This window comes from Hyaena hyaena, unplaced genomic scaffold, assembly GCF_003009895.1.
Source record: "Hyaena hyaena isolate Hyena2069 unplaced genomic scaffold, ASM300989v1 scaffold_1610, whole genome shotgun sequence".
NCBI classification, from domain to species: Eukaryota; Metazoa; Chordata; class Mammalia; order Carnivora; family Hyaenidae; genus Hyaena; species Hyaena hyaena.
In genome coordinates, this window is record NW_024082243.1 from 36,518 (window position 1) to 108,606 (window position 72,089).

Genomic DNA, 72,089 nt, shown 5'->3' on the forward strand with positions numbered 1-72,089 from the left:
AATTGTGTTGTCAGAATGCATTCCACAAGAGTGAAATAGTGCTATAATGAAGTGGATAAAAGGGAAGAATATATTGTCAGGGAGTCTGAATTCATATCTTTGCTCTCCTACCAGGAAAGTCTGTCAAATTGAGCAAGTTTATTAAATTCTCCTTCCTTAGTTTATTAAGATAGTTAGTACCTTCTCAGTGTAGCTAGTGAAGTATAAATGAGTTAATACATATGAAAAGTCTTAGTAGAGTCCCTGCTGTACAGTAAAGTCTCAGCTAATATTATTATAAATAATTAAATTAATGACTTTGCCAAGTCAAATATGACATGCTGGGATGATCAATAATGAATGCTATTATTTATTAACTACCTTCTATGCACTAGGAATGTATAGATATTGTTTATAACATCACATATCTGTGCAAGGCAGTTTTAATTAAAAGCAATGTCAGGAAGCCAGAAACGTATGGGTTTAGAGTGAGGATCTAGATATATACTCAGTGGGTGAGAATTCCGGTCTCACCAAGCGTGAGTTCCGTAATTGGACACTTTTATTTCATTTACTTAACAAACATTTATAAAGTTTTACTATGTGCCTTGCAATGTTCTAAATATTGTACAGTTATTGAGTCATTTAACTTTTATAAAAGAGGTAGGGATTTTATGATACCATTTTGCAGACAAACAAACTGAGATAGTAACAGAAAGCAGCATAATGTAGTGATTGAGCACACAACCTCTTGAAGGTGACTATTTGGGTATAAATCCTATCTCCTCCACTTCCTAGGACATGACTCAGGTGATTTATAATAGTTAATTCTGCATCAATTTCCTCTTCTGTACAGTATGATTATAACAGTACCTGCTGCAAAGAGTTGCCAAGAAGTTAGAACAATTCCTCACACAGAGTAATTGCTCAAAATATGCAAAAGGTTAACATTCTCTCTGTTATTATTATTGTTAAAATTATTATTACAGGTGGAAAAACCAAGGCTCTGAGAGAGTTTCTAAACCAAAGCAAAGTGATAAATAAGAAAGAGGGAAATTAAGCTCAGTTTGAAAGAGGGAAATTAAGCTCAGTTTATCTGTCCCCAGAGTCTGGGCTTTTTGATTGTGACTTGCTTTGTTTTAGAGGGCCATTGGCTTCTCTCTATGGATTATAAGCTCATAGCTAGTCAGCTTCATCTTGTTAGATATAATAGAAGTGGAATGACTCCAGAAGTATGAAAAGCAAAGTACATGATTTCCAAGCACTGATCAGAGCTTTGCAACAGACATCTCCATTACGTGATTTCAGAGTGACAGACTTCTGTCATATACCCCAATCCAATGTTCAGTTAACCACATTTTGTATACATGCCTATTTGGTTTCTCATTTGCTGAACAATGTTACAATACTGATAATAAAGACAAATTATGGAGAGTCAAAAAATGAGTAAAGAGATAGTTTTGGAAACAATATAGATATACTTAGTCTCAGTCTAGTGGAATTCCTATACGTCATGTTATTTTATCACTGTTTTAAAATCTGTTCAAAATGTTCACACTGTTTGATGCTGATCACTTCCAGGTTCAGTTTGCCTGTTTGCCTACGCCTTATTCTCTTTTCTCCCCCGCCCCTGCCCCCAATGGCTTATGTCTTCGTGCTGACAAAAGATGATAGTGTGATACATTTTTCACTTGCACATAGCTACATCTGTGACTTTTGTAAAATAAGATTTTCTATAAACATCTTTTCTTCACAGGAAAAAAAAATTCTTCTGGGAACTGTAGAAATAGGAAAACAAATAAGACATGTACAAAACAGAAACAGAATTAATACTAATTGGATTGCTTTGCAAAGTTTCAGAAATCTCATGCTTGATTTCAGACTAGAGTATTAATTATGTAATGAGGTGAATAAAACCAAGGTATCTCTTTAGAGAAGTTTCCCAAGGCCATCACTTTCTCCAGCTGCATAAACTTCTAATGACATTATCCAAGGAATTGTTAGTTTCAGCATAAGAACTTTGCCCTGGATTCAGATATTAAGTCAGCCCTTCTCCAGTAGGATCTACCCACTTCATCATGTCTTTTTCTCCAGCAAACATGCAATGTTATTAAACTACAAGTGAATCTCAAATTACATATACAGATTATCCAGCTACAAGCATTCTTTCTCACAATATTCAGTTCAGATTGGCACATATCCACACATAATGGAAAGAGTGTTGGAAGAAAATCAAAAGACTTTGGCTTAAGTCCCAGTACTAGCACTTTCTAGTTTTGTGACTTTGGGCAAGTTATTTGGCCTCACTGGGTTACAGTTTCCACATTTTTAAAACAGGAGATGATAATTCCTACTATTGCTGGTGTGAGGACTAAATAGTATCCGTGTTTAAACACTCAGGAAATGATCAACTTCCATACAAAAGGGAAATATGGTTTCAGTTGCTTTCCTCCTTCCTTTAGTTTTAAAAACTATGAACATCACAGTTTAACTGTGAGATATATAATGATATATACATAATATATATGAATACATAAAGGAATGATTTGGGGGTAACTTTTGTTGTTATTGCTGTTGTTGTGGGTTAATCAATTAACAGTGGATCTGGAGAAAACAGAAGGTCCCAGAAATAAGCAAATTAACAATGCCAGCTAACTGTGATTTGCCATGTACAGAATTGTATAGGATATGGTCAAACATTAAGAGATTTGGGCTGAAGCAATGATGGAAAAGGGAATGAGAAATGAGAAGCCTGGAGAAGTAGTTAGGTCCAAAATCACTTTATAAAATTCACTCTTGTTTTAATCAATTTTATATGCTAATTTTTAGGATGCAAAAGTATGTGAAATACCATTCTCTTCTGCGTTCTCCAATGATCATGATGCCCTAAGGAGGCACGTAAATATGTTTACTTCATGCATCCCTGAAAAAGACAGTATGACACAAGACAGTTGATTGGAAGTCATCTTTAATATACTCATGTCTTCAAAATTCGCAATTCCTTGCTTTACATAGTGAGCGCTATAGTTTGGTGTATGTACTGCTTTCCTACTAGTCCAACCAAAATAAAGAGTTTATTGTTTTGCTGGCCAGATTAAAAATAGGTCTACATATCCAACTTCTGGTGGATCCAAAGCATTAATATGGTCACTATAACTATTTCCCACCAGAGAAATCCACAAGTCCACATGTATATTTTAATTTACATAAAATTTCCAAGTGTTTTGTGTATGTGGCATATAGGAGGTACACCTTATTGTTTCTTCTTTCAGTTCATGGATTAGTTTACCATTTAATCACTTGACACTGTTTTCTTAATTTATTTTACTCACTGTTTTTCATTGCTCCTACCTGACTTCTCTGAAACCATGAGGCTATTTCCATGTAGCATACAATCCCAAGTCTTTATCAGTGACCATCTCTTCCCTCCATGTGACTGATCTAAGCACCCTTGGTTCTAAGCCCAACAATAGTTAAAACTCCCAGATGAGGCAGGACCAGGAGAGAACCCCCAACTTCTTTACTATGGCTTTTTACTTCTGAGGCACCCCAAAACTGCACATTGTTTAGATAGGATCCTTCTCATTCCCTCAGTCCCATAGGTCCACATTTTCATATGACCTGAAAGTCTGCTCTATCTGCAGGGTGACCTGAGCGTGCTAATTATGGATGTCATGTAGCTGGGATCCTGTAGTCCACCCTGAGGGCTGAACCAGGTCTGTGACAAATTAGCATCTTTCAATTAGAACAATTCTGCAAATATACACAGCTGCCCTGCTTACACATGCCCGGAGAAATATGAACTCTCTTTTGTTTCATTTTTTACCTTGCTCTAGGGCAGAGGTCAGAAAAATTTTCCTGTACATAATCAGATAGTAAATATTTTAGGTCTTGTAAGCCAATTGTCTATGTTACAAGTATTCAACCCTGCTGTTATACAAAAACACCCAAAGACCAAACAAATAGACAAACCTTATAAGTAGTGATGATAAGATGGATTTAGAACCTACAGTTAATTAATGGGAATTTTTCCACAATTTTTTCATTCAGCATACATGTATTGAGGGCCTACTTGTGCTAAGAACCATTCTAGACACAGATAAACCAACATGAAAAGGCCTACTGTCATACTATTTATGACAATAAAATCAACTCCTTCATGTACTTCATGAATTTTCAAAAGCTTGAAATTAAAAGTTCTGTCTTTTTGGAACACTCATCCATATATCCATAGGCAGCCTCTTTCACCAACTTTTGTTTTAGGCCTTCTGTTAATTACCTGCATAACTCTGACACTATGTCCAAACATCTCTTTATGATTGTCAAAGTTAATATGTGCCTCTACTTTCATAAAGATGGAGATTGTTCCCCTTTCCATTTCTTGTTCTTCTTTCAGCTTTCTTCCCCATTCCAGTTTTTTTGATCAACTTTTTACAAAAGTAAAATAAAATCTTTTCATATTTACATTTTTCTCTGTAATGATAAATGGATGTTTTGCATTTTGTAATTAGTTTATTTTAAATGTTGAAAACCACATAAACAAAATATATCATTTTAACTATGTAACTATTGCTTGGTGCAAGTTCAGTTACTAAACTATCATTTATTTTCTCTACAGGATAATATAATGTTCAAGTGGGTTCTCATTTCTTATACAGCATGAGTAGTCTTTTAAAGTAGTAGTTATATATAGACAGAGGCATTGTAATACAGCAGTCTTCTGAAAATGCAACTTGAATGGAATGGATTGTCTTAATATGTAAATGTGCAGTATGTTAATATTTATGTATACTGCTAAAAGTTAACAAGAAACATTTTAGAATGGGCTTGCATGCTGTCTGAGGAGTTACAGGTGTAAGAAATACAGGTACGAACTTGGGACCTAGAAAACCTCTATTTCTAAATTATTATTTCTTATCATTTGCATAACATATTCTCATTCTGTGAGGATATTAGGAATAAAAAATAAAAGCAGTCAGGGATATCATTCACTTTTCTTCACAGTTTAGAAACAGATTTTCACTTTCAAAAGCAAAAAAACATAATAGTTATGACCTGTCTCAAGTCAAATAAAATTCTATCATTATTTCAGGGCTTGTTAATGAAAACAAATACAAATAGGTCTATTTTCTAGGTGACTGTTTCTAGAAATGACCCTAACTAAGGTTTGTGGTTGTTTTCTTTGCTTTTTGTTTTTGAGAAGACTATTCTTATTCTAACTGGGAGAAGTCATATTCACCTTCACACCTGATGAAGGATAAGATACCTCTGAAACCAGGGTGATAATCTTCCCAGCATTTTCTGTCTTGTGTATAATAATAGGGCAGCCTTCTATTTTAAAGAATAAATGACAATTACATATCTCCACCTACTATGAAAACATTATATTAACTTCATGAGTTTTTAAAATTGTTTTCCATATGAGAAATTACTGGTAAATTACTTTATGATATATCTACTCTATCATCTGCAAGCATTATCATGGTTGAAATTTGAAGGAGATCTATGGAGAAGACTTTCCTTAACAATATTTAATTATATACTTATACATTTCCATGAAAGCTGTATTTTTAAAAATGAGCAAGTGTTCATTTTAGCTCAATATCTAATAGCTATCTGATAATTTTTCTAGTTCAGTTAAGATACATTGTCTTTATATATTGACTCATAAAATGATGTTCTATAAAAATTAAGTTTCCAAAAGTAACTTTTCCCTAAATATCATTTTTTGATCACAAAATGCCTTCTCCAATAATACTTTTCATTACACACTTCTGAAGAAGCCTTTGTTGTTTTCAACATCCACAAATATTATCACTATCATGTCATCTTGAAACAGTAGCAAGATGAGGAAATACTGTTTTAAAAAGAGCTTGAATATACGTTAGTGCCAAGGAGATTTTTCATAAATAGAACATGACAGCCTATTTTTTTGGCTTTTCATTTGCCATTATTAATTACCTTCAAGCCCAAGAAGCAGACACCAAATAGAGCGAAGAGAAGGATCCATTGCTGTTTTTCTAATTCCTAGTCTAACATACTTTTTTTCAAAATAGTTCTGAGATGGGCCTGCTAAGCATTTTGTTAAAAGCTTTAAAAGGAATCATTATAAAAAATGCACAGTGCTGCATAATTAAATGACATTGTTGACATTTAGCACATCATGATCAGGTTTTAATAAAAGGGGGATGTGCCTATAAAATCTCATAGAGTTTTTTAAAGAGGTAAATAATCTACAGACACTTGCCTTTTTAAAATTATTATGGGAAACTAAACCTCAGGAGACAAGTGAGTTGCAATAAACAAAAGCAGCCAACCTTTCATTTACCTATTTGTATTGAAATTGATATACAATTACTTAGCATTTCTTTAAAAAAAAAAAAAAAAACCTTGCATGCATTTTCCCCAAAGAAAGATATTAAAATTCCAATACCTGAGTATGCACATATAATACTCCCCAGAAAATATTAAGAAAATCAATAAAGAAATCAATATCAGTCTGGAGTCTGCAAGAGTTGCAAAATACATTGATGGTTTCCCTTTCATGTGTTTTGGAAAACTGATTACAATTGCCTGATTACTGATTCTTAGAATTTCATTTAGAACTTTTTCTTCGTTCTTCCTTTCTTTAAGACTCAGCAGGGACGTGAATCTGTGAATTAAAATCCAGAGAGTGTCTTTTAGAGGAAAAAAAAAGTATTTTTTTCTTAAGAATGAAAAAAAGTATTTTCACTGCCTTATTAGTAAGTAAGATATCGAAAGAGAAAAACATCACAATGAAAGTTTGGTATTATCAACATCAGGTAGAAAGAATGCTCTGTGGACTAAAATAAAAATTAAATATATGCTAAGGCTCTCAGAACTTTTAGTAAAAAAAAAATCAAACCAATAATATTGCTAGTCTCATTTGTAACATTTTAGTGTCAATTTATGAACTCATATAGATACTTAATATTGCAAGCTCAAAAATAAACCTTCTTTTGCCCCTGTTTGACTTGCTCTGTAAGGCCACAAGTCTAAACGTCTAAACCAAACTGACTCCATGACAGGCTTTAAGTTTCCCCTCTGAACTAGAAGGCCTGAGTTTCCCGAAACTATCAGGCAGTTACACATTGCCCGAGACAGGAGAAACCACCCTTGCAACACCCAATCAGGAAAGTCCAGCGACCACCCTCCACATTACTAAGGGAGTGGCCTGGAGATAGAAACTATAGACAGGACCCTGTTACCTAATGTTAAAGTTAACCTGTTAGTCGCCGAACAAGACCCTAGGCTCGCTCTGTGATTGGTTGAATTTAAAGGTACTCTAAATGTTGTAATTGGATCCCGCCAAAAGTAACGAATACTCTAGACAATGTGTATGGTCAAACCCGCTGTCAATGATGTTGAATAATTATGATTGGATCACTGTTCCCATGTCACAACTTCTGTAACTTCCCCCATCTCAAACCCCATAAAAACGCTACTCAACCCTTGTTCGGGGCTCTCAGCACGGACCCATACGCTGGTTAAGTCTGTAAGCCCGAGCTTAAGCCCGTAATGAAGCCCTTTGCCTTTGCATGCGTGACTCGGTCTCCCTGGTGGTCTCTGGTCGGTGAGGATGCTGCGATCTGGGTATAACAGTTCTATCTCTTGCTCTCCTTTACAACACAATTTAACTTTTTGAAAGGGTTTTCAATACTTAAGAGTTTTCCAGTTTCTCTCCTTCACTCTCTCTGAAACCCATCCCTGTCTTTTTTTCTCAACCATTCCATGGAAACTGCTCTTGACAAGATCCTTGATGACTAAGTTCGCTAAAAACAATGGTTCATTTTTAGTTCTCATCTTGTAACTTCTCAGTATTGAATCATGTGCCTGAGTTGACCAATTCCTTCCCTTTGATAGGTTTATTCTAATGTGTCTCCTCACTTCCCATTATGCTCTTAGTTGAACTGCCACACTCATTACCCACTGTGCATATCAGCACATCAAAAAAGTTTTAAAACACAATTCAGTTCATGTCACTGCTCTGTTCAAAAGCCCACAGTGGCTATGTATGTATCACTCACAGTAAAAACTATACCTCTCAATGTTCGATAAGTCTCTTTATAATTTGTTTCCATTAACTCTGTGACTGTCTCTCCTACTCTATTTCTCCTTTTATTCTGTTCACTCCATCCTCTCTAGTTTTTTTTTTTTTTTTTTTTTTTTCTGTTTGTTTTTTTAAAACTCTCTAAATGTTTTCATCTTAGGGTCTTTGCTTCGGGTTTTCCTTTTGTCTCTCCCTCAGATATCCTATTTGGTCAACTCTTCCATTTCTTTCAAGTCTCTCTGTCTTTCACCTGCCACCCCCACAGCACTTCCTAAAGTAGTGTATAATATACTTAGTTCTATATTTTTTGGGTGGTCTGCTTTCTTGTCTCTCTCCGCTGAAATGTAAACTCTATAAAGAAAAGGAGTTTTTTCTCTTATATTGACTGATATACCCCAAACATAATAAGACAATAGCTTCCAAACTGGTGGCACTCAATAATATCTGCTGAAGGAATAAGTAAATAATTCAGGAGAATTAAAAAAAATAAAATAAAAATACAATAATAATAAAAATAATAAATTAATGAAAACAGTGTCTGTTCCTTTCCTGTTTATTTTTTATTTGCTCTCTACTAGAGTTCATATAAAACACATATACCATATATCATCACTTTCCTTAAACATCATCCTCACTAGGCTGTGAAACCTCTGAGGTCAAATGCTATTCTGATTCATCTTTTATACTGCATGGCAGCACAGTGTCTGGTACATAATAGAAACTTAAAATTTAAGGACACCAAAAGCATAAGAGACAAAATAAAAAATATATAAATTGGACATTAACATTTAAAATGTTCATGCTACATATCAAGAAAATGAAAAGACAAAACACAGAATTGTAGGAAATATTGGCAATTGTAGGAAAAACTGGCATCTGATAAAGGACTGATATCTAGATTAGCTAAAGATTTCTTACAATTCAGCAGTAAAAAAGACAAATAATCCAATAAAAAAATAGACCAAGGATTTAAAAAGACATTTCTTTTCAAAATATATGCAAATAGCCAGTAAGCACATGAAAAGATGCTCCACCACTGGTTATGAGTATGGCTATGATCAAAAAGACAGATGATACCTTAGTGAGGATGTGAAGAAACTGGAATGAGAAATGGTGCAGTTGTTTTGCAGTCCATCAAATTGACAGTCCCTCAAAACTACCCTATCTCCCAGAAATTCCATTCTTATATTCATACCCTAGAAAATTAAAAAAACAAACACATGTCCACACAAAAACTTGTATACTAATGTTCATAGCCATATTATTAATAGTAAAAAAATAAAAACAACACAAATATATCACATGATGAGTGGATAAGTAAAATGTGGTATATTATTTGGCATCAAAAAGGAATAAAGTTCTGATACAGACTACTACACAGATGAACTGTGAAAACATTATGCTAAATGAAAGCAGCTAGCCCATGAATACAACATGTTATTTAATTCCGTTTATATGACAAGTCCAGAATAAAATCTATAGAGATGGAAAGTGGTAAAATGTAGTAGGGTAAGGAGTAAGTTGGATTGGGGAATGGATGCTATTGATTATGAGGTTTCTTTTCAGGATGATAAAAATGTTGTAAACAGATTTTGCCAATGTCGGGACAACTCTGTGAGTATACTAAAAATACTGAATTGCACACTTTAAAAGAGTCAGTTTGGTAGTATATGAATTAATCTAAATAAATATGTTAAAGATAACTATAAAATAATAAATGGACAGCAAAGTCATGACATAGTCTTGCAATGACAACCCAGTTTAAAGTAAAGCTGAACGCTGACAATTTACTTATAAATTTGGACAGGGAAGAGTCAACTACAGTCTTTGGACACCAGTGTTTATATCCTTTTCGATATATCACTGTTGTTATTTGTGTAGGAAATGGATAGAGGAACGAAGTCTGTGTGATTTTCCTTATGTTTTTAGGTCATATGATTTCATCTGATTAACAGTGCTTATATCATTACAATGACACATTCTAACAGTATTTTAAACGTATATTCTTATTTATTCAGTTTGTGATTATCCATACTGATGAAGGGGAACAAGAATAAGGGGAATCAGAAACATTCATGTTAGCCTTTAAAAATTATGTACCTTCTGTTCTAAGAGTTTCCAGTATTATAAACAAGCTGTTAAAACTTTCCAAACCTTCCTGTTCAAAATCTTTTGCCTGCCCTTTAGTTTAACTCATCCATACCCACTATTTCCCACTCTAGACAGAATTAAGCAGGAGGATTAACAAATATGAAATAGATTATTTAAAGTAAAGAAGCTCAATCTATAATCCAGAAAATTTATTTCAATTCATGATTCTTTATCCACTTTATTTTATTATCTTTATCTTATCACTGCCCTTGGAAGAATAAATAATTAGACAGATCCAGACCCGACACCAAGTCCCCTCTGTCAAGTTACTCAGGGACCACTGTGTAAACTAGACTGTTCTGCTTGCCAAAAGAAAAAAAGAATAACTTTCAAAAGAGAATCATCCTCCTTTAGCTTGAGACTAGGAATCCGAAAGTAAAGACAAAGAAAAGAATGATTTCTTAATTACTTAGTTTTAGCCCCCAAAAAATCTTTTTTTCTTTCTTCTGTATATAGATGTTCAGTTTATTCACTCGTGGACTCGCTGGTACTCCACAGTAATGTTAGAACCTGCCCTCACTCATCCCTTTTTAAAACCCAAACTACGTACCCTCTCCAGGCAAATCTCCCATTCTTACTCATCCTTTTTTTGAACTCCAGTGGGAATTAAATGCTGCAGCCTGAAGCCTTGCATCCACAGAAGAGAGGTTTTGACTGATCTGACAGTTCTTAAGGTAGTCTGAAAATTTCTGACCATAATTATCTGCCTCTCAGTCCTCTCTTGCCCCCATGTTTGCCTCTTGCAAGCCTGAATTTGATCCTGGGTTCTGTTGTGTTCTTCTGCCAAATACATTAGTTTCCACCTCTGCTATGGCTGTTGTCTTTGAGTGTTTTTGTATGATTTTTCTCTGCTCTCATTTACTGATACTATCACATTTTGCTTTGGATATTGCAGAAATTCATGAAAATATTCCCTTTTTAACTGTTTTATCAGCCTTGCAGTGACTTCAATTCCATCCTTTTTAACCCCTTTTCTTCTTCTTCATTATGGTTAATGGGATTACTTGTTAAAGGGAATTTTTCTTTCTGAGCTAAATGGGACAAGGACTGGGGAGGCAAATAGCTGTGCTCTTTCCACCGTCTTGAACTGGAATCCTTTGGTAATATTATATATATTCATTTGATTTCATGAACATTTCCTCAAAGTTTGTACAAGTACCTGAGGAACTGTAAAAAGGGATTTATTTTATTGCTGTCTGCCAACTTTACTTTCTAATCTATAGTGGCTGTATCATGCCCTACCTGCTCCCTCTCAATCTCTCCCTCTATTAAATCTGAGCACTTGGTTCTAGCCCTATGTTTTCTTGTATGTTATAGTATTAGAAAGTGTGATGATCTGCCTGTTTTATATTTTCAAGAAGACAAGTCCCCGAATGTGATCATTCTGAAAATAAATTTCTATTAAGAACAATAATAAAATCCACGATAAAGCTTATGCAGTACAATCCCTATTCCTGGCTAGTGGCAAGAGTTCAGTGTTTTACTGTTTCACCACATCATGCTCAATATACTGTCTCAAACAGTAAGACCTTATTTTTCCAGCAGACATGATTCTTCTCGTAAGCCATATATCCATTTATTTCGAGATTTTATTTTAAAAGTAATATCTACACCCAATGAGGGGCTCGAACTCACAACCCCAAGATCAAGGGTACATGGTTTACTGATTAAGCCAGCCAGGCACCCCTCCTATATCTTTTTTTGTTGTCAAACATTATCTATTATTTTCTTTACAAATGATACAACAAAACAAGTCTTTGTGCAAGATAGCCAGTGAAACTTCCACACAGAATTTTAGATTCTAGCACTGCTTATATGTCCATATATTCTTCATTAAATCAAAAGAGATATTGGTGTCCTGTATTTATATTCTGCCCACTATTTTCTCCTTTCCTGTACCTATATGCCTATATGCATTCACATATTAGAAACTAAGTAAGTAGGAAGTAGCACAATCCCCTCATATCCATGCACCAGACAGTGATACATTTCCTCATCAGTCATCATGTGTACATGATAAGAAATAGGATAAATCACAAAGTGTGCCTTATCTTCTTTCATTCTCCCTTGTTTTCTGATTTCCTCCTTGGTGGCTATCTGTGTCAGCAACAAATAAATCAAATAAAACTGTGGAGGATTTGTAACTATAATTAATTAAGTGAGCCTAGGTATCAGACATCAAGAAACTTAATTTATTTCATTCTTTTTTATGGTTGTTGCTCATGGGCTTGCATGTTTACTCTCTGCAAATCATTATCTATACTCACCTTGTCTGAACAAGAGCCTGTAGGAAGAGAAGGAGTTAGTTCATTTAAATAAAATGTGACTTTATTAATATCAGCAGGAATGGTGGGATAAACATAATAAAGTCTACGTGACCTCAAACATTATCTAACATTATCTAATTGTTGAATGGGGAAGAAAGGGTATTCTTTAAAATATTTTATTTGCTATATTTACCAAAAGGACTTGCTAATTTAACAAACTTTTATATGGCTAGAAACATTTGAATTATGAGAAGATACAGACAAATACATAGATTTTAAGGTAATTACTCTTCTTCTAAGCACCTGAAAGCATAAAGATTTTGTGTTATTTGATACTCCACTGAAAAAAAAAGAAAATCTTTCTAGTTGGGACTTGTAAAGATGTTAGACAGTTGTCACTCATTGGCAATACGATCTTCTAAAATTGTTATGCATAGTGTTTTTTATTGGAGAGTATTTAATGGAGAAATCATGTTCTTGAAAGACAGAAAATAAAATAAATTTGAATGATGGTGTAAATTTAATTTTGAAACATATCAAATCATCATATAAGTACTAAATAAAATGATCAAGTATGAATTTTCCTAAATAACTGTGTTGACTTTTCATAAGTACAATATTTAAGCAAAACTGAAATTAAGTGCATTTTCTATTTATAAAGATTCTTATAGTATATTACTACACTGTCACTGCATATAGCTGAGGAGAGTGAAAAATAAATAAAAATATTATTAAATATTATCAGCACAGTAATAGAAATTTGTCTTTATTGTTTTGACAAACTATAAATCACTTTGTAAGCTTTAAACATATATATCATAAAGTAGAATATTTAAATATATTAAAATCTAAACTTTTCACTTCTGTCTTTGAAACAACATGATTACATAGGAAATAAAATACATATCTTAACATTAAATATAGTTAATATCTTCATTATAAAGTGAATTAAATCTCATTGTAAGTAACATATAAAATCCAGAAAAAGTATTATTACCCACTGTCCAAATACATATGGATAAAAATTTGTAGGTGATTATACTAGTGGCCACTAATATTTCATACCTCTTAGTATATTCCTAAATGAGCTTGTCTCTGTGATTTGCTTTGGTAAATAGACATCAGCAAAAATGATGCAAGCTGAGGTCTGATAAACACTTCAGGACTGGTGATTGTTTTCTTGAAAGAGTGCCACTGCTTTGTAAAAATCCTGGGCTATTCTTCAAAATTAGACCACATGGAGGAGAACTAATGTACCCTGACCTATGGCTCCAGCTAACTTCTACCCATCACTTAGGGTTAGATCACTTAACCCTAAGTGGCTAGATCACTGAATCTGGACAATGTGACTTGAGACTAAACTGTCCATCTAAGTTCATCCCAGACTGTACAACAGCAAGCAAATAAATATGGTCATTGTTTTAAGTATAAGTAACTGAAACAGAAACTGGAATTTAAATCTGGGATGTAACCCTTCAAAAATATTAAACATATGGCACTGAATTTATGAGTGTGCACAGAGTGAAGGTAGAGGAATGGTGAACAGAAAGTTAGTGAAAGTTGAAAAGACAGCAAGGAAACCATTACTGGAGGTTTAAATGAGGATTCTGTAGTGGCAAAATGATAGGAGAACATGTACTGAGTCATTGGGCTTCTTTTGCCTGCACAGTCAGAGAGAGAGAGAGGTATAGAAAGAGAGAGACAAAGTGAAGAAAGAACTGATTAGTTTTCAAGTAGGATTTTGAGGATATATAGAGCACCTAAAAATTGATGGGCCAAAAAATAAAACTCTTTCTCAACCCCCTTCTGCCTGCTTAAAACAAAAGATTCTCAAAGAAATGGCTTCACAGAAAGGATCATTCAAGAGTGTTAAGACCTTAGAAATGTGAAGTTAATGTCTGAATACATGAACTTCCTAAGCAAGGGAATAAAACAACCTCTAAGAATTTTGTAGATACTATTACACACAAGTCTAACAAGCCCAAAGAATATGGATATGGTTTTTAGAGCACGTTATAAGCCATGACTAGATTCATAGGAAACTGAGAATTTTTTATGATAGCTGTGAGTCTGGATACAAAAGATCAAAAACAAGCCAAAATAAAAAGTGGCTTCTGGACCATCAACTTTTAGCAACTTTTAGCAACTTCAAAAATCTACTCACCTTCATATGCACCCATTCCTGAAGAAAATGGAAATACATTTCAGAGGACAGAGCCAAACACTCAGAGGGTAGAATCAATACTAAAGAGAATAAAACATTAGGGACCACCCCCAGGGAACAGAACAGGATGCTAATCAAGAAATACTCCTTGCCCTTAGAAGAGGAGACCCTGTAAACCTATGTTTGGCTAGATTTCAGGATCACTACTGAGAAGTGTTTAGTACTAAAGTCTCTCACTCCTCTCCTTTTTGAAAGAATTCAATCAGCTTTTATGGTTATCTTGCCTTTGTCTAGAATGGATGCTTGCTTGTTTCCTTGTTTTTGGTTTTGAGATCTTAAGATCAAGAGCAGCTGTAACTGAGAAGCCTCATCTTCACCCAGACCTGATGAAGATGAGCAGATTAGGGAATTCAGGGATGATAGAGCCGATGTTCATCAGTCAGAGACCACCAGGATACACCTTGAATGGAACAGGGTGGGTTTATCAACTCACTCCACTGAGAGAGTATGCACATTATGGGGAATCACAGGGCATCTCAGTAAGAGGATATTAGAAACTGCTTATTGTATAGGATTTGGGATTGTGTTCTGTGATTTGAGAAAGGATTTCAGGAAGGGAGGTTTTGCTCTGAATTTAATTTTCTCAGGAAGTAGATGTGATTTTAAGATTTGATATCTTAATATTATCTAGAAGGAGGAAATACTAGAGTGAAGCTAAAGCTATCACTGATAAGTAATTAGTGCATGTTAATTTTAGCCAGAAAAGGGGTATTTGCATCATATTGATCTTGTTTTTGTCTGTGTTTAGACACAATTCTGTAATAGCAACTTTTTGTCTGTTTCATTTCATTATGGTTTCAAACTGTCCTTATCTTGTGTTTGTGTTCTCTGAAGTTATGTATTTTCACCAGAAGAATACTGCAATCTAGCTGAAAATACCAAGACAGCTCCTAACAACACTGTGGCCCACATGTTAGTATCCAGATCCGTCCCTGGTCAAGAGCTGATTTTCTCTTTCTTGTCTACTTGTCTCCCCTCTTTAACTCTAGAGTTCTATCTCTCTAGATAACATTAAGCTTTTCAGTCTTAAAGTTATTCATACCTAAAAGAGCACTAGATTTAAAGCAATCCTCCACCCCATTTTCTTGAAAATCATGAAAAGATGAGATATTTTGAGGGTTTAGGGAGAATGTGAGTGTATTTTGCATATGAAAGAGTTTTTAATCATTGGGTTCAGAGAACAGGTTGTGCTAGATTATTGCATTTGTGTTTCCCAATAAATCATACCCATGGATATCTACGTCCTTTTGGAGTCCATTTCCATATTGATTGTGAACTTGATCATGTGAGCTCAATTATAATTTATTAGATATGCTTTTAATAAACACCCAGCTTATGAATAGATGTCAACAATACAAACCAGATAACTTAGGCTTATTATCCTGCACTACCTGGCATTTTTATTTGCTATCTTTTGAGCACACCGATCCACATATGAAAGTGCACCTGGTTTTGCATACAGGTTTTTGTTATGAGAAGCCCTTCTTTACACATTTGTTTTATTCTGTAATCCCTGTAGTTGTAAATTTTGCTCATTTCTCTATCCATTCTAAACCTAATTCTCTTATTTATAACATATGATTAGAAAACTCTAAATCTTGGGCACTTTTTCCATATTCAACCTATGAATGCTTGATTTTAATACAGCAACACTGTAGATGAATTTTCCAAAGGTATCTCATAGATTTAGCTTATCTAAAGATCTGCTGGCCTTGGTTACTGCTCCTAAAGAGCTACCAGATTATTACAAAAAATGTATTTTATGAAGTAGCATATGAATGAGGCTTTGAAGCCAATTAGGTAGTTAATGTGGATTTATCATTTTATGGGCCTTTAACATAATGTGCATATTTTTTTCTGTCTGTGAAATTGGGAATGACAGGGTCACTCACAGATTATTATTAAGTTAAATAACATAACACATGTAATACTTCAGATATTTTATATACATAGCATTAAATATGTTTATGAAGAATGGGTAGGATTTGAATAGGCAAGAAATGAATGTTAATTCTAGGCAGGAGTAAGCAAGTAAGCATAAAAGTGGGAAAGTCTACAGTCTACATATGAAGAGACTAATGTGTATAAAGTACATTTTATAGCGTAAGTAACAGTGTTATACCCAGATCGCAGTATCCTGAACGACCAGAGACCACCAGGGAGACTGAGTCACGCATGCAAAGGCAAAAGGCTTTATTACAGGCTCGAGCCCTGGCTCACAGACTTTACCAGCGCAGTGGATCCCTGCTGTGAGCCCTGAGCAAAGGCAGAGTAGGGTTTTTATGGGGATTGTGACGGGAGAGTTACAGAAGTTGTGGCAGGGGAACAGTGATCCAGTCATAATTATTCAACATTATTGACAGTGGGTTTAACCATACACATTGTCTAGAGTATTCGTTACTTTTGGCGGGATCCAATTACAACATTTAGAGTACCTTTAAATTCAACCAATCACAGAGGGAGCCTAGGGTCTTTTTCGGCAACTAAGGGGTTAACTTTAACATTAGGTAACAGGGTCCTACCTATAGTTTCTATCTCCAGGCCTCTCCCTTAGTAATGTGGAGGGTGGTTGCTGGCCTTTCCTGGTAGGGTGTTGCAAGGGTGGTTTCTCCTGCCTTGGGCAATGTGTAACTGCCTGATAGCTTCGGGGAAGCTGAAATTTAGGCTTTCTAGTTTAGAGGGGAAACTTAAAGCCTGTCATGGAGTCAGTTTGGTTTAGACTTGTGTCCTTACAACAGTAACAACCTACAGTAGACTTACTAGTTTTATCTGGGATTTGAAAACAGTCCTGAATGTCACTTTGGCACTCTAAATCTTTCTTTTCTAGAAAATGTCATTTTAACTAGTTGAAAAATGTGAAGAATTTTTAGTCCAGAGAAACAAGCCATGGAGCACAAGTTTCATGTTGTAATGAAAAGGACTATCAGGTGGAAGAGATTTTTCTTCTGTGTTGTTCAAGAAAGCAAACTTAGCACTATCAGTTTAGTTTAAATGCAGGCATATTTACCCACAGAACAAGAAATTATTTACTGTGCATAGATATCTGTCAAGAGAAAGGGCTGCTATAATAATGAAATGTTGCTCATTAGAATTAGAACAGCAAAGAGTGGAAGAAAAACCACAGGTCCTGTAGAAAGTATTAATATAGGATAGGGATTAGGATTTTATGTGCGTAAATGAGCCTTGTTCAAGAAAGGAGGTACATAATTTCATCAGATTTTGAAAAGGAACCATAGCTTTAAAAAGGTTAAGAACCACACAAATACAGTATTGGACTGAGATGCCTCAGTGAGACTCTTAAGCTCCCAGGGGCCAGTCGGTGTTTACAGAAAAATACACAGATGTTTCAACCTTGGCATAAAAACTAATTTTATTGTGGCATAACTTGATTTTTCTTAATTCATCACTCTGGTGGTCTTTTCTCTCTATTTTGATATCTATCACTGTGTTTGCTTCATCTACTTCTTGTATTTTAATTCTCATCCTGGTCAATTGAGCTATCTTTCAGCATTTTTATTTTGTGAAGCTTAACATTTATCTCCCATCTTTTTAACTTCACAATGGCTTTTAGACTGGAATGACTGAAAGCCTCCCTTCTGAACCTTTCTCCCAACCTCCCACACCCCCCACACTTTTTTCCCCTAATCTTTTTTATTGCTTTCAGTGACAGGTTTTACTTTGGTTGTCATCCTTTTGAAAAGGATATTTTTTTTTGGTCTGGCAATTGTTAAGTCATGAACCTTATCTGTAAGTCAAAGTCTGTTTTGGGAAAAAGAAAAAGATTCTGAAACACAAAGCAAGGTTAGGAGAGCAAACTGTGACTCTTTCATTTGAAAATTATCTTAACTTTTTAGGCAGGGAGTTTTATTTTTATTTTATTCAGTTAATTTAAAGGCATTAAAAAAAACCCACAAGCTATAAATCCAAATAACAGTATGATACACTGAATCAGGCAGACCTAGTGGTATATTTCTCCAAAGGTTACTGTATTAGGATTCTCCTAGGGTGTTAGCATGTCTATGATACTTTAAGTGACTCCTTAAATAATCAAGTTTCAGAGCCAATGGGTATGGCTACATAATCCATATAAATTTGTAATCTTCTGTAACTCCTTTAGTTATCTGAAAGCATTCAGATCCCCATGTCCTTTTATTCTTCCTGACCTTTAAAATCACCAATCCTTGGCTCATTTTGTCGATTCAAGACAAGTCAGACTCAAGGCTGTCTTCCATGAGTCAGAGTGACAAACACTTTATCAAGGTTTAATTAGATTTTTCTCTTTACAACCAATGATTCAATATTCCTTTCATAAAGCAATGCTGAAATAATTTTTCTATAAGGGCTCAAGGGGGAATGGAGTGGGTTACCTAGCTATTCACTGACATTGTGGAATTCAAAGAAAAACAGCTCAAAGATAGGGCTGAGGTGATTTTACATGGAGTAGATAGTGTTTCATTTGCAACACAACATTTGATATATAGATTCATGGCATTATGTTTTTATCTTGCAATACTGACACTGCTGGCAGCTCAATCTGCTATTCCATGAGAACATCTCGTAGGAATTCTAGAAATTATCTGCTACCCACATAAAAACAGATAAAGCAAAGAAAAAATATTAAGGTTTATTTTTATCACTAAAACAGCACTGTACCTCCAAAATCAAAGCTTTTAAACCTCTATCATGAGTAGTCTGAAAAAATGCTCATGTATAGTAGGAACAAGATGAGGGACAATGCAATTTATATGAATGGTATCTTTTTTATGTTGACACATACATTCTATTCAGTTTAATATTTTCCTTCAAAGTCACAGAATAGCAAAGAGTCTTACTTTGTCCCCCATTCTGAATCCATAGCTACAATGCTCTGCCTAGAAAGTGGTAAAGACTGAAGATGTCAAGAGTCAAAGCCCCTGAGTTGCCTAGGGGAAGAGAGCCCAAGAGAGTATATATGAAGACAGAAATACACTTTTAGGAAGGGTTCATCCAACACGCAGACTGAAGATCCTGTATGGCTAGTGGGGGGTTAGGGAAGAAACTTATGGAGATAATGTGAGTGAAGAGAAAGATTATCTAATGAGCCACTAAGATACAAAAATATATATATTGTCCAATGGAAATTTATGAAATGATGGAAATGTTCTACATTTCCACTATTCCTAACAGTGACCACAGCCAAATGCAGCAACTGAGAACTTGAAATATGACTAAGGGAACCAAGAAACTAAATTTCAAAATTTACTTAATTTTATTTACTTTGAATTTAAATAGTGACGTTTGGATAGCAACTATATTATTGTACAGAACAGATCTAACATATAACTAACTAAATGCACTAATGAAATTGCAGTTTGTGACACTGAAGGAAAAAAAAAAGTTCTAGCAGTGTAGGTAATTTAAAGAGTCTGATGACTTTTCACTTCAGCCCTTTACAAGACAGTTTTATTGAATGTTTTGTCCCTTTAAGCATTACCTGATTAGGGAATATTTGAAAGATTTTGATGCAGAAAGTGGTTTTTAAAATTTTATTTTAATGAAGTTAAATGACTGATAAAGGGACATTGTCAATAAAACTGACTGACCTGCTTTCTAAGATCTCCTAATAAGTACACTCCTCATCTCAACTTCATACTAGTGATCATAGGAGGATTAATGATTCTTACAGGCCACTTGTTGAACTGTGAGTGCTTTTAGCTAAATTTTTTATTGATATGTCAGAACAATATACTGAACATGAAATAGGAAAAAAAAAACTGCAAGAAGGTCAGAAAGACTGGAATTCCAATTCACACTAGTAATATGAACTGAAGACATGTAAATAAATATTACATTTATTTCCATTGTTAAAATACTGTGAACTCTGTGGAAGCCCAAAGGGAAAGATAACAGTATTAGTAAAAATTGCCAGATTTAAGTAAGAGCCATGCTTTTGCTTTTTATTATTCCTTTTTGATATCTCAGTATGACCCGGTTCCAAAAGAAAATATTTAAATCCATCCTTTACTTGCATTTATTTTTCATTCCTTGCTCAATTATTCATGTAAAAAATGATGTTTAAAAGGTGACATATACATGCTAAATTGAAATTGACCTATGCCAACCAAAATGATTCTTCACCCCTGATTATTCAAAAAAGTTTGATTTCACTGGTTCTATTAAAAACAAACAAACATACCTTCCACTTTGAGGAGCAATATGCAGTGAAATAATATAAACCTGGATTTGCAAATATACTAAATTTCTTAAAAACAGTTACTTGCTAAAACTTCTTAAACCAACTACTTGAGTAGTGTCAAAAGTGTGCATTTTAAATACACACTTAAGTAAGATGTAAGCAAATTGGGTACTCTAGATGATATGGAAAATTCCTAGAAAAATGCAACTTAGCATGACTGAATCATAAAGAAAAAAAATGTGAATAGATCAATAGCTAGTAAGATGGTTAAATCATAATAAGAAACTTACCAAAGAAAACTCTAGGGCTAAAGAGCTTAATTGGTAAGTTCTATCAATTAGTTAAGTCAGTCTTTAGATTGAGGCCATTAATTACTCTGATAACAAAGTTAGATAATATATTACAAGAAACTAAAACTATAAACCAATGTCTCTTATAAATATTGATGCAAAAGCCTCAATAAAATATTATAAAACTGAATTCAACAGCAGATCAAGTGGATTATTAGCCATGAAAAAGGAGGACAATTCCTGGAATGCAAGGATGGTTCAACATACACCAGTCAATAAACGTGATACATCACATTATCAGAATGAAGAATAAAGACCATATGATCTCAATAGATGCAGAAAAAGCATCTGATGAAATTCAATACCCATTCATGTTAAAAACTCTCAACAAATTAGGAATACAAGGAATGTACCTCAACATAATAAAGGCCATAAATGACTGATAGGGAAAATCTATTATAAGATGGCCGAGAAGAGTAATAAGAAAACACCTGTCCCTGATCAAAGACTCCCCATTCTAGGCTCTTCTTCCCACCCTGCTTATTGCAAGCATTAATGACAAATACGGAAGTAACCAGCTATAAATTGTTCCCTCTGCTAATGCTCTAGGCTCAGACCCCTGGAGAATGATCTCCTCTGAGCCCACTGGTGTAAAATAAACCTCATGCCTTCCAAGATCTCCACTTGGTTCTTCTGTGGGGTGATCTAGACCAGATTCTGTAACATGACAAGTCCACAGACAGCATCATACCCATAGGTAAAAACCTGAAATCTTTTCCTCTAAGGTCAGAAAGAAGACAAAAGTGCTTACTCCCATTGCTTCTGTCCCACATATTATTGGAAGTCCTGGCCAGAGCAATTAGGCAAGAAAAGGAAATAAGGGGCATCCAAATCAGGGGGAAAAAAAAGGAGTTAAACTGTCTCTTTGTCAGTTACATGAACTTATATGTAAAAATAATAACTCTTTATTAAAACTAATAAATTGTCAGAATAAATGAATTTAATAAGTTTCAGGATACAAACTCAATATACAAAAAAATAAGTCATATATCTGTAGAGTAAGTTTTTTCTTCAGAAAAGGAATAAAAAAATCCCCAAACAAATAATTCAATATACTATAGCATCATAAAGAATAAAACACTTAGGAATAAATTTAACCAAGGAGGTAACATATCTGTACACTGAAGCCATAAAGCAGTAATGAAAGAAACTGAAGAACACGCAAATAAATAGAAAGACATCCTGTGTTCACAAACTGGAAGAATTACATTGCTACAATGCCCATAATACCCAAAACATCTACAGATTCAATGCAACTTATTAAAATTCTGATGACAATTTTCATAGAAATAATAATTCTAAAATTGACATATAAAAGACTACAAAAGACTCCAAATAACCAAAGCAATCTTGAGAAATATGAACAAAGCTAGAGGCATCACACTTCCTGATTTCAAGCTACATTAAAAAACAGAAGTAAACAAAACAGTATGTATAGTATTGGCATAAAAATAGACATAGATCATTGGAATAGAACATAAATCCTAGAAATAAATCCATGCTCATATAGTCAACTAAATTTTGAAAAGAGCACCAGCAACATACAATGGGAAAGGATAGCCTCTACTAAATGGTGTTGGGAAACTGTATATTAACATGCAAAGAAAATGAAACTGGACCCCTATCTTACACTATTAAAAAAAATAGCTTAAAATGGAGAGACTTAATGTAAAACCTGAAATCACAAAACTTCTAGGAAAAAAAAAGAAAAGAATGTCTTGAGATTGGACTTGGCAATGATTCTTTTACTAGAATACCAAAAGCATAAGCAACCGAAGCAAAAACAAACACCTGTAGAAATACACCAAACTTTTAAAATGTTCCACACAGCAAATGAAACAACAGAATGAAAAGGCAACCTAGAGAATACAAGATAATATTTGCAAACCATATATCTGATAAGGAATTAATATCCAACATATTCAAGATACACATAAAATTCAATAGTAAAATAACAATGTGATGGAGAGTTTGAGAAAGTCCTGAATGGATGTTTCTTTAATGAAGATATACAAATGCCAACAGATATAAGAAAAGGTGCTTGACATCTCTAATTATTAGGGAAACACAAATCAAAACCACAATGTGATATCATCTCACATCTGTTAGAATGGCTATTATCAAAAAGAGACAATAACTGTTGATAAGAGGGTAGAGAAATGGCAAACTTGGTATCTTTTGGTGGGAAAGTAAGTTGGTACAGCCATTACGGAAAACAGTATAGAGTTTCCTCAAAAAATTAAAAATAGAACTATGAGATGATTAAGGAATTCCAATTCTGAGTACAACGAATTGAAATCATATGCTCAAAATAATATCTGAACTTCCACATTTACTACAGTATTATTCAAGGTAGCAAAGATATGCAAACAACCAAAGTATCCAGCAATGGATTAGTAGATAAAGAAAATGCGATGTAATAAAGTATTATGCAAGCTTTAAAAAAATGGAAATTCTGCTATTTGTGACAATATGCATGGATTTGGAAGACACTGTGCTAAGTGAAATAAGTCAGACATAAAAAGCAAATACTACATGATCTTACTTATATGTGAAAAAAAAAACCCCTCAAACTTATAAAACCAGAGAACAGAATGTTGGCTTCCAGGAGCTAGAGGATTAGAGAAATAGATGTTGTTCCACATGAACAAACTTTCACTTATAAGATAAATACATTCTTGGAAATCTAATGTACAGCATGGTAATAATAGTAAATAATACTGTATTTATATTGAATACTTATAATTTGCGAAGAGTGTATATCTTGTGCTATGGACTTTAATATTAATGTATCAATACTGGTTCGTTAATTGTGATGGATGAATAGGCCCCACTAATGTAGGATGTGAAAATAGGAATCTGGATATGGGATGTATGGGAATTCTCTACACTATATTTGTAATTTTTCTATCAATCTAAACATATCCTAAATTGACATATTTATTATTTCTAAAAGGTATCAAATTATATAATTTAATTATGTGCAATTTACTGTAGGTTATTTATACCATAATAAAGTCAATTTAAAAAAGTATTCAGAAAAGAAGTCAAGACAATAATAGTTTCAAATTAAAGAAAGTAGAAAGGAAAAACAATTTAAAAATATGAGAACACATGAAACAGGACCCCAAATTAAAATAAAATAAACAAAACCAAATGCTGGTTACTTTAAAAGACTAATAAAATTAGTAGGCTTCAGGAATAAGGGATTAAGGCAAAAAAGGAAGAATAAACAGAGAAATGTAAAATAGGGAAAATCTTTGTGCTAATAGTTTGAAAACTGGGACAAAAAGGTAGTCTCCAAGCTTTTTATTTATTTTTAAAAAGAAGAAATGTAATATGAGTAGAATATTTAACATTAAATATGTTGAATTAGTACTTAGGGTCTATCTACTGGATTTTAGATTGGTTCAAACAACTTTGGACAATTGTTTGGCAGATTCTACGATCCCATAATTCCTCCCCTATATACATCCAATAGAAAAGTATGTTCACACTGAGGCATGTACAAGGTTACTTATAGTAGCATTATACATATTTGTCAGAAAAAATAAAAATCCAAATGTCTATCTAAGTGGAAGAGAAAATTGTGGCATATTCATAGGAAACACTGAATCATGAAAATAAACTCCTGTTAAAATCAACAAGGATAACGGGGTAATTGTGTGGAGCATTTGGTTAAGCATCTGACTCTTGATCTCAGCTCAGGTCATAAGATTGAGTCCCACATTGGGCTCTGTACTGATGGTGTGGAGACTGCTTGGGACTCTGTCTCTCCTTCTCTCCGCACCTCTCCCATTTGTGCTCTCTCCCTCAAAATAAATAAATAAACTAAAAAAACAAATGATGACTTCTGCAAACCTAGTGTTTAGTAAAAAACACCAGATACTTAAGAGTTAATTCCTGTGAACTTAAACAACAACAACAACAAAAACCAAACGAAACCAAACCAAACAAAAACCCAGCCACAATTTATCTATGCTGTTTTAGGTCACAGTAGTCATTATCCTTGAGCAAGAGGAATAGTAAAATCTAGGAATGGGGTCCCAGGGGGTTCTAGATATTGGGAATATTCCATTTCTTAGGTGGTGGCTATTTGGATTTGTTCACTTGGTGAAAATTCAAGCAACCATATCCTTATAAAAGTATTTGAGTACATACTCAAGAAATACGGCTTTCAAGTCTTCCAAATGAGGGAAAATTTTCCCATCCTCGATGGCAAATCCAATCAATGTGAGCATGACAGACATTTACTGGCCAATATCATTTGTACATACTGTGAACCAGCAATATGATTTATAATTGTTTAGAATAATTATATAATAGGGGTGCCTGATGGCTCAGTCAGTTAGGCGTCTGACTTTAGCTCAGGTCATGATCTCATTGTTCCCGAGTTTGAGCCTCATATCAAGCTGATATTTCAGAGGCTGGTGCCTGTTTTAGATTCTGTGTCTACCTCTCTCTCTGCCCCTCCCTAGTTTCTCTCTCTCTTTCTTCTCTCTCTCAAAAATAAACATTAAAAAATGTTAGAATAATCATATAATACTTATATATCATAATTTATAATTATTTGTAAAAATTTATATTGCTTGTTTATTTACATGGGAAAAGGAAGTGATACATTTTAAAACGGGTTAACAGATAGCTTTATTAGGATGGAGTGGTAGAAATGTTAAATAGTGTTTTAGACAAAACTAAAGATAAGACATTTAATGACATGGAGAACTAGCTAAAGAAATTAATCAGGATACAATATAGAGTAGTCAAGAACTAAAAATAAAGAACTCAGACATGGAGGATAAAATAAGAAGGTCTAATATTTATTTCCTCAAAAAGAATATATAGAATAAGAAAGATGCATTTAAATAATTGATTAGCATATGCTGTTTTAGAGCAATCTCTTATGAGTTTCTTTAGTTCAATCAGAAAAAGTGGTTTTCTGTATATTTACAAGTGAAAGGAAAACTCAAGGATACACTGATACAATTGTTGGGTTATTAATATTGAGAGACAAGCCATGCCTGTAAGACCTAAGACACCCTGAGGTGACACTAATGCCTGTATACAAACTAAAGCAACACTGTTCTTTTACGTGTACTTGAGAAGAATGTATTAGGGAATCATGCAACTATTTGGATAAGATAAAGAAAGTTAACGTTACTATATGAGTTTTTCTATTAAATAAAATAAATCTTTACCAGTTAGCTTAGATGTATACCTTATAAGTTCTCATCTTAGAGAAGATGTAATAATGGCATTTTAACAAATAAACTATTACTATATATGACCAAGTATCATATCTAGTATTTCTATTCCTAATTTCACTCATTCTAACAATTTCTTTGAAGCATTTTAAACAAAGGTAATTTACTTTGGTGCTTAATTCATAATTTTTGCCATATTGAATTAGTCATTTTCAGAGATAGAAGCAACACTCTACTTGAGAACAGCTTTTCCCATATATTTATCTTGAGAAAGCAAAATAAATTTTGTCAGTATTCAAAAGTTATGGTGCATAAAAAGGTGTGCTTTTGTTTTGCCTTGTTTTGTAAAGCTATTAGCTACATTGGGGTAGAAAAACAAATCTAGTAGAATTGCAGTAAGATGAAGAAGATTAACAAAAGGACTTTTAGCTATTCTGTGTCAGAACTGAAGTTATAGTATTTGTTAAATGAACTGGGGACTGTCTTGATCAATAGGAAAAAGTAAAACCAATCATTCTCACCTAAGAATTATCAGTGTTTCAGTTAGAAACAGAAGCAGCAATAGATGAACACAGTTATTCTCAGGGAGAAGACACACAAACACACACAAAATCAAAGGGAAGATTATCCCCATTTGATGTTTAACACAACAGTGATCTGTAATCATGTCAAATACACGATACTACTCAGTTACTCACTGAGGTTAGCAACAGCAGGCTCTTCACTAAATCTGAAATATAATCTTGTTCCTTGGATCAAAGGTTTTCAAAAACTATGCTCCCTGATCGTGAAATTTATTTGTAATTCTGTCCATGGTACATTTTTTTTTGAAATTCAGGGAACTGTTTTTGTATATACATTATATTTGCTAAACACACATCTGTGTGTGAGAGGGGGTAGGGTGGGGTGGGGGAGATTTCCAATATAAAAGAATTAGTAATTTACAGGTAAAAGGTACATTTTAGAAGCACATCATACTATTTCTTAATTTCACATTTTACTTTGTCAACAGTAACATCTACTAGTAGAAACAGGCAAATTGAAAATGAGTATTTCAATTATTTTGAATCTTGTTTTCTCTCAGAATTTAATAAGTTTTCAAGAGCAAACAACCTACACTATCACACTTTTCCTTCCTGTTGAGTTCTCATTTTTGATTCCCCCAAGGTGAGATAGAGGAAGAATTGCACTTCAGTTGAAAACACTGATATCAGGAAAAAACATACATTTCCTTCTTAAGAGTCCTTATTCTCTTAGTACTCAGAAATACTTTCATTTATTTTGAGCTTTTCAAGCCCAATAACCTTTCGATTTCATTAAATGTAATGCTGATTTACATTTTAGATGAATGCATTTGAAATTACTAACCTGTCAGAAGAAGCTGTCAGGGCAAACTACTTTGGTTACATATATTAAAAATGCTTTTTAATTAAAGCAACACTTAACTGTGATACTCATTAGAATGTGAAGTGAAACAACAGAAAACCTATGAGCCTTCCCAATTAAACTAAAAGCTTAATAGAGTTTTGTTATTAAATGTTTTTCATATTTGACATTTCAGGTAAATACACACACATTTAATTACATAAACCATTTTTTATTCATTCAGTAAAAACAACAAACAAGAAAATATTTGCGACTAATATGTTCTATGAAGAAAAATGAAAGCAGTGTAAGACTGAAGCGGGATGACCTTCTATTTAGATAGTAAGATAAAGTCTAAGGAACTGACACTGAATCAAAACTCAATAGATGAGGGGTAAGCAATCTGGATTTCTGAAGAAAGAGCATTATAGCACAGAGAAAAGAAGGCACAAAACTCTGAAATCTGGAAGTTCACAGTGTGTTTTGGGGTAAGAAAACCAGGGTACCTGATGCACACTAAGAAAAGGTGACAATAGTAATAAATCTGTTTCTAGGAGATAGACTTCATTGGATTTTATAGGCATTAGTTGGATTTATAGACATTAGTAAAGAAATTAGATTCTTTTTCTTAATTTAAATTTTAGTTAGTTAACATACAAGTCAATACTGGTTCCAGGAGCAGAACTTCGTGATTCATCATTTACATACAATACCCAGTGCTCATCATGGCAAGTGACCTTAGCACCCATCACACATCTAGGCCATCTCACACCCACCTCCCTCCATCATACTTTGTTTTCTATCATTAAGAGTTTCTCAGTTTGTTTCCCTCTTCTCTTTCTCTATATGTTCATCTTTTTTGTTTCTTAAATTCCACATATGAGTGAAATCATATGGTCTTTGTCTTTCTCTGATTGACTTATTTTGCTTAGCATAATACATTATATCTCCATCTAAAATTAGATTCTATTTTAAGTGTTATGGCAAGTGCTGGATAAGTTCTAGAGTATGGCTGCAGACAGACTTGGAGAACAATAAATTTCAATTCTTTAGCCCTTAGTTAAGGAAAGAAAGACTAGGCTGCTAGACTAAGTCTAACATGAAAACTAACAATTTTTTTTCATACCTGAGGATTATATAATATCCCTAGTAAATTTATTTCTATCTTCAGTTTGGAAGTGATGTCTCTGGTCCAGGTAAATTAGCAAAGATATGTTAATGTATGTTTAAGTAAGATGTAATTTCCAAGGACAGTTGGACTTAGTAACAATAAAAAAATAGATTATTAAAGAATTTCAGAGAATGATATTCTTGTGTGATATTCCATAAAAAATGCTTTCATGTCCTTTGGGAATACCTTATCTAACATATGCATATCCTGGATTCAGACAGTTTGAATTATTATGGTTACAGTATCTTAGAATGCTTGCCATAAAGAGATGAATTTGCCTTTTTCAACCAAGAGCTTCCCAATGTATTTAACTATAAAACTGTATTTGCATATGTGTATGCATGTATGTGTGTGTGTGTGTGTGTATGTGTGTGAATACTTAACCAAAATTCTGCAGAGACATGGCCCAAGTGATTAAATTACAGGAAATACTGCTCTAGGAAGCTACTGTCCCTCTACCTACAACAAAAATTCAAACATATTCTAGGTATTACACTTAGTTTTTGGCTCACCAGCACAGTGTCTGTATATAGAGCTTTTCAACTTAAACATTTATGAAGTCATCTAAGAAAAATGTAGCTCAAAGTTTAAATTCAGTAAACCTGAATTTTCTATTTCAGAGGACACTCCTGGGGCACCTGGGTAGTTCAGACTGTTGGACCAACTCTTGGCATCAGCTAAAGTCTGATTTCATGGTTTGTGAGATCTAACCCGGTGTCAGGCTCTGTGCTGACAGCATGAAGCCTGCTTGAGTTTCTGTCTTTTCCTTTCTCTCTGTGCCTCCCCTGCTCTTTCTTTCTCTCTCTTAAAATAAATAAAATTAAGAAAGAGGAAACTGCTAATTGATATCTGACAATTTAGTCATCTGACTATATTATGAAATATAGTACATAGTACATATAGTATATATGTTCAAAACAAAGAGCATTAACATTACGTTTGAACTAAAGATAAATGTATAATGTCTCTTGTTATTATGTGCAGAATTATGTTAGATTCTGGTTTTCAAGCTTCTAGCCTTTTGAATACAAGGTTATTGAAATCATCAGCATACACTTTGTTGCCTTTTTTTATTGCTGGGCACTGGGAAATAAAGTCATTGGTTTGTGAATGGTCTACTAATCATAACACATATCTATTAATGTAGATATATATTTTTTACTTTAGTTTTGAAAATTGCTTTTCTTTTGAGAGCAAAATAAGATCTCACATAAAGCAAAGGCAAGACATAATTTTATACATCAGTGATATCTATCACTTGGGAATGCAAATTCCTTTGTATTTCCTTCAAACAAAAATAATCAAACTTTTTATTTAGGCCATCCATTGGAAAATTCTCATAATTATATCTTCCATCCAGGGATGTAAATGATAGGCTAGTATCTACTTATAATAGTGACTTTCCACAAGATAGCATTCACAAAACTTAATGGTTCAAACAGACATTAAATGTATAATTTTCGCAAGCAACTATATGGCGTCAGAAGAATAAGTGTACACAAATTACCCAATATAACTCTTCCAGATACAGTGCAGAAGATGAAGCATGGATTAGGCTTTCAACATTATAAAACCTGCACGGCAGCACAAAATAGTGGAATCAAAGAAAATAACATAAAAATAAACATTAGAAAAACAATATATTTTATAAGTGTATAGACATTTCAAGTGGTAAAATTTGAAAACATACAATACATATACATTTACTACTAAAATTTTTAAGCAAATGATAAAAAATATTACATATTAACACTTTTTACTGGGTGTGGTGAATCTGACAAGGGTCAGTAGATTTATATTCAATTAGATGGCCCTTGACTTTAACATAATATAAATTTATCAAACTTACATGATTATTTTAATCTGTCACTTTTTTAAATGTAAGTGATCCTCCATGCTATATACTTGAGGACTCAAGGGGAACATAACTTGCATCAAGCTTAAGCTAAATGTAAAATTATTAACCAGAGACATGCATTAAGTAATATTTGAAGTCTTTTAGTATTTACTATTTTGAATTGGCTTTAAAAAATGAATGTTTATTTATTTTTGAGAGATAGAGAGAGAATGAGCAGGGAAAGGGCAGAGAGAGAGAGATGCAGAATCAGAAGCAGGCTCCTGGCTCCAAGCTGACAGCACAGAACCTGATGAGGGGCTTGAACTCATAAACCACAAGATCATGACCTGAGCCGAATTCAGACGCTTAACCGACTGAGGCCTCCAGGTGCCACTGTATTGGCTTTAAAGTTAAGTGAGTATAAGAGCAATTTTTTTAAAAATTTTATTTTATACAATAAAGTCCATCAACCATGCTCCTTTTCACTAGCAATTCAACTATAGTTTACTACACAAGGTTTGGCATCATATTACGTATCAGTTTGAAATAAGTTAGACATGAGAAAATAGAGATATTCTGTGCTCCAACTTGTATTAAGTTTTCTATTTCCCGTGGACATAATCATTGACAGCTAATGCAATCGATAATTCTCATGCTTCTTTTATCCTTTCTCTGTATTATTCAGAAGTTTATATTTAGGCAGTATTAAGCAAAATACAGTAACAATATTTGTCTAAATTAATGTTAGGAAATATATTATTTAAACATTTTGATATTATGTTGACAACTTTCAAAAAATATGAACATTTAGTGAGAAAATCAAAAGCAAAAAGTGCTGTTTCTAAAGAGTTGAAATATAGTATTTTTTATTTGATTCAAGGAGCTATAAAATTGCTTGCTAATAATATCTATGTTAATATACAAAGTATTTATTTATACAATATGTTTATATTATAAAATTGATCAACATTCTTGGCTATGTTAGTATCCATATCTGCTATAAAATATAATTATATTTACATTTTAAATATATTTATATTTATATATAAATATATAAAATAAATATATATTTAAATATATAAATATAAATATATTATAAGTATAATATATAATAATATACTTAAAATTGAGATATTTTTCTCCTAAATTGTCTGTCCAAATACTGTTACTTTGAAATGAAGAGATACAGTTATTAAAGTATGTCTTATAATAATATCAGTTTTTACTCATACGACAACTTTTCCCTCAGGTGTCCAAAATCCACAAATCCTATTGTATTGTCAACACCTGTAGGGAGGAGAGAATGCTGTCTGAACACAAACTCCACATTAAAGATTTATGTCTAAAAATACAAAAAGACAAACTGATACAAAATACGTAGTTTTGCTGATAAAGCATCTGCTCCCTGCCATCACTCTTCGATGGTGTGATTGATTTGAAGAACTTGATTATTGCCTCTAGTGCTGAGTAAAAGATCAGCCACAGTTGCTTTTATTTCCATGGTTCACACTTAAAGTCGAATGGTCACCTACTCCCATCAAAAGCACTAATCCTAGTACCCTCTACTCGTTCCTACAATATATCCAGTTTAATTATATGTAAACATATTTCAAGTGTTTTAAAAGTCCTAATCATTAGGATTTACTTGGAAAGTAATTCAGAAAACTGCTCTGGTAGCATTTTCATCTTTTAACCATTTCTCAGAATGTGGCAATTTAGCAAATAAAGAGAGAATCACAAGGCCAGAAGTGACTTGGAGAAGTCATTGGTTTCATCTGCCTATTCCACATTAAGCTATTGCAAATAGACAAGGCACTTAATTCCTTTTAAAATAAATCGGGGTCACAATAGGAAACAATAGAAAAAATAAAATTAGGCACATCGGGAAGGAGTAAAAAATACAATTCCTGAGAAAAATAGGGCATTGTCAACTTTTTCTTTTTTAAAAATTTTTAATGTTTTATTTATTTCTGAGAAAGAGAGAGAATGAGAGAGACAGAGCGAGCGAGTGAGCATGAGCTGAGGAGGGTCAGAGAGAGAGGGAGACACAGAATCTGAAACAGCCTCCAGGGTCTAAGCTGGCTGTCAGCACAGAGACAACGCGGGGCTTGAACCCACAAATGGTGAGATCCTGAACTAAGCTAAAGTCAGACGCTTAAGCGACTGAGCCACCCAGGAGCCCCACTGTCAACTTTTCATCATCAAAACAGAGTACCATTTTATATTTCATGTTCAAGTATAACATACAATTTATATTTCCTTTCCAGATATTTAAAGTTAGAACATTCATTTCTATCTATAGGGTTTGAAAAGAAGTTTACACATTTACACTCCAATATTTATGAATCAATGAAAGTGAAAGTGGTTTTCATCAATATTACCTTTACTTTATTTGACTGAATTACTTCAACAGCATCTTAAAATTTTACAAGTTAACTGAGATTAAAAATGTGCAGTCTGTGGCATATTAACATCCTTCTATTTTCAAGTGCAACTCTGCTTTTGTATGAAATCTTGCCTGTTTTGTTTTTGCAATTCTATGAAAATAGACATGCATATATTTCAGAAGGAAGACTACATCTGACTGTACAAAGCTTTCCATCTGCATTCCATTTAGTTGAAATCTATGCTCAATTATTTTATATGGCCAAACTGAGGATTGCGTATTCAGAATAATTTAGTTCTCTATTTTTAAAAGATTGAGATTGAATAGGATGCCTTTTCCTTTGTGTGTCCTGAATGTTTTCCACTCGCCAACAATGGAAGAATCTCATTTTGCCCTTTATTTCAACCTAGAGGGTAGTAAGTCACTCCCTTAGGTATAATAACCAAGGCGCTAACTGTGATTCAGTTAGCAAGATGGTGATAATGATAACAATATCTCAGAGTCTTGTCCCCCAGAGACTCTCAAAGACACCAGCAGTACTTACTCTCCCACATTATGAGTTTCATGAACTGTACCTGAAGGTTTAAATGTAGCCCTAAGCTGAAAAGTATTTTTTTAAGTGACACCTTGTTATTATTATAGCATACATCTGTTCCCTTTGTGCCTTTGCAGTTGTCTCTGCTTATGACAACAACAAGTTTTTACAACTGTCAGCAAGTGCCAGCAGAACAGGGAAAGGGCAAGTGAGAATGTCTTGTACTTCATGTATCTGCAATATTACTACCCATATTCCTTTGCTGTAGATAGTTATGGAGTAAACATACACGTAGTAGAGGCAAATGGTGCCAGGAAAAATTATCAGTGTCATGAAAGGGGGGAGAAAACTGAATGCTGTCAAGCTGTTTCATTTTATAAGAAAAATTTTGCATGTCATTTTTACTCAAAGCAGTATGTCTCTTTATTGTATAAAAGGTATTTCTAGATTTGTATTTGCTGAATATATCTGTACAGCAGTCAACAGTGAACAGTATCTCTTTAAGATTTTCTCTCTCATTCCTTTGTTTCATAAAGTGAAATAAAAAGGGCACAACAAAAATTGAAAGAATAAAATATGAATTTTTGAAAGAGTCCATCTTTGATCAAAAGTGGCTTTTACAATGATTGAATGGATATGTGATAGAAGGCAAAGAGAAAGGCAGAGGTTAAGATGAGGTACTGGAAGTGTGTAGAACATTTCTTATATCAGAAATCTTTGCTAACTTTAAAAACAATAAGAGAACGTTGTTGGGGATATTCTTTGTGCAAGGGGAACATATAAAATTGAGCTATAGTTAGATCATTTTAACTATTACTTTATTTTGACAGTCATCACAGACCTTTCTTAAAAGGATAGAAGTGGGGGCACCTGAGTGGCTTAGTCGGTTAAGCGTCCGACTTTCGCTTAGGTCATGATCTCGCGGTTCGTGGGTTCGAGCCCCGCGTCGGGCTCTGTGCTGACTGCCAGCTCAGAGCCTGGAGCCTGTTTCAGTCTGTGACTCCCTCTCTCTCTGACCCTCCCCTGCTCACGCTGTCTCTCTCTCTCTCCGTCTCCTAGAAATAAATAAAAAACATTAGAAAAAAAAAAGGATAGAAGTGAAAGTGCTTTTAATATCATAGTTTTCCTTTAATGCAGTGTTTGAGCCAGAAGTCCTGCATAGTCATGTAAGTAGGCAGGCACTTGTGAACAACATGTAAGCTCATATACTCATGACTGTATGCAATGAATGCAAGGTAGTGACCTACAAGGAAGTAAGAGAATGAACAATAAGAACTGGTGAAATCTTATTTTTTCCGAAATAGTCCTGAATATCACAGCCTAAATAGCTAATTCCTATTAAGCAAAAAAAAAAAAAGTGTACATCCACTGTTGATAAGGTCAGTACTCAACGTTTTCAATAGTAATGGAATTGTGGGTATAAGACAACAGTCTATATGACTATCCAGATCTCCTTCACAGGACGGGGAACACAATAATGGATTCGTCAAAGTTTTTATTACTTCAGATCATCTCAGATATTCATGACCAATTTTCCCCCCCATGAACTTTATCTTCCATCCTCTTCACAAAATGCTATGCCAAGCTTTTTAAACAAATTGGTTCTAAAATCCTTACTAGAATTTTAGCACACATAATGGGTGTATGTATAAGAGATGCAGTAAATTTCAAATATATACTTTTTCCAAAATCTGGGTTGATATACAGTAAGAAAACTTAAAAATTAAATTATCAGAATGTGAAACTTCTCCTAATGACAATTTCTTAAATATAAGCTCTGATGCTTGTTATTACTATGGAGCAGGATATATTGGAAATGCTCCTTTGCATGAACCATTACTCAAAAACCCTCTATGGTGTAATTTAGTCATACACTACATATGGAAGAAACTACTGTCGGAAGATGTCAGGTAACTTCACAAAATCACATTATAACTTTAGAACTAGTTGATTATACTGATCAAAGTATAACCATAGAAACTGCAGTCTTGCGGGGCACCTGGGTGGCTTAGTCGGTTGGGCGTCCGACTTTCGCTTAGGTCATGATCTCGCAGTTGGTGGGTTCGAGCCCCGCGTCGGGCTCTGTGCCGACTGCCAGCTCAGAGCCTGGAGCCTGTTTCAGTCTGTGACTCCCTCTCTCTCTGACCCTCCCCTGCTCACGCTGTCTCTCTCTCTCTCTCCTAGAAATAAATAAAAAATATTAAAAAAAAAAAAAAAAGAAACTGCAGTCTTGGTTCAAGAAAAGAAATGTATGAAATTTAAAATTTATAAAAGGTAGGGTACTTTTGCTCCATGTTTCCATGAATATAGTCTCAAATAAAACAGTACAGTTTTCTCAGAACTGTAGAAACTGATTAAGGTCTGTGGTTTGGGGCTATTAACTGAAACATGCCTATAGGGTCAAATTTGCTTTCATCTGCCTTGATTTACCATATGTAGGCCAATATTTAAACAGGTTTTAACCTAAATGACTCTAACAGCTCCAAATCAGTTATTATGACTACTGTTGAAGTCTTCCTTAGTTCACAGATAATTGGCCTGGAATACGAGAAGTTCTCGAGCCATTTATATCCATCAATCTGCTATTACTCAGATCATCTTTCCTCAGGACTGAAGCTCATATGCAATCTTCAATAAGTATACAATGATTATACCCTATGGAGCATTCCTGTATAAAACACTTTCCCAGACATTTTTAAGTAGGGCTGCTGAATTTATGAATAACTTCATACATTCCCATTTGTAACAATGTGTCCTTAGGGATTTCAATCTATAAAGATTAGTTGGCAAAACTCCAAACTAAATAAACCTCTTGTTTTGTGTACTTATAAAATTTATTCACACAGGTGACTCAGGTCATCACTGTTTCAAGTTTATTTAAAAAGTCATTTTCTAAAAATTAGAGGTCCTGTTAAAAACTCTTTAACATCATACTATCCTAGCAATGGTCAGAATTTTTCCCACAGTATTTCCAAGGCATTCTGGTTTAATTTAAAAGTAAATGTTAATATAATTTAATTTAACTTAAATTGAAAGGTAATGAGTGTATTTTAAGTCTTTTAAAGAAGGTTTGGTGGTTGGTGGGAGGTGGGGTTGACCATCTAAAGATTACATTATTTGGAAGCTCAACACTTTGATCTTGTCAAATTGTGCCCTACAGTACCCTCTCTATATATAGAGAGGAAGGCAGGCTGAATTCTGGTGGGTGGAGCTCAATTCTTGTCTTTCTTTTAAGAGAACAGTTCTGACAATAATTTAATATAGTGAGTTTACATGTGTAACATTTTTTTTTAATTTTTTTTTAAATGTTTTATTTATTTCTAGGAGAGAGAGAGAGACAGCGTGAGCAGGGGAGGGTCAGAGAGAGAGGGAGTCACAGACTGAAATAGGCTCCAGGCTCTGAGCTGGCAGTCAGCACATGGCCCGACGCGGGACTCAAACCCACGAACCGCGAGATCATGACCTAAGCGAAAGTCGGACGCTCAACCGACTAAGCCACCCAGGCGCCCCTACATGTGTAACATTTCAATGAAAAAACTATTTGTGCTACTAAAATTCTTCCAGAAAATTTTGTTTTAAACAGGAATCTATCCCTATCTATCATCTATGCATTCAGTAGTTTAATTATGAATAATTGGGATATTCTGTTTGTACAATTTTTAGATGGGAATGACTTCAGTTTTAGCGCTGTAACTTTCATAGATACTACATAAATATAGGTTGTGACAGTCACAATGGACCAAAGTTTTTTTCTAAATTTAATCTTGTTAAAATTGTTTTATTTTCCACTGCTTGGTTAGACTATTGTCAGGTGGCCCTTTATAATTTTATTATAAGCAAATATTTGTAAGAAGATACCAGATGGAAGATACTCAGCTAAATACCATAAGATACCTAAAGTATTTCATACGTCTTACCTTGATGGACCTTTGCAATACTTTTTATATGACCAGAACTATATCGATGTAACCACAGATAATAGGACAAAGATATATTTCACAAGAATCAAATGGGTGCTATAGTGACAGGGTTTACTCTGCACTACCTCTGTCACAGCTCATTAAAGATGCAGATGTTCAGTCGCACACCAGACCTGTTTAAACAAGGTAATTTTCAGTGCCTAGTACAGAATGAAAATGTGGGTGCCTTTGTTTAAAAAGAAGGAAAGATGTCATTAATTTGTAAAATATAGACTTTTCCTTTGTGCTGTAGGCCTTCTTTTTCACCTTGTCATAATGTTTGTTGTTTGCTATTTAATGTTGTTCTAAATAAAGAAAAAATACAATTTTAAAGTATTAGCATGAATTTTATGTTTATTTTCATACTGTGTAATGTTGGTTTAAAATGCAAATATTAAGAACATTTAACGGTCATCTGAGTGGCTCAGTCAGCTAAGCATCTGACTCCTGATTACAGCTCAGGTCATGATCTCACAGTTTGTGAGTTCTAGCACCACACTAGGCACTGATGGTACAGAGCCTACTTGGGATTCTTTCTCTCTGCCCTCTCTCATCCTCTCTCTTTCTCAATAAATAAACACTTTACATGTACACAGAGTTACTGAATTTACACAATTCATAAGTTTAGTCTATACATACTTATGTATTTTATTCTTACATAAAAATGAAATGTTCCACAAAACTAGCTCAGCTGATATTTCATTTCCTGATATGCACATATTCTACCAACACTTCCCACCTCAGGCTTAGTAATGAGTAAGAAAGGACTGAAAGGAAAGAAACTGTGGTCTGTCTTATCTCCTTTTCCTTTTTATGTCATCACTTTCATCATAAATGGTTGGCCAATACAATGAAGTAATTAACATGCTGGTGGGAACGCAAACTTGTGCAGTCACTGTGGAAGACAGTATGGAGGTTCCTCAAAAAATTAGAAATAGAACTACCCTAAAATCCAATAATCACAATACTGGTATTTACTCAAAGAATATGAAAACACTAATTTGAAGGGATGTATGTACCAGGATTATTGTAGCATTGTTTAGAATAGCCAAGATATGGAAGCAGCTAAAGCGTCCACTGATAAGAGGAAGTGGTATGTAAGTATAATGGAATATTATTCAGCCATAAGAAAGACTGAAATCTTGCTATTTACAACAACATAGATGGAGGTAGAGACTATAATACTAAGCAAAATAAGCCACACAATATGACAAATGCTGTATGTTTTCACTCATATATTAAATTTAAGAAACAGAACAAATGAATAAAGGAAAAGACAAGACACAAACGATAAAAATATTCTTACCTATAGAGAACAAACAGATGGGAGGTGGGTAGGGAATTAAGTCTACAGTTATCTTGAGAAACACTGAATAATATATGGAATTGTTGAATCACTGTATGGCACGCCTGAAAGTAATGTAAAACACTGTAAGTTAACTACATTGGAATAAAAAAATTGTTCAAAGATAAAATTATTGAGAATTTCAAGATGGTGAAGGAGAACATTAAAACTTCGACTACCACATAGGTCTCATACCCAAGATAGCCCTTAAAAGGTGAGAGTTTTTGCTTTTTAAACAAGTTTCCGGGGATTATTATGCAGTCTGAATTTCCAGAGTCATAATGGCTAATGGATTTTAGAGTTAGAGTAGTTTTCTTCTACCTGGCTAAGAAAAGGCTCATAGGCTGATATGCACTTGGGCTAATTTACTTGAGAACATTGCTTCTGATTTCAAAAAAATTTGTATGCATTCTTGCTCCCAATACCCAGCTGTTAATATTCAAATGTCTGACCTTCTCTAATTTCAAAAAGTGGCAGTGATGGGAAGAAAAGCTTGGGGACTTGAACCAGCCATTGATCTTCACAGAAAGGTTCCAATCAGATGAAAGCATGAATATCATCCATATGACTTTCTGCCTCTTCATACACATTTCAAAGATTCAACATGAAATTCCATAAAAATCCACATGCCCTTGAATATTCAGTAAACTGCTCTTGCACTGTATCATTTAGAGCCACTTTTGAAACAATATAAATTTTTAAGCATTCAGAATACTTAATTATTACATAGTAAGGTAATGTGAAAATCAAACACATAAGACCAAACATTTTTCAATACAAAATTTAAAAAAAATGATGGCATGCAATAATTCTGTAGTTCTCAAAAAATATAATATATATAATTCTCCAGGATATATAATTCTTTTCTCCAGGATTATTCATATCAGCCAAGGCCAGCAATGAAAATGTTCTTTCCACTATGAGTATATCAATTAAAATAACGACATGATTCGCTTATATATGAACATGTTATTTCCACCTGCTTCTATTTTAAGAATCTAGTCTTATAAAACTCTAAAAATCATAGAGCTTTAGAAATAAAGAGGAAATAAGTAAAAGTGGGGATACAGATGTATATGTTGAGTAATGATGAAAAATATCTTTTTGGCTGTAAATATTGAATATTACCAATTTTATTCAATACAGTAAATAAATGGAAGTTGAGTTTAATGCTGAAAATATTCTTTAGAAAATTTAACCTAAAATTAATAGAAAAAGGCATGGTATATGTTTGAAGTAGATACATGGATGCAGATTTTCACTTAGTCTGTGGAAGAAGATACAAAATCCTAGCTAAGAATTGAGAAGGCTATTTATAATAAAGAAGTAGATTTATCTGAATGAAAAATATTGAAGCTACTTCAGATTGAATGTTCCTTCCATCTTCATTTGGGGGAAGTTTGGACTAGGTATCTCTAAAGGCCTTTTTCACCCCTTAAAATATATGGAGGGAAACAGTTTATGGGCCAGTCTTTCTCTTTGGTTCTCTGAATCTTTTCTACTCTATCTCAAAATAAAAAGAAGATTCTTAACTTTGCCTCTTCTTTGTAATAGACATGTTTGACTCATTTCACAAATAAAGCACATTCTTCCTTTACTTCTGATCTCTCTTCAACTGAAATGTGGTATTACTCCAGGGGGAAAAATTTGAGTTACTTTTACAAGAATAACATTGAAGTCCTCACTGAAGTTTAATTTAACAAAGGTATTACTTGTATGACTCATGCTGAGTCACTTAGCTTTCAAGTTAACCTATACCTTCAAGAAATATGCAATTGAAGATCTTTTTTTTCTTAGCAGTCCTGAAGGTAATTTTTCATTATAAACTTATTTGATAAACTGTATTGGTTATGAATCCAATTGTAGTAGATATCCTTCATTAAGAGTCCATTTCACTATCCGCACAGTTATATATTAGTGCTGTACTTTATTTTCACCAAAGACTTCTTGTTCTTTTGAATAAAAGCCACAATCATTTTGGATAAAAGCCAGTATCATTTTATGCTTGATATGAAAACTAGATTGGGATTATGACATGTTTAGAAAAACAAATAATTTTGACATATTTAAGTTTCTTGTAATCTAAAATCTAAATATTTAGTAAGTGTTTGCCATCAAAGAAAGATATCTCTTCCACTCAATTATGATGTCAGAAAATTCCTTAGTATCTGAGCAAAGTTTGGTAAGGTAGGTATTAAGGAAACCTTAGCACTAATGCATGTGAAGTGTAGAGTTCTCTTGTTGTAGACAGAGATCTACTTTCTCATTCATTTCTGTATCTTTATCCATGCTCATGGACAAATAACCTACTCACTATAGGCTTCAATTTCTTAAATTTATAAAGGAAAGGGGTTGGGCAATTTGACCTTCAAGGTGCTCTTTAGTCCTACAATCCCATGGTTCTATGGCTTTCAATTGATGGACTATACAGAGAGAGAGGAATACTTTAGGAATAATCCTCACAGCCTACAGGCCAATGATGACACAGATGCTGATGTTTTTAAGGAGGTGATAGAAGATATTTGATCCCAATGGTTTGGAGTCCCCCCAGCTGTGATAAAGGAAAAGACCTGAGAAGCCTTACAACATTAGTGTTCTTTGTCTCTTTGTGGATGACCCTTTCACATTAATATCAACATCAGAAACTCTGAATTCAAGAAAAGAAAGGGAGAGTCACACATTCTTTCAATAATCCTTTGTCAGTGAACATTTGAGAACCACAGGAAGCCAAATCAGACATCACTCAAAATAGTTTTTGGGTCAAGATTACAAAAAAAGGAAGACAGGAAAGAACAGTGGAATCAGCAGGAGTGTGTCCCCTAAAGTCCCTTAAACTAAGTTGGAACACAACCCAGAGCAAGTTAGCTAGAGCACTTCTCAGTGGGATCTTACCCACGGAAAAGCATTAACCACAAATGGTTCACTGAAAGTGTTTCCCCTCAACACTGAAAATCATTGGGAATGAGGAGGTTATTTGTTAAGGACACTTTCAATAAAGCACACATTCCAAATTCTACTGCTTACAACAATTCATAATCCAACCTGAAAATGGGCATCTGCAATTGTAGAACATAAATCTAAGTGTGATCTTGTCTCTCATTCTCAGATCAAGATCACATATATGCCAATCATATAGCTACTCTGTAACTATTGGCTATTATTCTGAAGTTTCACCAATATATAAATTACAAAAGAAAAAAAAAAGTAATTAATAGTATCTCTCTGTTCCTGGTTAGATATTAGTATTTCTTAGTCACAAAAAGAATTAATTTTAAAAGCCACAAAGTGACTGTGGCTATCAAAAATGAGCTACAAGACCTATTTATATACAGAAAGCATTTCAGTACATACAATGAAGAGAAAAACAGGGGCACCTGGGTGGCTCAGTCAATTAAGCATCTGACTTCAGCTCAGGTCATGATCTCACATACAGCTCATGGGTTTAAGCCCCATGTCGGGCGCTGTGCTGACAGCTCAGAGCCTGGAGCCTGCTTTGGATTCTGTGTCTTCCTCTCTCTCTTCCCCTTCCCTGCTCACACTCTGTCTCTCTCTTTCTCAAAAATAAACATTAGAAAAAAAAATGAAGAGAAAAACAAAATTTCAGCAAGACATGAACCTTTGATACATTACTGGTAAACTGTTGAGGTATAATTCACATATTCAGTGGATCACAATATTTAATATTTTCCTTTAAAAGTTTTATATTCACTTCCCTTCTGTCCAATTCAAATATTCAGGATATTTATTTTCACAATGTTTATCCAAACTAAGAGACATACTTAAAAAACAAAATAACATGTGTCTAATATTTTCACTACCAGTTAATTTAAAAAAATTGGATTTATTATTCCAAAAGTAGTATAAAGCCCTATCATTTAAGAAATACTAAAATAAATATCAACTGATAAAACTGACATTAATATTTCCTTCGTAGTACACAGAACGTGGGAAACAAAAAGGACTATAAAAAATGAGATTCATTTTACTTTACTATTTCAGTTGTGTGCTCTTAATTGATTATCTGTAAAATGAAGGTTTAAATTATAGGACTTTGGACCAGTGATTGAATTAAATTCTACTGCTACTAAATTTTACATACAATTAGAGAGATATCTGGAATCTCAAACAATAAATAAAATTAGTTTAACAGGACTTTATAATGTATAAAAATTATCAAAAGAAGAATATATATATATATATATATGTATATACACACACACACACACACACACACACACACACATATACATATACCTATCTATAGCCAGTATTTTCTGGATGAATTTTATTATAGTTTTCTCTTATATTGAACATAACATGAAAATAAAGATTATTGAATGTTTTGTGTGTCATACTTCAAAAGCCATAAGAGATAGCTTCTACATTTAATATATCACAAAATAAGGCTATCCAAGTGATTGACCATGCAAGCAATATATTTTCAAGCTGACAGTTTTATTTGGCTAGAATCTATACTTATTTTTTTTTCCTTTCACACATACAAAAAATTCATTCTAGGTTCAGTGCTTTGATCTATCTTATCACCCTCCCAGAGTTTAGTTCAGTATAAATTTCCTCTGAGGTTACTTCATCATTGTTTTCTGTTTATTTTATCTATCATACAGCCTGTATTTTACTGACTCACTTTCTTAGTTTTATTAGATCTCAAAGTTTTCAAAAGTAATTTGCTTTTAAGTAATATATTCACTAATACACATTATGTTGTCAAAATGGTTTTTATTAGACTTGTATCTGATTATTTTTTTAATAATTCCATATTATAAAAAGCCTTAGAGAGAGACAAGTATACTCCAGACAAGTATCTGCATTTTGTATCTGATTATTATTATTTTTAATAATTCCATATGATGAACAACTTTAGAGAGAAACAAGTATATTCCAGCAATGGAAGAAAACTGTAGTGTCAATACAGTGATTCAACTGCAGAGGAATGTATTAATTCATTTGTTTGAGTGTGAGACACAGCTATGGACTATGTTCAAACAAGTTCAAACAAGCATATTAAAACTGTTAATAGATTGAAAAGTAATAAAAGATGTCATTCATGTAAATATTAAGTGTGAGCAATTTGAATTTCAAAGGCATTTTTAACTGGAAAATTTGAAAACTTGTTAGTTGGGATCATTTTAAAACCACAATCTGGTGTATATTATCTAGACACAATGAAAAAAATAATGAAATTGTAATCTATCAACTAACATTTTTTGAAAAAACATTTTAAACTAAGTTGTCATTACATTTTTATCAGTACAATAGACTTGATAATTTTTATCAGTAGAGTGCCTTCTTAGCACTACTTTAGATGATTTGGATACATTTTGGCATGTTGTGTTCTTATTTTAATTAATTTTGAATTAAGCACATAAGTTCAGAGCCCTAGAATATATAAAACAAAAACTAACAACTGAAGGAAGAAATGAAAATTGAACAATTATTATTAAAAATTTCAAAATGCCTACTTTCAGAGACATTATGTTTTCAAGAAAAAAGAACTGGAAGATCAACAAAGAAATGTAAGATTTGAAAATATTATAAATAAACTAGAAGTAAGAAATGTGTATAGAACTCTTTACTCAACAGCAGTAGAACACACATTCTTCCAGATACACATAAAACATTCCACAGGAGAGACTATATGCTGGCCCATAAAACAAGTGCTGACATTTAAAAAAAAAAAATGAAATCATACAAAGTATGTTTCTAAATGCAATGCAATTAAATTACAATTCAACAGCAAAAGGACATTTACAACATTTATAAATAAATAGAAATTAAGACAAAGTGTTAAATAATTAATGGTTGAAAAAATGTTATATGGGGAATTGAAAAACCTACTTGGAGATGAATGAGTTAGCAAATTGCCGGGAGCTGCACCCGCCTCTCTGGATGCCAATCACAGCAAGGAAATGGCAATATTTGCAGCTCCTGCCATGAGAAATGATAATTGGTATCTCCTTCTGCTCATGTTGGATACAAGCCTACTGGTATTGACCAGGTCTCACTATATTCCATATCAGACCCATATTTTGAATACAGATAGCTCATAAGGAAAAGCATATTCCTGCCTTTACAAAAGAAATTTTGGATGAAAGCTCTATGGGGAAAACTGTCAAAAGGCTCTTCCTATGGGCCTTGCAGATCCGAGACTTAGGGGGTTAAAAACACAAGAATTACAAGTGAGCCTGGCCCTGAGACCAAGGGCCTATTTTGGGGTTAAGAGCAAAACATAGTTACCACATAGATCTTTGCTAATTGGTGAAACATAACAGTCCGTTCCTCAAGGCCTACTTTCCACAAACACCCTCTCTTACATTGGCAGCTGGGATGAGGATAGATAACAGTAGCTAAAACATAACCCAGGGGCAAAAGACGGACCCATTCAGAGTCCCCATGTTAGTCTCCACGAACAAACCAATTCAGAAACATTCATCCTCTTGAGAGCCAGACAAAATACTTCTAACTTACCTATATACAATTTGACCTATATGTTATCCTATTTTTCACTAAGAACATTCTGTTATTTCCTTGGTTGGAATAATTCTACTATTGTTATCACAAAAGACCTCCCATTGTAAGAAATTCCTTTCTATCACTTCATCTTGTTGCTGAACCTGTAAATAAAGACACAAAAACCGACAGGACAGAGATGCCTGCCTGGTGATCAGAAAGAATCTCCGGGGCATCTCTCACTCTCTTTCTCTCTCACTGACACTGTCCATCCTTTAGGGGCCCCTGGACCTGCCGGAGCCGGCTCCGGCCTCCGGCATAGTGGCGCCCAAATCTAAACTAAGGATACACAAGAAAGAAAACTACAAACCAAATATGCTCTGAACACATAGATGAAAAAATCGTCCACAAAATCTTTTCAAACCAATTTCAACAATATATAGATAGGGTTAAACAGCATAACCAAGTGGGATTTATCTGAGGCATGAAAGGTTGGTTAAATTTAAGGAATCAATTAATGTAACAGACAATATTAATAAAATAAATGGTAAGAAACTATATGATCATCTCTTTTGATGCAGAAAATGCACTTAGCAAAACACAACATCCTTTATGTATAAAAACACTCAAACTAGGAACAGAAGATAACTTCCACAACCTGATTAAGTGTATGTATGAAAATCCACAATTAAAATAATACTTAATGGTGAAACTTAAAACTTCTCCTCTAAAATCAGGAACTAGACCACGCTGTCTGTTCACATTTAATGAAGGTTATAGCTAGGGCAATTTGTCAAGGAAAAGAAATAAAAGCAATCAAAACTAGAAAGTAAGACATGAAAGTATCACCATTTGCAGAGGATATAATCTTATAAAATAGAAAACCCTAAAATTCATTAAATACATTAGAACTAATAAACAGTTCATCTAGGTTGTAGAATACAGGATCAATTGAAAAAATTGTATTTCTACACAGTAACAATGAGAAGTACAAAAATAAAACTGAGGAAACAATGTATTACCTGTAACATTAATGACAATAAAATTCTTAGGAAAAAACTTAAAAGAACTACAAAATTTGTACACTGATTAGTACAAATTTTTCTGAAAAGAATTAAGGTCTAAACACATGGAAAGGCATCTCTTGTTCATGGATTCCACGACTTAATGTTGGTTAGATGGCAACTCTACTCCTAATGGTCTACAGATTCAACACCATCCCTATGAATATGTTCACTGTCTTTTCTGCAGAAAGTGTCAAATTGATTTTAAATTCATATGCAAATGCAAGAGATGCATAAATAGATAATACACTACTGAAATGAAGAACCAAATTGAGGAACTAAGATAATTCAGACTATGTGGTATTGATATAAGAAGAAACATATAGATCAAAGGGAATACAATCCAGGATTCAGAAACAACCACTTAATTTATGGCCGATTTATTTTCAACAAGGGTACTAAATCAATCAATCAATCAATCAATCAATGAAAGGAAAAAAGAAGGAAGTTGTATCCTTAACTCAACATACACAAAAATTAAGTCAAAATGTATCTTAGATTGAAAGGTAAGAGCTAAAACTCTAAAACTTTTAAGAAGTAAACATGTGAGTAAACCTTGGTGACCTTGGGTTAGGCAATATTTCCTTATATGTAACACCAAAATTGCAAACAATAAAGGAAAAATGGGTCAATTGGGACTAAATCCAATTTTAAAATATTTATGCTCCGAGGTGCCTGGGTGGCTCAGCTGGTTAAGTGTCCAACTGCTGATTTCAGCTCAGGTTATGATCTCAAGGTAGTGAGATCCAACGCTGGGTCCAGCTCCTTTGCACTGGGTGTGGAGCTCATTTGAAATTCTCTCCCTCTCCCTTTCAATCTATTCTTCCCCTGCTTATGATCTCTCTCTAAGAAAAAGAAAAAAAAATAAAAATGTTTGTGCTCAAAACAATACCATCAAGAGAGTTAGAAGATAACCTACAGAATCCTAACAAATATTTCAAATCATACATTAAAGAGTCTTGTTCTCAGAGTATATAAAGAACCCTTACAACTGAATAAACAAAGACACCCCAATCAATAATTGGTCAAAGAATCTGAATATACATTTCTGCCAAGATACACAAATAGCTAATAAGTACAAGAAAAGACGCTCAAGATCATTAGTCTTTAAGGGAATGTAAATCAAAACCACAATGAGACACCACTTCCGTTTCACCAAGATGGTTATAATAAAAAAGAGAGACAATAACCAGAGGACATAGAGAAATCAGAATACTCATTCATGGCTATTGCAATGTAAAATGGTGAAGCCACTTCAACAAAGATTTTTGGCAGTTCCTCAAAATGTTGAACGCAGAGTTACCTTATGACACAATAATTTCATTCCTATATATAGCCACCATAAATGAAAATATATGTCCATATGTGAACTCATACATGAAGAGTCATAAGCATAATTATTCTCTAATAACCAAAAAGTAGAAACAATGCAAATGTCCACCAACTGCTGAATGGATAAAACAAAGGTAATATATCCACACAATAGAGTAGTATTCAGCAATAAAGAAGAATTAAGTACTCATATATTTTAAAGTATAGATGAATCTTAAAAACATTATGTTTAAGAGTTCACCCACAAAAACAATATAATATGTGCTAACATTTTCTGATATGTTCAGAACAAACAATTTATAGAAATAGAAAACAGGTTAGGTTAGTGGTTGCCTAGACTTGGGTATGGGGTGCTGGGTAGCAACGGGGAGTGAGTGTTAATGTGTACCAAAATTATTCTGGAGGTGATGAAAATGTTCTATAATTAAACCGTAGTAATGGTTGCATAACTCTGTGAATATACCAAAAACCACTGATTTATACACGTTAAATGTGTGAATTTTAAGGTATATAATTACATCTCAATTAGAGTGTTGAAATATATAAATAAAACCAATATTTTAGGATCATTTTTAGCAAACTGTTTAATACACAAAATTCTAGAATAAATTTAAGTTTTAATTAAAGATGGTTTAACTGAAGTTAACATACAAAATAAATATCACAGAATTAGTGTAGCCTTTACACACCATTCTAATTGTCTAGGAGTATCCCCTTAATTCAGTTTCTGAAAAGTGTTTTTTTATTTGTTTGATACCGGGCTTCCACAAATTTCCTGAACTATAATGTGCACATTATATCCTACTTCAAATACCTAAGGTAAGTCCTTCTATTTACGTTTACTCACTGATAGAAACCTCCTCAATCCTCCTCCAAAAATAAGATAAGATTTATTTTAAAGCAAGCTAAAATTTTAAGATTACAAATACAGTTTATCTCACTTCCACTGTATTTTCAACAATGTGAATACCATACTTCTGAAAGCAACAGGGGCTCAAAAAAAAAATCACAATGTGGACTATAAATCTCTAGAATGTATCATGTGGCATTTCTTTTATTAATATCTTTTGACAGGGAAACTGCATCTCTTCTCGGTTGTTTAAACTATAGAGGCAGGCACTGTTCTAACTCTTTCAAGATTATCTTTACCTACTTTTTTTCCCCCCTCAATACTATCCTTTCATCGTCTTTTTCTACAAAACTTTAAAGTTTCTGCTGACTCCTCTGTCACTCAGTGTTTATTTTGGGACTTTAATATCCCCTGTTCCATCTAAAAATATTTCAGTTTCTTCCACCTTTTCTAGGATTTATGGTCTTAAGAGTTATAATTTCAAATCTACAGAACAAAGATAATTTTCACTTCATTTGTGTGTATATATTATATATTATATAACTATAACAATACATATTTTAGTTCAGCAAGCTTTGACTATTAGCAAAGTTTTCTTTCTAGAATCCATAACCTGTAACAGTTATCACAGAGCTAAAGCTCCTGGGCATTGTGATATATAATTCTCAAAGATGACCACCATCATCTTTTCCATTCCACTATGCAGATGCTGATCCTCTCATCAAGGTATCTCACTATTTCACCTCTAATATTCTTGCTTGGCCTTGAGAATTATTTTTATCAATAGAGTATAGTGAAATTGACACTGAATTCTTCCCATCCTGTTGGGAAACATCATCAAAAAGACATGACCACTGACAGGTCTGTGAGTTGGATCTGGGCACTCAGTGGGTCGTCACTTCTTCCCTTATCCAAGTTCGCAGCCTTCATATAGTATTGTAGTGTTGAAAGCAAGTGCGTGGAATAAGTGAATGAGCCCATTTGAGGATTCTTTATACATTTTTAAGATTCAGCAGGTGGTTGTGTGGATTCATTTGTCTTGCTGTCACACAAGACAAGCCAGTATTTACGTGTCCTTTGTTTATTAAAACTGCCACATACCAGTCAGGGATAGCCTGCCTCTTTCTTTGGTCTCTCCCTGCCTTCTGAATACAGGAGTGGAAAGCTCATGGGAGGGTTGCAAACCAACATGCACCTTGCCCTAAAATGGCCTGGCAGGTTCTCCTTTTAATGTCTTAGAGCACTGAGGTATCATGTAAAAAGTTCTGGCTAATCTGCTGTAGAAACCAATCAGAGAAAATAAGAGTTGCCTGGCCAGCCCACTTCCCATTCCACTATGCAGATCCACTAGCTGTTCCAGGCATAGTCAATGAGGCAAATTTCATGTTCTCTAAGGCATGTTGAATATTTCAGCTCTAGTCAAATTCCCAAACAAATGCAATGCATGAGAAACCCACACAATTACAGTGAACAAAAATAAACCTTGATTCAGATCATGTGCAATTAAATTGTTGTTATTTTTGCCACCTACTTTTGGGGTGATTTGTATAATAGCAATAGATTAAGTGAAACAGGAATAAAAATGAATTCACAAAAGAAGAAACTACTCTGTAGAAAATCAGTGAAGCTCAACTGCACAAAAAAAAATAAATACCTAGGAATAAAACTAATTAAATATATAAAAGATCTGTATGATGAAAACTATAAAAAAACTTAATGAAGGAAATTGAAGAAGACACAAAGAAATGGAAAAATATTCCATGCTCATGGATTGCAAGAATAAATATTATTAAAATGTCAATACTACCCAAAGCAATCTACACATTCAGTGCAATCCCTACCAAAATTGCACCGACATTCTTCTCAAAGCTAGAACAAACTATCCTAAAATTTGTATGGAACCACAAAAGACCCCAAATAGCCAAAGTAATATTAAAGAAAAAAAAAAAACAAAATGGGAGGCATCACCATCCCAGACTTTAGCCTCTACTAGAAAGCTGTAATCATCAAGACAGTATGGTATTGGTAAAAAACAGAGACATAGGCCAATGGAACAGAATAGAGAACTCAGAACTGGACCTACAAATGTATGGCCAATTAATCTTTGACAAAGCAGGAAAGAATATCCAATGAAAAAAAGACAGCTTCTTTAACAGATGGTGTTGGGAGAACTGGACAGCAACATGCAGAAGAATGAAACGAGATCACTTTCTTACACCATACACAAAAATAAACTCAAAATGGATAAAGGAACTGAATGTGAGACACGAAACCATCAAAACCCTAGAGGAGAAAGTAGGAAACAACCTCCTTGACCTCAACCGCAGCAATTTCTTACTTGACACATCCCCAAAGGAAAGGGAATCAAGAGCAAAAATGAACTATTGGGACCTCATCAAGATACAAAGCTTCTGCACAGCAATGGAAACAATCAATAAAACTAACAGGCAACTGACAGAATGGGAAAAGATAATTGCAAATGACATATCAGATAAAGGGCTAGTATTCAAAATCTATAAGGAACTCACCAAACTCCACACCTGAAAAACTAATAATCCAGTGAAGAAATGGGCAGAAGACATGAACAGACACTTCTCCAAAGAGGACTTCCAGATGGCCAGCAGAAACATGAAACGATGCCCAGCGTCCCTCATCATTAGGGAAATACAAATCAAAACCACACTGAGATACCACCTCACGCCAGTCAGAGTGGCTAAAATGAACAAACCAGGAGACTATAGATGCTGGTGAGGATGTGGAGAAATGGGCACCCTCCTACACTGTTGGTGGGAATGTAAACTGGTGCAGCCCCTCTGGAAAACAGGGTGGAGGTTCCCCAAAAAATTAACAATACAACTCCTGTATGACCCAGCAATAGCACTACTAGGAATTTACCCAAGGGATACAGGAGTGCTGATGCATAGGGGCACATGTACCCCAATGTTCACAGCAGCACTTTCAACAATAGCCAAAACATGGAAAGAGCATAAATGTTCATCAACTGATGAATGGATCAAGAAGATGTGGTTCATCTATACAATGGAATACTACATGGCAATGAGAAAGAAGGAAATCTGGCCATTTGTAGCAACATGGAAGGAACTTGAGAATGTTATGCTGAGCAAAATAAGTCAGGCAGAGAAAGACAGATATCATATGGTTTCACTTATAAGTGGATCAGGAGAAACTTAACAGAGGAGCATGGGGGAGGAGAATGAGAAAAACAGTTGGGGAGAGGGATGGAGGCAAACCATGAGAGACTCTTGAATACTGAGAAGAAACTGAGGGCTGATGGGGGTCAGGGAGAGGGGAAGGGGGATGATGGGCATGGAGGAGGGCACTTGTTGGGATGAGCACTGGGTGTTATATGGAAACCAGCTTGACAATAAACTATGAAAGAAAAAAAACGGAAAAGTCAGTGAAGCTGAAGGGTAATGGATAAAACAACATATGTTGATATTTTACAAAAACTGTTAGATGATAGATAGATGATAGATAGATAGATAGATAGATAGATAGAGTGGTTATTGGTTATTGTTCATTGTTCATAACCTATTCTAAAAACCTTTTAATCTAGCAAGTATAACAATGAGAAATATTTAGATTTTAAATGTGATGATTGCTATGATATATAGGAATGTTATAGGAGACAAGTGAGATCCTCTCCTTTATTATCTCCCTAGAAACAATAAGATGGTATTTAATTATTTTCACAGCTAAGCACTTTCGCACATCTTTATAATTTTCAATAAAACTAACAATTTTTATAGCCGTATTAGTTACCTATTTCTGATTTAATAATTGTTTTAACACACAGTGTGTAAGTCAACAAATTATTATTTTACCATTTCTGTAGGTCATGATCATAGCATGACTAAGTGGGTGCTTCAATGTCTCACAGAGGTCTGTGATCAAGGTATTAGCTAGGGCTGATTCTCATATGAAGGCTCGGCAGGGGAGGGATTGTTTCTAAACCCACTTAACAAAGTTCAATTTCTGTTGGCTGTTGGGCTAAGGGTCTCAATTCATGGCTGTTTTTCTGGCCTTTAGGGTCAGCAAACCTTCCTTCAGAGCTAGGATGTAAGAGGACAAGAGTGGGAATACAAAATGGAGGCCACAGTCTCCTTGAAACTTAATCTAGGAAGTAACATACTATGACTTCTCCCATTTCCATTTGTTAAAAGCAAGTCAGTAATCCTTGACCTTACTCAAGGGGAGGAAATTACAAAAGAGCACGAATACCAGAAAGTCTTGATCACTGAGACCAGCTTCATGGCTGCCTAACACAATGGTTCACAAAGAATGAATAATGTCTCCTAATCATATGTAACCAAATCACATAAAATGTTTAGTTCAATTTATAAAACAAATTAAAACAAGTTACTACATAAAATTTAGTTTATTTCAATAAGAATGGGATGTTATTTTATATTTTAATATTTTAACAATATTAGGTTTTGTTTATCTTTTTATCCGATCTAAGAATATTTAGTTTTATATGAATATTATATTTATATCATTGTATAATATATAGCTTATATCATATCAATATTTATATCATATACAAACATGTAAATACTTATAATAATTTTGAAATTGTATGTTATACATGATTTTTAGGTCAGTAAATTAAAATTATGAAAGCATTCAAACAAGAAGAAAATAGTCCCATTTTAGGGGAAATTTATCCCTTGATATTTATTTCTTTTTATGGAGCAGGGGCAGATGGTGGGCAAAAATAAGCCCCAAGTTGTATTTTGGCACTTTAGGTTGCAAAGAACAGGGGCACACTGAAATTATTTCAAGTAATGGAAATATTTATTTTAAAAATAGGCATAAAAATGTTCATATTATCAATGTATACTTAGGAAAGACAAATGTATAAATCTAGTACAAAACTCTAAGAACGCAACTGGATCTTGTGAGGAGAGATCTCTTCTATTAAAAATGGAAGGATTCATTGTAGTTACACAAAGTTTGACAGTAAGAATTTTGAGGCCTCCCAGCTAATGCACTGTCAAGTATTGTCATTAATGTCAAGTTTTGACATGAATCTCTTCTATTTTTCAGTCCTTTATTCCCACTTTCTTTCCTGTATTAATGTCCCTTATTTCATTGTGTTTAACTTCCCTCTGGATTTCTTGATCTTCATAAAATAGATGAATAGAATACAACCCTTTTGTATAGATGTAATTCCATCTTATATCATCCTTCCATGCTCAGTTTCCATAGCTAACTGACTTTTTTTCTTACTTCAAATTGCTAAGTGAGGTAATCCAATTGGTTCTCTTCATCTTTTCAAATCAGGGCAAGCTACAAATGACTTATAAGTCTATAGATTTACTTATCTTAGGGAAGGTACACAATGAAGATACAAGCAACTGTGACTCAGGGCAGAAAGTACAGTGTTACAAACATCCTCTTTCTTGGAAGAGGAAACTATAGGCAATTAGTTAGCAAAATAAGTGTAATCCATTACCTGTTCTTAAACTCTCTTGCTAATTTAAGTTGGGACCTGAAAATTAAAAGGCAGGAGTCGGGATCTGAAATACTCCTATTTATAGGTTGCTAGAGCGTCTATTAAATTCGAAATATAAAGAGGAGACATACCTATTAATAGTGTGAATATTAGTTATCAGTTGTCTTCTAATAGATGTTCACAGGAACGGCATCCAAGACAGGCACTATAGGGTCAACAAGGGAGAAGATGGGCCTTAAAACAGATTTGTGGAGTGCCTGGCTAGCTCAGTTGGTAGAGCATGAGACTCTGGATCTTGAGGTTTTGAGTTCAAACCCCACACGGGGTATAGAGCTTACTTAAAAAATAAAATCTTAAAACAAACAAACAAAGCCCCCAAACACTTGTGAAATGGCTAAATGATGAATGGGTAGTTTTTTTAAGCCAAGAGCATGGAGCAAGCAAAGTGCTGGAGAATAGTATTAAAGAATCAAAACAACCATGTGAGGTGCAGAGATAAACAATACAGGATAAACAGCCAACCTAGGCATGGCAAGATAGCTAAACTCTATAAAGGAATATCTGCATAGGTAGAGTAAATGTAGCAGTATAAAAGGAAGCAATGGGCATCTAAAAGGAAGAAATAGGCATCAGCAATTGGAAACTTTCTCTTAGGTACAAGACGGGGAGTTGGGTTATATGATAAGAATGTACATGCTGGGAGATTGGGATGCAAATAGGAACCCAACCAAGGTTATGAATAGCAGTAAGGCTGAGCAGATGCTGATACTGTTATTAAGCTGATTAGCTATAACCAAAAGCTCATTTCATTTCTATATATACATAAAACCAGGCTTGTGTGGGCTGGAACTGATCCACTAGAGTCTTAACACCAATGTCATTTCCAAATTAGATGAATAGAGAAAGACCTTTGGGGTTGTTCTGAAAAATACTTGGTAGGCTCAGTCTCTTCCTCCCAGCCTAATTTAGTTCCCATAGTACTATTTTTAGCATTGGGGCAAGGGGACAGGTTCATATCAGATAAAACAATTACATTGGACATGTGTGGAAAGCACAAGAGACTTTCTGCACTGTGCACATCTGAATTACAGAGAAAGCTGCTTAAAATCACAGCAAGACTATTTGCATATTGCTTTCCAGTTGTCAGATGGTATCTCAGTTTTTAAATGTGAAAATCACAGCAGATTTTTCATCTGGATGTTAGACTGACTTACAAATACGGCGCCTCAATAAGCATCTCTGAGTTTCCATTAACATTTTTGTATAGTGAACTCTCCGTATAGAGTTGAAGAGGAGGAATAGTCTCCAAAATTGACACTTTCTCCACACACAAAAAATTAAAGTGTAATACTTGACATAAGCATCACGTTAAGAAACAGATGAAAACTATTTTTAAGGAAGTAGTGTGAACCGACAGAATGTAGAGAATATAATCAAGAAGCATTGTTAAGAGTTTTCTTTTACCAACTGACAGTCTAGACTCTGTTTACAGCCTTCCTTCCACATCACTCTTGCCACACTCTTGCTCCTGTAAATGTTAGAACATGGCATTGTCTTGGCCAACAAACTGTTAAAGGTAGAGCCCCAGATTCCACGTAATTTATAGTCCAGTTAGGAACATACGCATTTGAACAAATATAATGATTTGAGAGTAAACTATTCACATTGTTGATCAATGACAGGAGAGAGGTACAAATTACTATGTGAGTGTTGAAGAAGGACATATTAATTCTGAACAAGAGGGCAGAGGAAGAATGTATGAAGAAGACAACTCTTGAATACGACTTGGGGAAATTAACAGTTTTTATTTCTATCCAGCCCTATACGAGGGGGTGGACGTTTAGTCAGTGAAAATAATATGAGAAAAGATACAAAGTTAGGAAAGTACAGGGTCTATAATGAAGTAAAGATCAGCTAGACATAACTGGAACAAAAGGTATAAATACATGTGGGGAAGGAAGGAAATATTTGAAGGTAAACTTAGAAAAATAGACTGGGTAGATTATGGAGGGCTTTTATTGCCTTGCTGAGAAATTATAAGAAATAGGAGGCCTGTGAAGATATTTTACTAAGGTATTAATATATCTGGAGCTGTCCTTTAGAAATACTGCATAAAACCCCTATGGGGTGTACATGTGCACAGCAGTACTATCCAATATTAAGGTGGTCTGAAGCAATGCTGTGATGTATTCATGGATATCTCTCTTTATGAATTTACACACTAATATGGCTACATTAAGAGTCCATGTGTCGTTTATGTGTGTTATATACACACGTATATATTTCCTGTACTTACACATGAGAATAATATTTTAGTCAAATTTATTTTTAATTTTATCGTAATATAATGTACCACTTTGTATTATATTTCTGCTCAAAAGAGAACATTTCAATTTTGTTTCATTCTTATAGATAAGGGAGCTTAAATAGTGTAATACCAACCTGGGCCATATTAGAACTACTGGTTTAGAAAAGAACATTGGCCAAAGTCATTAGAAATGGATAGCTGTTTAGTGGTGTGTGGGAAATGAGTTGATGGTTACAGTCCAGTTGCTACTTAACAGGTGTCTACCTCATAAAAACCACCATCATAATCAGCACTTATTGGCACCCTTATTGTATGTGTGAGGAGAGAAGCCAAGATTTAAGATTGCTTTCTCTTTTCTGTCAGGACTATGGGAGGAGTTTCCTTTTAACCTTCTATAATGGCTCTGTGTTTTCTTCTAACAATATTAATTTCTAAAATGAATTTAGTGTCTAGGCAGCATCTCCAGAGATGATCACAGAGTTCTTAGATAGTAAATTCATTTTAGAAAAGTATATTGTTAAAAGGAAAATATGGAGTCATTATAAAAGGTTGTTTATAATGAGAGCATTTGAAGAGGTACCATTTCAAATCAGCAGTTTTAAAGACAGACATATGTTCCCACCACAGGGACCTGTCCTACTGGTTGAACACCAGAAGAAAATTTATCACTTAATATAGAAGAATCACATTCAAACTTAATTATGATTTACAGGGTGAAATCCACAGCTTTGCTCAGCATCATTTGATTGTGATATTGGATGCTACTCAATGGAAGGAAAATTTGTTTTTCCATGCTGGCTAACATGTCATCTTCCACAGTTTATGTTTTAAGCATGAAATCCAGTTACAAAGAAATAAGAAATATTCAAATAAATTCATTTTTAATGGAATTATTAAAAGGTATCACTTCCTGGACAAACTGGTATCAAAATTCATCTTTTTCACAAGGCTACTTTCATAGATAAAAATATTTTATAAATATTCCACTGCATAGTATTTATATTTGATTGCTCTCAGTTGGAAACAATATTTACTGTGGTGATGATAGGAAATAATATATTTTTATAATGAGAAATATAAAAAATTTCAAAATATCTCATTTGCAAATGAGAAAAATCATCCAAGGTCATAAAACTACTTAAAAGAAAAGTCAAAATGAGTATCCATTTTTACAGTCTCCATTGTATAATAAAAGTGAAGACTTTTTACATAATATTAATGTAGTATGTTCTTTTGAATATGATAATAAGCCAAATTAGCAAATTCTTCCTCTCGTCTTTCATCATTTCTTTAGTCTATGACTATAGATGTTTCTACCTTTTCTAAAGGCCTCTTTTATCTTAATCATTGCCAACTTATCTGAAAGTTTAGATGCCTAGAAAAGAATGAATTATTGTGTTCTGATTTTGGTATACATTTTCTATTTAAACCTTTCTTAACTGAACTCTACTTTCCTAAGTACCTTAGCCCTGGGCCATGGCCTACCTACCTTTGAGAAAATTTTGCACTGAACATGAGTACTGACTTTGGCAAAAATTCAGTAATATATATATTAATGTTATATTAAATTGAAGAAATAAGAAATAAAGAAATTCTTCCAACAGTCACAGATAGCATTCCACAAGAAAGCAGATAAACATATCTCACTTGACTTTAAAATTATTCCTCGGAGCAAGGATAGAAACACATTTATCAATTTTACTCTTAAATAAACTGAAGTTTAAAGACAAGTTTTCCTTGCTCTAAAAAATAAGAGCATGAAACTTTTATGTAATCTCCTATTTTGTGTCTGGTACATATTATCATTTTGATTTATGTTTTGTTTTCTTTTCTTTTAGAGAGAGTCCATTGAAAATGTTATTTCTGTCTAATTTTTAAATTCAGTTTAGGAAACATACTACGGACACTTAGTATGTTCCTACACTTAGTAGGTCATACACAAAATACTTCATAAAATCTTTATTCTGCCTGTCACAATACTATCCACTGCACAGTTTAGTGTAAAACTTCTTATCTGATTTTATGTGCATACCCCCCCCAAAAGAACATTAAAAAACCTCTGATATGAGTATTTAGAGGTGAAGATTCATAATGCACAGAGAAACAAAGTGAAAACCCATAATTAGTAGAAATTATAAATATGAAGTAGAATACACAAAGCTGGTAAGGTCACTGATTACAAAGAAATATCAATTTTGTGATGCAGAGATTTTTATTCTCTTCGAACTCTTAATTTTGTACAATTACCATCCATCTTTTCTTCTGAATGCCATTTTGTGCATTGCTGATCTTTGAAACTTCCGAAAAGTGGAAAATATTTCAAGGTAGTTTAAAGACAGCTCAGCAAAGTGGTATGTTATGACACACTTCAATTTAACTCCCTGAGGTTTGTTTCACTCTACCCAAGCACACCTCAAATGCTGCACTATTCATTGCTATCACTGCAGTATATTCTGTGACTCCTCAAACATTATCACCACCTGTCAAACCTGGCATGAAATGACTTGCAAGGTTTTTATGTTGATTTTAAGGAATTAGAAGCATCAAGCATGTTATTTATTCTGGGTTTATCTTCAGTGATGTATATTGTTACTAGCAGCACTGGATTGCATCCTGAATGGTCTTGTCAGGATTGGCTGCTGAAGTATTATATTGTTGTCTGGATTAAGGTTGTCTATATTCTGCACCAACATTTACTTTTTTAGAGGACTTCAGGTTAAGTTCAGTCGATAATAAACCTAGTTTTTCAAAATAAAAATTTATAAGATCATCTCCCAAAATTAATGCAGAAATTTAGCATTTTAGTATTTTATAAATTTATTTACAAAATTACAGCTTCATTTCTATCCTTCTTCCCCAAAATAAATTGTTATAGGTTTGTTTTCCTTGTTAATAAACAAGAGGCTATGACTATGCAACTATATAAAACTCTTGGAGTAGAATTTTGCAAAAAAAAAAAAAAGTTTTGGCAGTGTATATTTCACAGATGCAGTTTCAACATCTTGCATATCAAAAAAAGGAAAATAAATTTCTGCAGTGAGGGCTGGAATAATTCAAGAAGAATGAAGAGAGAGCACAGTGGACACCTGGGAAGGCAATGAAAATCTGAGTTAGAGATCATTTCTCCCACATACTCTACTCATTGGTCTTGCTCTTTCAGAGTCCCATTTCTTTTCTCCAGACAGCACTGACTCCTTCTTCCATCAGAGGGCTGCACACTGGCCAAAGTCAGCCATAGCTGGACCATTCATCTATCTAGCAACAGATCTAGGTCTCATTGTTCTCACAGGTAAAATTAGGTGTTGGGATTCGATAAATTATTCTTATATATTTTTGGTCAAATATCCCTTTGAGAATTGGAAGAAATATTTGGAAACTCTCTCCAAAAAAGAAAGAGGAGAAAAGGACACAAACCCAGCATTGTAGAGGTTCTAAGCCTCCAAATTAAGAACCCAGAAGAGAGGATATTTGTTTTAAATATTATACATGATTTCATAACATGTATGAATATAGGGCTTTAGAATAGTATTAGTAACCTCTTTGAACTTTCCTATAATTACAAGCCCTCTGCATTGAACATGCGTTTAAGAGTGTTGCCTCAGCAGCCAGACAACCCAAGTAGTGTTACAATAATTAAATGAAGATACCATTAGACTAAGGGTGGCTTTGGGAGCCTGTGTGAGCAAAACAAAACCTAAGCCAGAGTCAGTGCATTGGAATCTGAGAAAACAAAACTTCAGAACAACCAATCATAACAGCCAACTAGGCTTTCCCAAAAATGGCAACCACTTAAGCTATAGCCAATCAAATAATTTTCCCACTTTGTTTCTATATCTTCTCTATAAAAAACTTCCCAGTTCCTATTGGTGGGGCATTCCTAACCACTTTTGGTTTGATGCTGCATGATTCAAATTCATGTTTGCTTAAAAAAATACCTGAAAATTTTAATATGCTTCAGTTTATATTTTAATAGTAGATATCTCCATTCTAACACATTCCATTCTTCCTCTCATTTTCCTCATTGGTAAATCAGGGATAACATCATTTATATCTAACTTACATGTGATTGTGGGTATTAAATTAGAAGAGTGTGTGTGTGTATGTTTGTGTGTGTGTGTATGTGTGTGTGTGTGTGTGTGTGTAACCTGAACTGGAATTCTTATATTCATTCTTAGAACAGGGCCTGGGACCTAGTTAACTATTCAATGTATCTAAGATATTGCTTGTATAATTAAGAAAACTCTACATATGAAGAATAATAAACTAAAAAATAAATATTTTATTATTTCACTTAGGTGATTTTTTTCTTTCTACAATTTCAGGAGCTTGCTTCTTATACACAAAAATCAACCATATTATCTAATTTGCAATGTGACATGTACATTAGCTATACTCTTATGATTATGGTTTCTAAGTGAATGTAAAAAGAAGAGAAGAAAATTTTGATGTCACCATAAGAAAAGAGTGAGTAGCTGCTTCCTCATGAAAGAAATACTGGGAACAATATAACCAATAATACTTAATGTCCAAGTATTAACTTCTTTTGCACTTAGCATCTCTCACTGCAAAATGTGTCTTGGGATCATGCTCTTCTCTCATTTTTTTTCAGTAATGTGTATCTAGCTTCCCTCCTCATGAGGACTGATGGCATAAACTTATTTACATTCATATGTGTATTCACAGATTAATAGATCTTTTCTAACAAGGCTTTCTTTCCTTGCTGAGCTAATTTGTTCCTATTTTTAAAGCAACTTTAAAAACAAGTGTTTCTAAATAAACTGTATATAAAAATTAATATCAACAGATTTTTGATCTATTTCTTTCTCTACCTATACTTTTTTCAGTGAAAAATAGGTAATATTTTAGATATGATTTGGTTCAAAATAGTTACACCAGATGCAATTCAACTTTTAACCTTAAATCCTTTAATATCTCCTCTTCCTTTTCCTCATTCCTCCATTAGCAAAGTGTGACAGATAAAAATGTCATTTCTGTTAAACAAGAGAACTCAATACCACTTTCTGCTCCCACTCTTAAACTTACGATGAAACTAAGCAAAATATAAATATAGTTGGAAAGGGAAGGCTATAAATTTTCTGTTTAGTGAAACACCCTTTCCTCCATCCCCTTTTCCCCCACCCATCATAGCACTGTTTCCTTGCTGGTACTATATTCTTCCTTTTCCATAAACAGTTGTTATATTCATTATGCAATTCACCAATTTTCCACAGCCAACTATTTTTCAAGTCCTAGAATTCAGCCTTCATTTTCTCATCCAAATATGAACATACCCCTCCCCCTGACATGCACACAGACACACTCTATTTTAGGTGCCATGGCATGTCAATAGCATCAATCACCACTCGCACCATCGATCATGCAGCTATGAAGCAGTTGGATGACATCTGCCATAACACCCTCTGTGCTACGATAATGCACTTGAATTTTGAAGCAGGAGGATATTGGTCTGCAGACTTATAATCAATCACAGTATCTTTTCAAGCAGGGTATCTTGGAGATGTAACAGAGAGTTAAGCACACATTCTAAGAGTATATTTGGAGATGAATACAAGAGAGTTCCATATTGTTGACTAATAGTAAATAATTAAAATATAATCTATAATGCTCCCAACAGCCAATGTCATACTAGTTATTCCAAACAATATATTGCCCTTTCAAGTTTAGTTCTTTTCCCCATAAACATCACTATCCAGGATCTTTGTTTATTATTACATTTTAGCAATTTTTGTGGCAATCTAAAATGCAAAGCATAAAGATAAAGTAATCTCATACTTAGTATTCCTGACTCTACTGCCATGTAACATATGCACATTTTGTTTTAATTTTTTTTAATGTTTTATTTATTTCTAGGAGAGACAGAGAGAGAGAGACAGCGTGAGCGGGGGAGGGTCAGAGAGAGAGGGAGTCACAGACTCTGAAACAGGCTCCAGGCTCTGAGCTGGCAGTCAGCACAGAGCCCGACGCGGGGCTCGAACCCACGAACCGCGAGATCATGACCCAAGCGAAAGTCGGACGCTTAACCGACTAAGCCACCCAGGCGCCCCTGTGTCAAGTATTCTGANGGCAGTCAGCACAGAGCCCGACGCGGGGCTCGAACCCACGAACCGCGAGATCATGACCCAAGCGAAAGTCGGACGCTTAACCGACTAAGCCACCCAGGCGCCCCACATATGCACATTTTATAAAGCAATGTATTCCTTGCTTTGTTGATGGTGGTCTATGGTAGAGAAAAATCATAATATACCACAGCAAATGTGAATAAAATAGAAGGAAAATTTTGTAAATGGAAATAATTAAATGAACAGTAAAATATATCTAATAGAATTGTTTAACTTGAGTTAATTTGAGACTAAGTCATTATATCCTAACCCGAAGCCCCTTATAATATTTGCTGGTTTTCGCATCTTTTAAAATTTCATCATCCTAGCATTTGGTAAATGCATTATTGATACTTAAATATATTTAATACAAAAGCAGTTTTCTGCAAGACTAGGAGAAAGCAGAAAAAAATACATGTGGGTTCCTGGAAAACAGAAATTTTGAGAGAAGAAATAATGTTTCTTGAGATAGAGTTCTTTCATCCTTATTTACAAATAGAAGAAAATTTAGTAGAAAGAAAAGATAGGTTTCTTTCCCAAGAGGATGTTTCATTACAACATAATTCTCAGAGGAAAGAGTAGAAAAAAGAGAGGCTTAGAAGAAAGAGGAGGGTTAGGCATTCAGGTCCCAGGGTATGCCTCCCTTTCCTGGGGTGAGAAGCTTCTAGGGTAGAGTGTGATAAAGATATAGAGGGCCCTTTCCCTGATAGGCATAAAGCCCTGTCATGTGAAAAGGAGAGGCAGATTGCTTCCAAGATGACAAATGCTGTAGGAGGATTTAAATGTGGTAAAGCCTAGTGTGTCCAGGTACTAAGATTATTGAGAATTTCGGATGTTTATGAGATATTTGATATGTAAAACAGGCTAATATTTCTAAACACTCTGAAGTTCTATATATATAATATATTATCTGGTTTGTAGGCCACCAATGTGTAACCTCAGTGCAGATCCATAACCGTTTGCACAGCATGAAATATCTGCCTTTTCTGCTTGGTATTTGGGTTTCATTTCATGGATTGAGAAATATTTACTGAATAAAGACCTAATGATGAGCATTAATTCCATATGTTCAATAACTGCCTATGTCTCCATGCTTTTTCTCACAATTTTTTCTTCCCTCACAAAACCTCCTTTTTCAAGAAGTATCCACCTAATAACTTCCTTAAATTGTCCTCTTGTAAGACCATTTTTAAATGTTATGAGCTCCATGAAACCTTTCCTGTTTTACTCTGAAGCGAGTTAACATTTTTTCTTTCTGCGTTCCCACTTTTCAAATTCTGCCCAAATTTATCCACTTCTACTCCTTTATATCATTCTGCTATTGTACACTCAGGTAAATAATTGTCAAATTGGGCCAAATGCTTGGATTAAATTTAAAAATGTTCCCTAGGGGCACCTAGGTGGCTCAGTCGGTTGGACGGCTGACTTCGACTCAGGTCATGATCTCACGGTTCGTGGGTTTGAGCCTCGCCTCAGGCTCTGTGCTGACAATTAGTTCAGAGCCTGGAACCTGTTTCAGATTCTGTGTTTCCCTCTCTCTCTGACCCTCACCTGCTCATGCTGTCTCTCTCTCTCTCTCTGAAATAAAATGTTAAAAAAGTTTTAAAAAATAATAAAAATATTCTCTATTAAAGTGACATTGTGGTTTATGAGTTTGTAATGAGTTATCCATGTAACACACATAGCTTAGCACCCTTCTGTTCACACATATACATGTTAATTCACCCTTCTCATAATGCCTTCTGTTTTAATCTTATCAGATAATGAAGGGGTTTAATTAATCAAATGTTTGGTATATCAGATACAATAAAATATATCTGTATGTTTGCATGCATGTATTAAATACACACAAATACACACATCAACTCATCATGCCCTGACCATTAAACAACTGGATACATAATATATATACATATATATACACATATGTGTATACATACATACATACATATGTATATATATGTACATATACATACATACATATACATATATACCCATGCTGTATCCACTAATTACTTAAAAGAATTTCTTGAATATTATTCATGTGTATTATACACTGTATAAAGTGGTTAACATACTTTATAAATGACTCCTATTTTATGGTTTATCTTACTCAAATCTAGGTCGCCTCATTCTCAAATTCATAATTTTTCCACCATAGTACACATCTATAACCCTGACTAAGAACCTGGTAAGGTCAAGCAACTTCAATCAAGGAAGCCTCCTCTTATCAGAGTGAGAAACTAAAGGCAAATAATTCTTTTTATTCCAGATGTGATATGTCAATTTGGAATATATAAAATGCAAGATTAGCTGGCTGGATTGAACTTGTAGGGTATAGTGCTAAACAAAATGCCCTAGAGACCAGGGAAGGTTGTGCTGAAAATCAGTCTGAATTCTATATGTAGCAGAGAATTTTTTACATTATATTGCAATTATGTCTCCATATATCTGTAACCTGCTTTGGATCTCAAGCTTTATGCCTGAATATTCATCATTTCTGGGCCACCCATGCCAAGCTAAGTATATGACTCCGTAGATACTGACCTACCCACTGAATGTATACATCGTTGAATTAATATATGAATCAAGGAAGGCACTGGTTAATGATCAGAGAAACTTCCTTTTTTTAAAAGTTTAATTTAGAGAGGGGTGGGGGGAGAATCTCAAGCAGGCTCCACACTAGGTGCAGAGCCTGATGCAGGGCTCAATCCCATGACCCTGGGATCATTACCTGAGCTGAAATCAAGAGTTGGATGCTCAACCAACTAAGCCACTGAGGTGGCCCATAAACTTTCCTTCTTGGCTCTGCTCTAACACAACTGAAACAAGTTATAAATTCTACTCACTTTATAATTTTAAAAAAACAATATAGTAGGAAAATAATATGTATCCTGATATTTCCATTGTTAATTTTATTCAAGAATATATTAAGATATTATTTATATTCATCCAAACTACAAGTATCTATGTTGTACCTTTCATGAACTAGACACAGCATTAAGTGCCAAGGATGATTATAATGAGTAAGTCAGAAAGATCTATATACCTAAAAGTAGATGTATATATATAGATACAGATACAGATATAGAACAGATAAAGATAAAGATATAGATTTATTTAGAGTGGTAATTCTCAGTTGGAAACTACATTGGCCCACCGGGAATATTTAAATGTCTGAAGACATTTTCTGATGTCAGAATCTGGGTAGGGTGTCATTGCATAAAGTTTGGGTATGCTGCTAAACATCTTACAGTGCTCAGGGAAGGCTCCCCAAAAAGAACTGTTTGACCCCAAATCTCAATAGCACTACTGAAATATCCTGACTCAGAAGCATCATAAAATAATATGGTATACACTATACTTCATTGGTTCTGAAATGATACTTGATGTGGTCATGGGAAGACAACAGAAGAGGAATACATGGATTGGGGCTTCATGTATGTTTGCAAGAATATAAGATGATGGAAGAATGTGATGTTTCTATAAGAGAAAAGGAATATGTACAAAGGCATATACGAGAAATATAGTCTGTTTGGAATATATGACAGTTGATATGATGTGGAACTATGCTGCAGAGTGAGTCAGAGATTACCTCAAATGAAGTGAGAAATATTCCCCTCAGTATAACATGTTCATATACAGTCATATGACATTGAATCCTTTTGTGTCTCGTTGAGGAGAATAGATTGCACTCTACAGACAACAAGAGAGTCACAGAGAATAATTTTTAAACAAAGGGATATAATAATGATATGTCTTACATTAAAAAATTATAAGAGAGTTTGAAGAGTTATGTTGGAGCTCAGTGGCACTGGAAGCCAAAAAAACCCAGACTTATTATTTAATGAAACCTATAAGAAATTATTATCTTCCAAAACCAAGGTTTCAACAATGAGAATGAAGTAAAAGGAAAGAAATTGAATGGTAATTAGGAAGATGAATGAAAGTAGTTTGCAAAACTCATCTATGAGATGTAAAAGTGACTCAAGAGTAGAAAATGACACTTAAGGTTCTGGGTTGTCCTATTTTCTGGACAATACTTCACTGGAAGCACCCTGTAAGTATTTGGATGTGGAATTTGGAAGGTAGCTCTGAGTGGGAGACATTGATTTGGGAGTCATCAGCATAAAGATGACCCACAGGATGGATACACTTATCTGAAGAAAAGCTAGAGAATGATTATAAAAGAACCCAAGTGAAGCCCAACAAGCTGACTGGGTTAGCTTCTAGGAATCCAAACTAAGCCTATGGAAGGGTTAGTAGGAAACTCGTTAAATGACACAGGAAGTTTGGTATCATCAGGATACTTGTATGGCAATTTTTCATTAAATGCATTTTTTACAAAAAACAGCACTAGCAATAAATTAATAAAAATCTGATCTGAGGGCACACTTGTAACATTTTGTACTTCTACTCATGAGATGAATAAAAGGTATAACCACCTCTTTGCTAAAACACAAATAGACATATGTCTGACACATAGTAACTGCTTAATAAATAAATGTTTCTGAAAAGAAAATCTGTAATGTGTGAGAGACACAGCAAACCCATAAAACTTCTAATAAAGTGGAGTGTGACTGAACATAGAAGCTAGGTCAGCTGTGGAAGAGGCTCAAGGTATCTCCTACCAGGAATCACCAACAAATCTTTTTCAATTGGTAAACAACAAAATTATTCTGGAAACAGAAGAAAAACTGTTGAGCATACGATCATTAAGAGTAGATGATGTATTTTTATTGCTTCTTATTTCTTTTGGATTTATATGGCTCGGAGGGCGGGTAGATCAGATTTATTCTGTAGTATATAGGTGAACAAATAACTGTTGACTTTGCTATTTTGTTTTTAATAGATAGATCATTGGCAAATTAAAGCAATGTCTTTAATCTCAAATTAAAATTTTGAGAGGTACCTTCAAATTGCAAGATTAAATATAACAGAATGTAGTCCTTTCATGTCTTTAGATATTTCTATCATTTACCTTACTGACCTTGATCTATCAGTTAGAAAAGTGTTATGCTGAGCGAAATAAGTCAGGCAGAGAAAGACAAATACCATATGATTGTACGTATAGGAGGATTAGGAGGAACTTAACAGAGGACCAAGGGGGAGAAGAAGGGGGGAAATAGTGGGGGAGAGGGAGGGAGGCAAACCATGAGAGACGTTTGAATGCTGAGAACTGAGGGCTGATGGGGGTGGGGGGAGGGGAAAGGGGGTGATGGGCACAGAGGGGGGCACTTGTTGGGATGAGCACTGGGTGTTATATGGAAACCGACTTGACAATAAACTATTTGTAAAAAATAAAAATAAAAATAAAATAAAAAATCTAACCACCTAAAAAAAAAAAAAAGAAAAGTAGTTTGTGAGTTGTTTTTGTTGCTGTTTCATATCCTCAAATGTCAATGCTCTCCTATAAACTTAGTCATTTTTATTGTTTGGTTTTGTTTTGTTTATGAACTTCCAGTCCTTTTAGGAACTTGGTTCCTTTATGCTTTCTTCCCTATATTTCACTTCCAAACTTGACTTTTGGGAAAACACTATGAGTTGCTCATAACGTACATTTAAGATGCTAGTATACTAATTAACCAATATATTAACTAACTATAACTAATGTAACTATATCTGTAAAATAATGCATCGAGTTTCTTACGTTTAAGGCATCAGTGAAAGTATTAGTGTTATTTATTTGAGTGCAATAAAAAGAAAGAATGATTTTTGAATGCTGAAATCATACCATACAGTTTTCCTCCACATAAGTGTGCTGAAATGAGATTCTCTCCCCCCTCCCTCCAGCACAGGACCTAACTAGTTGTATTTCTTCTTTCAGAGAGGTAGTTCCACCTGAAGTGGATACACTTGAAGAGAAACAATCTATTTTTTTCTAATGTGTTTCAGGAATGTAGTTTCTCTTTGCTCTAGAACTTTTCTTATGCATTTTTATTTCCAAAATTGCCTTTCATGAAATTACACACACGTACAAACACAATGCAGAATAGTCTTGATCTTCCATTGTGGACAGGTGAAGGTCTTTAATAGGCCATTTATCTTATACCTTTCATTCAGGGAAATGTACTCTAGCTTTGAACAATTTTGAGTAGTGAGCATACTGTTAATGGGTAAAGCTATATTTTATTATCAGTCTGAGTATTTTCATATGTATTTATGATATGTTTACTTTAACTAAAAAATATTCTTTAGTTAGTAATTTAACCTATCCCATTTACCAGTTGAATTCATTGTTATTTTGCTTTTAACCATCCATGACTCTTTAAGAAAGATGTCCCTAGACTGTATAAGATTTATTTTTATATTTGATACTGAACTTTTTAATATTTGTAATAGATGTTGTGTGCCTCATTCCCAATACATTAAACACCTAATCAAAAATTTATTTATTAATTTTTTTATTCTTTATTTTTGAGACAGCAAGTGTGCAAGCACTAGTGGGGGAGGGACAGAGAGAGAAGGAGACAGAATCTGAAGCAGGCTCCAGGTTCTGAATTGTCAGCACAGAGCCCAACGCAGGGCTCGAACCCACGAGCTTTGAGATCATAGCCTGAGCTAAAGTCAGACGCTTAACTGACTGAGCCACCCAGATGCCCCAAAACTTTAGACAGTATATGTCTACAGTCCAATATGGAAAACAGACAGTGTGACGATGAAAATGTCCTACTGCACTGGCCAGTCTGGTCTCCACAAGTCCATATGTGGCTCTTAGATAGCGGGAATGTAGTGCAACTAATTAATTTATTATTAATTAATGTAAAATTATATTAGACAGTCATGTGGCTAGTGGCTTTTGTACTGGGCAACAAAGCTTTAGCAATGATCACAGATTCAAATTCATTAAAAAATTACATACAAAATACAGTTTTTTTTTTTTTCTTTTTATTTATTTCTAGGAGAGAGAGAGAGAGAGACAGCGTGAGCAGGGGAGGGTCAGAGAGAGAGGGAGATACAGACTCTGAAATAGGCTCCAGGCTCTGAGCTGGCAGTCAGCACAGAGCCCGATGCGGGGCTCCAACCCACGAACCGCGAGATCATGACCTAAGCGAAAGTGGGACGCTTAACCGACTAAGCCATCCAGGCGCCCCTACAGTTTTCTTTATTACCTTGTAGAGTAGTTGGTAAAGCTAGTTTCAGAAAGGAATAAAAATAATTCACATATCTCCCCCCACACACCTATAATTTACTTAGTGAACTAAACCTACTTTGAAAATCTCATGTAAAATTGATGACCTGATAGACATTATGATATCACGATATTCATGAAAACTACAACTGTTAAGTTCCTGTTTCTTCATGTTGTTGTAATAGCTGTTACCCCAATTTGTTTCCTCTCTAATTAGTCACAATACTGGTAAAACTCAAGTCCTATATATAGCTATATTTGTCAGCATATAAAACTAGGTGTCATTTGTAGTATGTAGTATTTTCCCCTCTAATTCCCTAGGCTGGAGTTTCCTATTAAATAACTCTACTTAAAAAAAAAAAAATCCTAGATGATACTGATTAAGCAGTAACTCATCTTCATCTCGCCATCTAATTCAATTTCTTCTTCCCTTCTTTGCAATCTTACTTCCCCCTCCTTCCTATTCTTCTTTCCTTTCCTACTCTCTCCAAGTGCCAATACACACCATATGCACAGTGACACATATGTGTTTTAGTTTCCTTTTGCTGCTATAACAAATTAACACAAACTTAATGATTTCAAACAACACATATTTGTTATCTTGTAGTTCTGGAGTTGAGAATTCCTAAAGACAAGGTGTTGGCAGGACAGCATTCCTTCTGGAATCTCTAGGGGAGTCATTTCCTTGTTTTTACAGCTTCTAGAGTTGACCTGCATTCTCTGGCTCAAGGCTTTGTCTTACATCTTGAAAGCCTTACAGAGTAGGATCTTCAAATCAACCTCTCTCTCCTCTCCCTTTTTGTTTCCTATATTTGTCACATCTCTCTCTCTCTCTCTCTCTTTTTTTTTTTTTTTTTTTTTGCTTTTCCTCTTAACTGGACCATGGTGACTGCGTTGGAACCAGCTAGATAATCCAGGATAATCTTCCCATCTCAAAATCCTTAACTTAATCGCATCTGCAAATCCCCTCTTGCTATGAAGTTAACCTAATCATAAATTATGGGCACACATCTTTGTAAAGCCATTATTCCATCTACCACAACACATATTTTATAATTGTTTAAAATATGAAAGTTAGAACAATGTTTTGAAAGAGCTAATTATATTTGTGAGTATGTATATACATTTATATTGATTCACAACTAATGCACACACACACACACACACACACACCCTAAATAATATAGCTTAATATACAAATGAATAAATTAATAACTAGATGATGTGTGGTACAATAAGTTAATTAATGTAGCTATCCTTAGGTTTCACACATTGTCAAGCTTTTATCCCAAAACCGTACTTTGAAGATTCCTAAAGAGCTCATGTATTTCCTGATATCACAAATCTTTCTTTGTGTTTTTTTTTGCATCCACCCAATTATACTCTCATACATGATTCTTAACACAGATAGTATTTAATAATTCTTTCACCTAACAGTTTGGAGATTCAAGTTGTATTTTAACAAATTTATTGATATGTAAGTAATGTGGTACAACAGTCTTGTTAGTCAAGATATACTACATTAATCACTGCACCTCTATTATATCAGGCCCATTACTCTAATTTAGTAGGTTAAATTTGTGTCAGAATGAAAGCTTTCCATGTAAAAACCTACTAATTTAAACTGTCAAGCCAAGTTTTTCTTAACTGAATGTGGATCTAGTTAAAAGACCAACTTTCGTCATGAAAATCTTTGGTCACACACCTAATTCAATTTGCTTTAAACCACTAAACACTGTGTTGTGGAAAGACACTGGTCTAGAATCAGATTGATTTGGGGTTACATAAGATCTGGCTTAGTGGCCAAGCAGACTGTGACTTTTGGCTTATCTCTTTGGCTCTTAGGTTTTGGTGCCCTCATCTGTAAGATGGAAATAATAAAATTTACCCCCATGGTCCTTAGAACAGTGGATGTCAGAAACAAAGGGATTCTAAGTCAGTGATAGCAGGTTTTATCATAATCGCCTGTAATAGTAAAAAGTAAAGAAAAACTCCTAGACAAGTCATTATATCACAAGTATAATCAAAGGGACAATGAAAATAAAAATTCAAGAGATAGAAATATTCTTTATTACATATAAACTGAGAAAGAACATTTTCTAAGTAATTAACTACTAATTCCTTAGATACTAGGACTAGTAATTTAGATACTAAATTTCTAATAATCTACAATTTACGTTTATAGAGACATCACATTCAGGGTTTTTAAATTTTTTACATATTTTTCTTTTTAAATATTTTATTTATTTATTTTTTAAATTTAAATTCAAGTTAGTTAACAGATGGTGTAGTATTGGTTTCAGGAATAGAATTCAGTG

The 72,089-nt window shown here is 34.1% G+C and overlaps 1 long non-coding RNA gene across 1 annotated transcript; it reads right to left on the reverse strand.

The window, feature by feature from the left end:
• Positions 1-29,232: 29,232 nt before the first annotated feature.
• LOC120226148 lies at positions 29,233-39,025 on the reverse strand. The gene is made up of 3 exons (XR_005526949.1): positions 38,981-39,025; positions 30,465-30,531; positions 29,233-29,416 (listed from the first exon to the last, which is right to left on the reverse strand). It is a non-coding gene; the product is annotated as an uncharacterized LOC120226148 (long non-coding RNA).
• Between the last annotated feature and the right edge of the window lie 33,064 nt (positions 39,026-72,089).